Raw genomic sequence first — 71,529 nt, forward strand, 5'->3', positions numbered from 1 at the left:
CTGATGAAAAGACAAATTTCTTGAGTAGAGTAAAGCTCCTTGCCAAGAAGAATATTTGAAACCTTGAGTAGAGTATAGCTCATTGCCAAGGGAATTTTGCTAGCAAAAAGAGAAACGTTTGGAACCTTGAGTAGCTCATTACCGAGGCTATTTCGTTGAATTTAGTTAAGAGATTAACTTTTTGAGTAGAAAAAAGCTTCTTGCTAAGAAGAATGTTTGAAACCTTGAGAACAGTAAAGCTAATTGCCAAGGGTATTTTGCTCATAAATAGGCAAACGTCTTGAGTAGAGTAAAGCTCCTTGCCAAGAAGAATGTTTGGAACCTTGAGTAGAGTTCATTTCGTTGCCAAGGATATTTAGGCTAATATGGTAAAAACAAATTAACAGCTTCACTAGAGTACAGCTCCTTGCTAAGTAGAATGGTTGAAACCTTAAGTTGAGTCAGGCTCATTACAACGAAAAGCTAATCAGTCATCGCATTTGTAAACCCCCGAGTTGGAAAATAGAACAATCGCAAAGTCGTAAATGATTTGAGTAATTTTTGTATCTTTGTGTAGGGCAAGCATGATAATAAACAAGCTGCTATCGAAGACATTTTCGCACTGCCTAAGCTAAGCAGAATTTGGAGGGAGCAGTCCAGAACGTGACGTCGCTACAAATAATTTCGAGGAAATGGTCGACGGTGTATCAGGATGTCCTGGATTGTATATTTTGTCAAACAGCTTTTCGTTCAGTCAGATATCTGGATGGTGAGCTGATAGATCAGCTTTTATTTAAATTTTCTTGACCTCAGTCTTGTACTTAAGCAACCAGAGTTTGTAATATAAGTGAAATTTTTTTTTTAATTCTATCATTTTCTTTTTGTGATTAAGTTATTTGTCGTGGGAATTCCCAAGTTGGATTGTGGATTTAAATGCATTTGTTCAAGTCGGCCTGCATGTAACAACGTTGTCGAAGGGAAAGAATGTAGGTCAGTTTCGTGTGCATTTCCCTAACGTGGAGATTAGGGGGTCGGGATAACAGGGTGCTCAAAATATGTATGCAACGATAAAAAGCCAACTACCTTCGACTAACAGATGAGGGCTTAGTTGTTGTAAGTTTTGGTAACGAGATGATTGCCACACGTCGTAGTTCAAGTCAAGTCAGGTGTGCTGAGATTGATTATTTTAGTACTATTAATTCTGGGTTCAGAGATAAGGATGATACATTTTAGGATTATGATTTTTGCTCTGAGGGGAGGATGTGGCATCCCTAAGTGCATAGATTCTAATGTGAGTTGAGCTCCTAAGATTTAGAGTGTATAAGGAGAGACGAAATGTGAAGGTGTGGTATGGCACGTAAATAATAATTCGATGATTTATAATATTGTGTAATGCCGAATATCACAACCATGTGCATATAAATCGATTGGAAGCCGTCCAGAAGCGATTCGTGAAGTTTGCAGTTAGGAATTTTGGTTGGGCAGACGACATGTCAGAGTATAAAAATCTGTGTCACTTGTTGGCTTGTTGGATCTTGATTTGATAGAGAACCGGCACCGCATCAACGATTTTTTATTCTTTTTAAAAATAGATCGAGGTATCGTGAATTCGACCTTTTTGAGTTCCCGATTGATGGCTAATTCCAGTACTTTGGCTCTTAGACGACGTAGACGTTACGCTCTTGAAAATCGAAGAACAAATTACAGTCGCAACGAGCCAGCATTCCGATTTATGAGAGAAGTTGATAGCATTAATAATGTTATAGATTTAAACTCCAGTGTTCATATCATACTGAATATGATAAGATAATTTTTAAAATATCGGGATGACGGGCTCAGCCCATATATGCATCAATAAAAAAAATCAAATTGACTACCCTATACCTACGTGTTAAAGAATCTTGAAGTCACTAGTCCTTTTTTGACCATGTCCAAACTATTTAGATCGGCGATGCTTTTAGCGCCCTCGCTAAGCCCATGAAAGCGAAACAAGAACAACTACCGATCTGCAACGACGAGTTTCGCGCTCACGCAAAATCAAGGTCGCGTCCAGGTTCCAGATCGCGAGATCGGTAGATAGATATCGAGTGGCAGAATCTTTTAGCCACCCTCGCGAGTCCTCATTCGCGCGTGATATTTTTTTTTCATGTCGACGCGCGTGCGCGCCTGTTTGATTGAGCCCCGCCCGTACTTACTCTAATGTGGTAAATGCTCTCCGGCCGGAATGAGTGTTTCGTTTTCTTGTCGCGTCGCAGATACCTGTCCAATGATCCCATTTTCAGGTAGGGGTGGATTAATTCGGTTTCGATTGGTTTCGAGCTAGGAATTCAATCCATTTCTGCACCAGGAAATCGGGGGACTCTTGACGCCTTTTCTGTTTATCTGATTCGATTTGTGTTTTTTAAATGCTTTTTGCTCACTTCCAATTGTGTTTTAATTGTCCCCTTAGATCACGAGACGGGTGGGTGTTTGGTTGTTTGTGATCCGAGAAACAAATATGCACTTTTGAATTCGTTCCAAATGATTATGGTTTAATTTTAATATTAGCAGGAATTCTATGCAGATTGAAATATTTTTTTAGAATTTGTCTGACTTTTTTTTTTACAAAGAATCAAATTTAAAAAATAAAGGTAAATATGATTGGGTTTCAAATTTCATCCGAGAACTTAAAACGGTCGGTATTTCATCCAGGATGTATCCCGTATTCATCCTATCGTACAGCATCTGATGAAGTTTGAACAAAGGTCTGAACAGATCCCTTCAAACTCCTTGGACTCGGAGAACAACGTCAAAACAAGTTTTCGCGAACCTTTAGCTGGGACGCCAAGATTTCACGGTAGCAAACTTACAAGCCGGCAATAAACTGGCGCCCGCCTCACGAGAGATCAAACTCGGCTGATACTGTCGGTCCAGAGCAAGCGCCCAGAATGTTCTACACAGATCCTATTCCTACTTGTATCGCGTGGCTTAGTACCGAATCGAATTTAATCCAGTTCTTGTGTACTTCACCCCACCCCCATCTCTCCTCGTCGAGTTGGTTCAACTAAAACCGTGCAATCTGATGACGGTTGGTGTGTCTGGTATATGTTATACGCTAACCTGTCGTCTGCACGAGGAAACCAGCAAAGTGTTCCTTTCCTATATAGAGTACAAACTGAACAAGTACCTCGGGTAGCTTAAAAATAAAATTAGAACCAATAAACTGGTTGGAGGTTCTAAAAATGTAGGACCACAACAAACTCCGGCATGAGGATGTAACTGAAGAAGTTTGGAGGCATCGAATTCGTGTCCGGCATATTCAAACCGGGAGGAGAGGCTGATTAATTTCCATGACCTAATATGTCAACAGCTATCGAGCTGGACAAAGGTTTGTTTAAAAAAAATCTCACATCGTACCTTTAGGTTCCACCAGTAAGAACCGGTCCGAATTGTAGACTCAGCAGGGTGTTGGCGGATCTGGAACCATCAACCCTAAGCTAACACACCCTAAGAATGAGGCGTTTGATTTACGTAACATTGACGTTCTAGTTCTGAAATGCCGGAACAACTTTTAGCCCTTACGTATGTAAACGAGTTTATGTAATTGCAAGTTGCAAGTTCCATTTAAGATTCCCTGAAGGGAATTATTGAGCTACGATGGTATTTTAAAAATTTAAGAATTGCCTCAACTATCTCAATCTAAAAATAAATTTGAATGAGAAATACAAAATAGTGTTTAAAAATCAAATGGTCATTTGCTTATGCTTATGATACATACAGAGCCAGATTTTGTCAGCATCCCGGTGAGTAGTAATAGTAAATTTAATACCCATCTTTACTTGGCCGGGCCCACTGTGCAGTATTGAAAGCAGAGACAACACAACAGCAGAGGAACACAGTAAAAACATTTCAATGATAAGGTAGTTTTATCGTCAGGTGCTCATATGCTAGAAAGTAGTGAGCTGCTGGATGCCGATCACTCTCATTTGGATGGAAAAGGGTTTTTTTTGTTACACAGAAACTCAAAATCTAAAGTGATCAAGTATTAGAAAAGGGGTAGGCTTAATAGCGGTACGTTATCCAAACTAACGGAAAAATTGTGCCTAGCCTATTTTACAGATTTCATCATGAACCTGAGAAACCTGGAAACCATCAAAAGGATAAGAAAAAAATTCAATATATGAAATATGGCATAGAGCCGATGAGTTTACAATGATCAACAAATGTTCTAACCATGACGCCACAATAAGGGCAAATAAACGATTTTATAATGACAAAGTACTCATGAAGTATACTTCAAATTATCCCAGCTACATTGATCTACAGAGATTGGGCCGGTCGAGTGTCGATTGAAGGAACACTACATTCAGAGCAAATCTTATTATAAATATCATAAGACACGTTTTATGAACCGCTTTTTTGTGTCCAAAATAATTTTTCATAACAGTCTTTTAGAATTCTTTCATTTTTCATACGAAGTTCTTATGAAAATTAGAAGAAGCAGGCTTGTCAAAAAATAATGAACACATTCATTCCATAAGTAATTTTTTTCATCGTTGTTTAGCCATTAGTTATCCTAAAAGCTAAAAGCGATTTTGTTATTCTAAATGGAAAGTTTATTTTTCGTGATGTTCCAAATTATTCGATAACTTGAACACATTTTTTGTTTACTTTTCAGCATGTTGACCGGCGAAAAGGATAATTTCAATGGATCGGGTGCGGCAGAATAGCTTTGTTGGAACCGGGCGTTGATGTGCTGCTGATGGCGATCATGATGTAATTTAAAATAAGTTACTCAGAAAATAAGCTCAACGTTTTTATCATCAATAATCATGATAGTTTCTCATTAAATATGAAATTTTATGTTTCCATAAGACGATCTTATGAAAAGCAACAACCTCTCATTGAAATAGATGTTCATCTGAAGAAATCATTCGCTTAATAAGACAACCTTATGAATTTCAATGATTTTTTTATGGCGCCACTTCATAAGAGAATATTATGGCAAACATGAAAGTATTTTCTTGAGTGTATACGAATTCAGGATTCAGGAGCTCGATTCTCGGTCGTCATAAACAAACATTCATGGAAGGTGACATCATCCTTCAAACAAAGCACTAGAGAAAAAACTACGTTGATTTGTTTTAAATATCTGGTTTAAACGGTTCTATTTTGAACGATTGTTTTTAAAGACGATTTTCTTTAAATACGAAGAAAATATCAAAAATCGAGACTTGACTGAAACAGAAATAACATAATGAGAATCTACATGAAACCTTGTGGAACTAATTCTTCCAATAGATTACATGTTGAAAATAGAGAAAAAAACAACACCATCGTGTACTTACTTTGTTATAAAGAACATTACTCACAAGTTTGAAAATTTTTCAGGAACAAAATTCTCTAATGCAAACAAGTAGCATGAACAAAAACCATAGCATAGCATAGAGTAGCATAGCATTTGGTGACTACACACATCTTGCATTCGCTGATACTGTAGGTACAGCTCCCAATAAGATCAACACAAGATGCCAAAATGAGTATTTGGATCAGGGAATCCAAAAAAGAGATTTTCATCCGCAAGAACACTATACTAGCGCTTATCAACTTCAATTTTGCTCTCCATAAGTTGTGCATTCCGATTGAAATGTATCGCCTCTTGTAACGTTAAGAGCAAGTTCACTGACTTCCCAAGTAACAATTTTAGCTTTATTATGGTCAGCAAAATGTCGTTTGGACCATAGCATTAATCTTCATAAAAAGCTAAAGTACATTCTATAACATCACCTGGACTCTAATAAAGCCAAAATTAGGCTATTTGGCCCTATCCTAGGAACGTCATCATGACCAATCATTGTTAGTCATCAATATTGGTCACCAAAGCTTTTAAAAAGCTATTATAAAACATGTTAGACATTTTTGTTTTTTTCGATTCTGTCAGTTCTCGGAGTTTTTTTTTATTTTTTCCAGCAACCGTAATGGTTGATGAATGATGGTTGCATTATTCAGATATGAATCTGGTAAAATTAATAGCTAAAAAACCAATGTTTTACCCATATAATGAGCGTCTTTTCTACTGCCAGTCAAGATTTTAGGTAAAATGTATATGAAATAGTATCTTAAAATAAATGCGCCTCGTCAAATCTGAGGGAAATCATGATGGAATTGATGGAAAAAAGGCCTGAAAAAATATTTTCAAATGCTTGCATTGTGAATCCATCAACATGGCGTCATTTTGTACCCTTCGATTTTGCAACCAACATGGCGTGAGTCAATTCATAGTTTTATTATGGTTTAATGATGACCCCAAAAAAAGCTACGATTTGACGTTTCTCTCGCAAGCAAACCAATTACACGCTAAGGTTGAGTTCCTCATTTCTGAGTTGTTAATCATTAGTACAGTAAATGAGGACAGACTTTTTGAATGAAAAGGGATTGGTTTTCAATGACCCGTGGAATAAATCATGAGTTGAAGTCAAATTTCGTTGTCTGACGCCATCTTGAAATCCAAGATGGCGGCTTCCGCTGAACTTTAAAATGGTGTAAAAGACTTGAAATCGCATGAAACCCCAACAAAATGGGTATCGGGTGAAAGTGCTAAACGAGTAGAAGTCAAATTTTGCTATCTGACGCCATATTGAAATCCAAGATGGCGGCATTCGCTCAACTTTCAATGCTTAATGCTGACAAAAAGTCGCATTAAACCACCACTATTGAATGAAAAGGCTAAGCTAGAAGATGTCGATTTTTTTCTTTCCGACGCCATCTTGGAATCCAAGATGGCAGCTTCCACTGAATTTAAAATGCTGTTAATCAATGAAAATCGCTTGAACACAACTTTTTTCCACGTAATACTACATTAAAACTACTATTTTAAAACAATTTAGATCATTTTAAATCACTTTTATTATTTTTTCATTATGTTTCTAATGCATTTAGAACTTTTCTTCTATTGTTTATAGTTTTTGTTTTTTTTTGCCATTTATGTAATTCTTTTATTCCTATCATGCTATTATGTCTAAATTGTATTGGTCTTATTCTAGCGAAAACTATAAGGTTATGTTGTTTCTGTTAACCGTCTGATTTTGGCACATGTGCCAAATTCGATGTTTCCAAAATCGAATGTTGCCAAAAACGAACGGGGTCTGTATTGTGGTGGTTTTTGTGGGATTTTCAGTCACTTACAGATTTTTAGAGAAACGCGAAAAGAGATATTTGACTTCTATCATTTAGCCTTAGCACCCAATACAATATATTTGGGAGTTTCATGCTATTTTCATTCATTTACAGTATTTTTAAGTTCAGCTGAAGCCACCATCCTGGATTTCAAGATTGCGTCAGAATGCAAAAATAAACTTTTTATAGCTTATCCCAATTGACAAATATCCATATTTTAGAGGTTTCATGCGATATTCAATGATTTAGAGCATTTTTTTAAGTTTATAGAAAGCTGCCATCTTGGATTTCAAGATGGCGTAAGATAGCAATATTCGACTTCTATTCGTAAACCCCTTCACCCACTACCAATTTGGGTTTCATGTCATTTTAAGTCATTCATTACATTTTAAAGTTTTGCGGAAGCCGCCATCTTGGATTTCAAGATGGCGTAAGATAGCGTAATTCAACTTCTACCGGTTGATTTCTTTTAACTTATACCCCTATAATATAGGTTTTATGCGATTTTCAGTCATTTACAGTATTTTTAAGTTGAGTGGTAGCCGCCATATTGGATTTAAGATGGCGACGGGCAACGAAATTTGACTTCTACTCGTTTATTACTTTCACCTTATAACCATATTGTGAAGGTTTCACGATATTTTCAGTAATTTACAGCTTTGAAAATAAAAGAGGAAGCCGCCATCTTGAATTAATGATGGTGTCAAGCTTTTTTTTCCTACTATTTGGGCCCTTTCACTCAATACTCATATAGTAAAGATATTCATACCACTTTCGGTGATTTCAAGTTTTCAAAGGTGTATTTTTTTAATTTAAACTCAAAACCAACACGCATAACTTACCAAAAATGTGTAAAAATGGGAGTTCCAATTCAAATATGTGCTATCTAATCTGAGCGTGTCCTGTTTTGACATTTTGATCGAGAACTGTCACTAAGTTTTATGGCGGTTTAATAATCAGGCACTGAGTGCTATTATGAAACATGCAAAAGAAAGCTTGGAGCAAACTTCTAAGTTTGTGTTTTATTATAGTTTTAAAAAAGCATTCATAACTCTTTCAAAATAACTAAAACAGCATGTTTAATAAAAGTTTTATTGGCGTTTTCAAAACCATCTGCAAACATATGGTCGAAAAAAAATATAAGCATTCTGCATGACCATAATAAAACCGTCATAAAACGAGCTGCACAAAAAAATGCCATAATTAAACCTTAATAAAACTTCCTAATGCTAGTTGGCATAATCTGTGTTACTTGGGTTGGGAAAAAGTGGTAGAAATTTTGTCACTTTTAGCACATTTTGAAAATTTTGCCATGCAAAAACATTTTCAAGATCTGTGGCCTTCAAGTTTTTCACAACACGTGTTCTATTTTCGCAAGCTGTGATGCAAAAATAGCAATATTTTTATTACATACGGCTGAAATAGAAACAGTGCTAAAATATAAAACAACGCCCAAAGATCTTGAAAACATTCTTGCATGGAAAAATTTTCAAAATATCAAAATTTCTACCACTTTTTCCCAACACCAGTGAACTTGCTCTAAGGATAAGTTATCGCTCCTGGACGAGAGAAAATTTCTCACTATTTTGCATGGAGTTAAGCGCGCAGAGAGTCAGAATGAACGTAAATAGCTAGAAAAAGCACTCTCTGTACGTTTTTTCTTTCGATCGCTTCCAGTTTTGTCGTAAAATTTTCTCAGAACTTGAACTGACAGAGAGAAAATAAATTCGGGCGAGTTATCTTGATCGGCATTGGAAAGGGATCAGAAGTCATCGCGTTCTCATATTTATCGCCAAGTGTTACACACGGAGCTGGAAAAGGCAGTTAAACGAGCTTGTAGACGAGACAAGAGAGCCTGGACAAACTCCCTAGCCGAAGAGGGAGAAAAAGCCGCCGCCAATGGAGATATCCGATTACTTTATGACATTTCTCGCCGCCTCAGTGGTGCAAGGACTAATGCAAGAATGCCGCTGAAAGACCGAGCAGGTCAGTTATTGACCGATCGAACAGATCAGCTCAAACGATGGACTGAGCACTTCGAACAACTCTTCCGAGTCACGAATAGCGATGGCCAACAAAACCCGCAGCTCGAAGCGCCAACAGTAAGTCGCATAAATGGCGTCAACTCGGAAGCGCCCTTGCTGGCTGAAATCGAAGCGGCAATCAAAAACATGAAATCCAACAAAGCACCTGGGATCGATTGCATCCCTGCTGAAATGCTGAAAGCCGACCCTGCCCTATCAGCACAAATGTTGCACCGTCTTTTTGCTGACATCTGGGATACTGCAACATTCCCGGCCGACTGGATGCAGGGTATCCTCGTAAAGGTCCCGAAGAAAGGAGACCTGACAGAGTGCGGTAACTGGCGAGACATAACGTTGATCTGTACAACCCTCAAAGTACTCTGCAAAGTGATCATGAACAGAATCCAGGAGAAAATCGACGCTACACTCCGACGGCAACAAGCTGGATTCCGATCCGGTGAACATGTGTGGACCACATCACAACGCTACGAATAATACTGGAACAAATCAACGTATTCCAGGACTCTCTTCGGCTGGTTTTCGTTGATTTCGAAAAAGCATTCGACCGACTTAACCATGAAAACAGCTGGGCGGCTCTAAGGCGACGAGGGGTCCCAGAGAAACTAGTCCATCTTATCGAAGCACAATACGAGGCATTTTCGTGCAAGGTCTTGCACGACGGTATCTTGTCCGAACCAATCCCGGTAGCTGCTGGAGTGAGACAAGGATGTATTCTATCACCGCTACTTTTTCTAATCGTAATGGATGAGATTCTGACTGGATCGATCGACTGTGCACCGAACCGAGGATTGCCGTGGAATCCTTCAACAATGGAGCAACTGAACGACCTTGACCTGGCAGACGATATTGTTTTGCTCGCCCAAACACAACCAGATATGCAGAGCAAACTCGACGACCTCACCGAAAGTTCCAAGGCAGCAGGTCTCAAAGTCAATGTCGGAAAGACCAAGTCGATGGAAATCAACACAGGAAATCCCTCCAGTTTCATGGTAGCTGGGCAACAAGTTGAGAAAGTGGAGTGCTTCCAGTATCTTGGTAGCCAGATTACGCCTGATGGTGGTACCAGAAAAGACATCGAAACCCGGATCAGAAAGGCCCTATTTGCGTTTGCGAGTCTCCGAAACATCTGGCGGTCACGCCAGATCTCTCTACGAACTAAGATCCGAATCTTCAACTCAAACGTCAAATCCGTATTGCTGTACGGGTGTGAGACTTGGTGCACATATGCGGTGACGACGCGAAAACTGCAAGTTTTTGTGAATCGCTGCCTGCGGAACATCATCCGCGCTTGGTGGCCTGGCAACTGGATCTCAAACGTTGAACTTCATCGCCGGTGTCATCAAAAGGCGCTAGAAATCGAGATTCGAGAACGTAAGTGGAGATGGATTGGGCACACGCTGCGAAGAGATGAAAACGAGATTTGCAGAGAGGCGCTAGATTGGAATCCAGAAGGTCATCGAAGAAGAGGCAGACCCAGAAATTCGTGGCGGCGAAGCCTAGCCGCTGAAATCCGAACTGTCGACGAGAATCTTGACTGGGACCAGGTGAAGACGCTGGCTCCGGATCGTCAACAGTGGAGGTCTTTTACCACGGCCCTATGCACCGGAGGATCGGCGCGGGATCATTAAGTAAGTATTAAGTAAGTTACACACGGAAGACTGAGATGAAGGGAGAAAATACGTCAATGATCACACAAATGGTGAAGCCAATGATTGAATTTGTGGTAATTTGTGGCCATTTGTTAGAGAAAATTAGAAGGTTTGAGTTAACATGAGAGAAACCTCAGTCCTCAGAGAGAGTGAAAATGTGTAAATTGTTGCAAATTGTTGCAATTTGTGAAACAGTTGTGGAATTTTGATCATTACCATTCTTAATGCAAAGAATTCTCTCACGATTTTAATCTCTTGGTTACACAAGTGATAAACCAGTTATCATTATCAGATCTGCTCGATTTGCTTCCCTGATCCTCATTTCAAGTGTTTAGTGTGGTAACTTAATGCACAACGCGACAAGTTAATCCCAGTAAACATTAATCGGCAGAGAGGAAACTCAAATCGCCAGAGAAATCGTATCGATTTCTCTAGCAATTTTACATCATCTTATCGATAGAGAGGAACACACCATATGTGTGTGTTTTCTTTCATGTGCAGGGAACCCATGCGATCCTGGGTGTTGTATTCAGAAAGGTGGGAGAAGGAAATTTTTTAAAGAAAATTCTATTTGGCTAATAGGATGAATAAGCAAAAAATAAATAAACGAATATAGTTTAGTAAAAACTTTCTAATAGAAACGATCTCACCAAACTCCATTTTAAAAGTGAGGTTTCCACCGGTAATGTCTTCCAATTCTTCCTGACTTCGGTGATCTTGAAACTGGTTGCATTCAAATATTTCCAACATTTCTAATCGCCCAAAATAACCATAAGCACTTAAAGCTAGCACTAATTCTGCTCATACGTCAGCTATAGAGCTTGATTCTGTGCATCATATTAGCTCCACTGATCACACTGACTTAAAACAAAAATTCAACCATGTTCTGTCTAATTTTTTTTGTCAGATTTTGAAGGTTCGTACCGACGGCAGGTGGCGAATCTGAAAAAGTTGACAAGAAATGCCCTGTAGGAAAAATGTAGATTGCTGCAAAAACAGCCTTGATGAAGGAAATTTACTAATGCCAATGGTTAATGTGATAGCAAACAACCTAAACTACTCATCTGACCGATGACTGCGATGAAAAAGGCAATAACTGATTTTCTTTTGCGATTCTACCTTAGGGTGTCCGTCTTACCCGACTTTCCCCTAAATAATGTGATGGCAGACATGGGATTGATACTTACGAATCTATCAAGTGTACCTACTTCTGAGACTAAATATGTAGCTTTAACCAAAATCAATTGAATTTAGTCGAAGACTTTATCTATCTCAGCTCACTGGTGACCAGGGATGGAAACGAAAGGATTTTGATCCGACAAACGTTTTGTCGTCAAGTGTACAAGTCGCGATCTGTACAAACCGAGAGCAAAATCATATCCCCTCGATAGAAGATTTTTATTGGAACGATGATGGTTGAATACTGACAAACACATTTTGAGACTGTGTATAGCTCGGGGAGGAGAGCTACCCTTTTTGCTAGCGAACTTTAACCAATCGCAACGTACGCTTGGCTCGCTGAGAGTGAGTGTCTCACATACACAGATCCATGCGGATCCGAATCAGATGGCGCAAACGAAGCTACAACATATGACAGACGGCGTGGATGGAAGTTCAACTGTCGGCCGGCACATGTTGAAGAATTTTTTTGGCTTAGTGCACGGACATGGCAGTTTTAACTGATTTATTCAAAATTTATTACTTTGTTTTAGATTACCATAGCGCTTATATTAATAATTCGCTTGGATTGGTATTAATATGATTTTCGTTATTCGTTGCTTATGTTTTTTTAGTAGTCACAGGCTCGCAAGGCCCGCAGCTAACCCCACTATCTCGCAGGAGGACCGTCGTGATGTTGCTGTTTTGGGTCCCGAACACCACCAGGACGTTGTTGCACTCCGCACGCCGCCCCTAACATGGAGAACAGACGCGTACGAAACCCCCTAATTATGATTTTTTTTAAACTTTTGTATTGAAAGCTCCAAAAAGAAGCTGATAAAACTGGAATAAAATCAAATTGGTTAAAATGAGGTGCTTGGGAGTAAGAAAAAATCCGGAAAATTTCTGAAATTTCAAGGTTTTTCCAGGAAGCTGGAAATTTCCACAAATCACCGGGAAAGTGTTCTTTTTTTATGTTAATTTTATTGATATTTAATGATATTTCATTAAATCTTTGAACAGGTATCAGCACCAGTTCGCTACATATGAACATAAAGATAAAGTTTTGCTCATTTTGTTGTAAACTGTTAACAGTTTGAAAACTCAATCAAACTTTTCTGATTTAAATTAGGATGATTTTATGATTCCGTGATACGAAGTGATATCACACGTCTAAACTTGAAGAACATATTCGTTTTTTCTAAACGCAGTTTGTGTTTGATATTTCTAATTTTTCTTTATTAAAACCTTGATTTGATACCTCAAATATACCTTTATTACTATACTATTTTTTTTTAAATATCAAGTCTGTTTAGATTTTATAAACCATTTTCATGAAACTCCTATATTTATAAAAATTTACCGCCAAACTTCACAAATTTTTATTGAGACGTGGAACCTTTATCAATTAAATAACATACTTATGATTTTATTTTTTGTTAAATGTTTTGTGTTCTTTGTTTATTGTATACTAGCACACCTGATGAGCTTTGCTACACCTTTTTAAAATAATTTAACTTTTCTTAAAAATAGTTTGAATTTGAAAAAATTTCATCTTTTTACAACATCATCAATAAGAAGCACTCTTTTGAAAATGAAAACTGCTGCTTACTTTTGGAATGTTAATACGAATACGAATTAAAATCTTAAATTTTATATTGCTCATTATATTCTGAACTTGGATTGTTTTTTTTTTACTAATATACGAATGTGTGAAATTTTTGCAAAAAACTGTTTGATTTTGATATTTCCAGTATGACATCTTTTAAATTTTCATTTTGAATTTCTTACGATCAAGACACATCTTCTTCTGAAACGAATTACTTTTGATGTAGGATTTTAATTTTTGATCCACCATAATTTTAAATCAATTAATATTCAATCAACAATTCAACAATCAAGTCTACATGTATATTTCTGATTTTTTCTTTGTGCATTCACTAAGACTTCGGGATTTTCAAGACTCTCTGATATATGATTTTCAAGAAAAGTCCAATGTGGACCTATGTTCACAATTAGAAAAAAAAATTTATAAATAAGCTGAAATTGCCAAAAAAAAAGTCGCTTATTCTGTTTTATGTTCAATAAAAGGTTAAATTTTGATTCAAATTTAAACATTTGAATTCCAATGACATTCAAAAGTTCATATTGCAAGTGAATATTCGAGTATGAGAGTATTTCTTAGAAAATTGGTAATAAAAGTTCGAAATAATAAATAATCTAGTCCTGCAAAAATCAAAATTATCAAATAAAACATTTTATTAGCCATTTTTTGTTCAAATACAAACGCATCAATTTCGTAGAAACCTTTAAATTATTATTCATTTCTTCTAAATATGAATTTTTCATTCATTATTCTGGCATAAGGGATTCAAAATCTTGTCAGATTATAAATTATACAGTTAAGTTGAGTTTTTTTTTTCAAATTGATTTCAATTCCCAATAAAAAAAAAAGAATACAATTTTAACTGCTTGATTGGTTTCTATTACTCTTTTTTCGGGAATATCTCCGTTTATTTCACAACACTCAATCGAAATTACCTTTAACTGATAAAACCCAAAAATCAGCTCAAACCTATTCAGATGTGTTATTATATAGAATTAAAATGAGATACACAACGCAACCAAATTCACGTTTCTTCGAAGTGTAAAGAATAATTTAAAAGCACTGAATGGACAATTTTTTTACTTGATCTATAACTTGAAATTCAAGGTTCAACACTTGAAAAAAAAACAAGTAAAATCATTTGAATATCATTTGCACTTTTTGTTAAAACTGTAGAATGATGCGAAGAAGCTGAAATTTAAGGTTTCAAATGAATTATAATCTTTCCTTCAGACCGCAGGCAATTTTGACTTCTGAGAAAAAAGTTGCAAAGGGTCCCTCTTGCATGATTTTTCATAGTTGTTGTTCAACCACGCTACTTTTAAGACATGAATAAAAAAAATCATAGTCCTTTACTTGTTCTGCAAATTGAAAAGCTATGCAGAATTTAAATGCTATTTTAAATTAAGTACATCTTCTAAGTTTGAATTTATTTTAAAAGAATGTTGTTTCATTAGTGATTATTAATTGATTTTATCAATATCCTACTCATGGTTCGGATTCAGGATGCAAAATTCTTCCAATATCAGGTTTTTAACATAGGCTCCGATAATTGTGTTCCCATGTGTTATTTAAATGGAACAAAATTTAACACACTTACATAAAAATCAAGCATCGAAGTGTTAAATTAAAAACTGCAGTTTTAAAGATTTAAAAAAAAACAACAGTTTTTTACAATTACTAAAAATACATATGGAATAAGCAGGGTTGAAAAGAAGCACTTTTCCACACTGATTTTAACTAAATATTACTAATTATAAAAATGCCTCTGAAATATTTGAACAGAATGATGGAACTAAAATCCTGCATCTGAGCCAACTTAAATATGTAGTTCAGATATTGAAATCTCAATGATTTTTTCAAATAGTTATTTCGTTTTTTTTTTTTAAATTTATGCTACAAGTTGCGAAAAGTAGATTTTTCAGCACAAGTCGAGGATTTATCGAACGAGACTTACCGTGTGATGGATGAAAAATTCGATATTTGCATCAAACAGAAAGGAAATGACTGCAAATGGAAAAAAAACAGTGCCGAAAAGTAGCACACCGGTTCCGAACTCTTTTAGATACGGCCGTTTCAACACAGAATATAAAAAAGCACATTATTTATGAAGTCTATAAATTCTAAACATCATTTTTTTTACCTATTTTAATTTTTTTCGGAATTTCTTTAATTTTTGTGGATTTTTTTTAAAGATTTTTACTGCTTGCAACAGTTTTCGCCCTGTTTTCCACCCCCAACCCTTCGCTCCTCTCCCCATCACCCCTCCACAATTTTTCCATTTCGTGAAAATAAATGAACTGCAAACCGTAATATGCAAAAAAAAAGCTCAAACACATCCACCTAACGAACAACCAAGCAACACACAGCAAGAGCTACTCTCTTAATCTTCCCAAAAAAACAATCGTAACGCTATGATTCCCAAAAAATCGCATGTTGTACATATCCCGATCTTTTCTAAGTCAGGATCTGTACGTTAGGAGATTCGCAATTTGTTGCAACCACTCACAACAATCCGTATATACGATATTGGAAGGCATAGCGAGTGCGCTCATCAAGGACTTTCTTTTTATCTTGCTTTTTTAAGATTGTGGTAACTCGCCACTCTCGGAGATCTCCCCACATAACAGGGACAGAGCAGAGAGCATCGCTTGCTAGGAGCGATTTAAATTTGTTCTAGGGTTGGTCGCTCCCTGCTCAAAAGTCGCTAGAAGAGATTTTTTTCCATCCCTGCTGGTGACCGCAGACAATGACACCAGCCGTGAGATCCGGAGGCGAATTATCAGCGGAAGTCGTGCCTACTATGGACTCCACAAGCAACTGCGGTCGAGAAGACTTAGCCCTCGCACGAAGTGTAATGTGTACATGACGCTCATAAGACCGGTTGTTCTCTACGGGCACGAGACATGGATATTGCTCGAGGAGGATCTGCATACACTCGGAGTATTCGAGCGACGAGTGTTAAGAACCATCTTTGGCGGCGTACAGGAGAACGGAGTGTGGAGGCGAAGGATGAACCACGAGCTCGCGCGACTCTACGGCGAACCCAGAATCCAGAAGGTGGTGAAGACTGGCCGAATACGCTAGGCAGGACATGTTGCGAGAATGCCGGACGACTGTCCTGCAAAACAGGTGTTCGCTACGAATCCGGTAGGAACAAGACGAGCGGGGGCGCAACGAGCGAGGTGGTTAGACCAAGTGGAGCGTGATCTGGCGAACGTGGGGTGCCCGAGGAATTGGATAACGGTTGCCATGGACCGAGTGAGTTTTAGGAATTATGTTCGTCAAGTTATGTCGTGAGACGTAATACTATATAAATAAATAACAATTGAATTTCCAAATATTCATGAAACTCATTTTTATTAATTAATTATAGAAGTTAAAATATAAGAATAGATGAAAAAGATATACTCAGCTTTGCACTCAGTCCTTCTTGAACACGTTGTTGATTGGCTATTTCAGCAAGACCAGCAGCCAAATGTAGCATGGATTGAAAAACTTTATTTAAATTCTTTAACTCAGTGCACGTTCTTCTTACATACATATGTATATGCACTACAGTGCCCCAAATGACTCGACTTTTGAAAAAATTAAGCACTGCAGGCTAAAATTGATCCTAGTACTAGTGCAAGATCTCATGCTAAATTTGGGCCAGATCGGACCACGCGAAGGGGTCGCTCAACGAGCCTGAAGTTTGTATGGGATTTTGAGACATTGTGTTCGGGAGAGACACGAAAACCCAGTTTTTCATCAATAACTTTGATTCCCACCGATTTGATTAAACTTCTTGGAACATTGCCAAGTCCAAATCGTTTTCTTGTTCCGTCGTTGCGATATTACGAAAATCCGGTGAAATCGGTTGAATTGGTTTCCGTATTCTAATTGTTTGATCGCGTAGAAGTCCATTGTCGTCGGGAAAAGTGAAAACTCAGAGGGAGTTAACTGTTTTCGATGGATTTTTCTATGTAAAAAGTTCCGTTGGGTTGGGAAAAAAGTTAACAAAATGGCGACGAAACGAAAAATTTGTTGTTGGGGAAGTGTGGATGTAGCTCAAATATAGTAGCTCTAAATTGTATCCAAGAAGAAAAAGTGTTTTGAAGATTGGAAGCTTTCGTGCTAAAAGCTTTAAAAAAAAAGCTCCAATAGTGTGTAACGGGTGTTAAAGTGGTAACACAGCATAGAAATTGCATGCAAAATCACATGCGAATTACTGTCAACATGATGACGGGCCTGATCCAATTAGATTTTTACGATGGGTGTTGAGTGCCGGCCGACTCGAAGAAATGAAAGTGAATCCGTGGTCTGTAAGCTCGATAATCGAGTTGATAAGAATGCTGACACGATCCGGATGAGGCTTTAAAGTGTGTGTGTGTGTGTGTGTGTGTGTGTGTGTGTGCGCGTGCGAGCGTGCGTGCGTGCGTGCGTGCGTGCGTGTGTATGTAGTGCTAACTATATTAGGAAACTTAAAACCTTTATTTTGATGTATTACAGTGTGGCATTTTGATAAATCAAAGGCAAGGAAACTTTGTAAAATTCCTTAAGTAGTGTAATTTTCATGTATGCCGCTGAGTCGTATGAACGATTTGGTCTTGTTTCTTACCTGGGTTTTCTTAACGACGACGGGTCTCGGGCTGTGGTGCTGGGTTGTGTTAGTTACGGATGGTTGGTGGGCCGTAGTGGTTACGCGGAGGGCTGTGTGGCGAAGGCATGTGGAAGACTGGAATCATAGTAGCGACGAGAGAAAGTGAAGCCTAAGCCTAAGAGGTGTATAGAAGAACCTTCTCTCGCCATCGGAGATCGCGTATGCAGTTATCTGGACCTTGACTAATAGTATTGGACAGGTGATTTGTTCCATTTCGGTGGCTCGGTCAACTTTTTTGGGATGGAAAGGATTGAAGTTCATTCTTGCTGGATATTGTTGGTGGGGATACGGTTGCCTAGGATCCAGTTCTTCACATCGTCCACGATCCGTCTGGGTCTTCCGGAGCTGCTTCTTTCACCATCGCACTGTCAATTTGTCCTTCACCTCCCGATTGTGCTGGAGCGGTTCGTGTAAGGTCTTTGCCCAGGAGTTGTGGTGCGCAGCTGTCCGTGGTGATGTTTTCTTTCACGAAGTGTAAATTTTCTGGATGTTTTCTTTTGGGGCTCTGCTTCTGAGTGGACATGTTTTTCGCTCGATTTTGACAACAATAAATCATCGAAAAAGTTTTCGATGTTTTTTGGACTTCTTTCGCACGCTCATTTCAGAATAGTCAAATCAATCATAAGTTTAATTTATAAAAATTATTTTATTATAAGGAAATACAAATTGACCACACTCGAAGATATTGTAGAAATAAAGAGGCTTGGGAAATAAGCTGCCTAGTTAAAATGATCAATGTGACAAAACATCAAGGTTAGTAATTATTTTGCGTCAAGATTTGGTCCGCCTGGACACACTAGTATCAAATATACAGTGAAGAAGACGAGGCAAACTAACGATTCGTTCGTTCTATTCCTTTTTAACATGTACACGTAAGAATCAGCAAGGAAACAAATGAACTCATTTTAGGGATTCAGTGTTGTTCAAATTTCTATTAGGTGCTTGGAGTATGCGGAATAGTTTAAGAAGTTTCAAGTTGATGCCGAACTATAATGAGAGCTGATTAATAACGATGAACGTGGTTTGTAATAAAAACTTTTTTATCAAACAAATTATCTCCGATTAGAAATCCACCGATGATAGTCGTTTCGTAAATTTACTTTATAAAATAAAATTAAATTTACTATATTATTCAAATAAAACGATTTGAAAAAAGTATTGAGTCTATACTTAAACTTTGTCGGTAATATATCAGGAACGTGTATATTAGGCGAATTGCGATGTTTTTTTTCATGGGTCAAAAAAGCGTGCCTAAGCCATAGATAGTAGAAAACAAAGTCAGTTAATCTCACAAATTGTTCAAAATCTGTGTTAAACCATTTCAACGCACGCATGCTAATTTTGTATCCTTACAATTATGTTCTCAAAAGCATAAAATGACATACTATTCTCACAGGAAGTACATAGTTCTGCATTGAGCTGTTAACGAATCTCGTCTTTAGCGCTAACACTCTCTTTATTGGTTTGTATCGAATTCCTATAAGAATTACAAACATAAACTAAAGTAAAATGGTCAATTAGGTTCAATTTAGATCGATTCCGTTCTTAAAATCGATTATATCTTTGTATAAGCGGTGCAGCTTTATTTCCTAAGTAATATGAATATAGTATTACATGAATAACTGATAGGATTCTAAGACATTTTTGCAGAATAAGAATATGTTATTAAAGCAAAAGTGTATTGGAAAATTAGAAAATATAATAAGTCACAGAAGTATGACTTAACGAAGATGAATTTATGAATGGAGAAATCGTTTGTTGTGGGATTGGTTTACGGTATCAGACCACTCCTTTCGTCTTGTGGAAAGACGGGGATGGGAGATGGGCTCCCATACAGACTTTTTAGCATAGCTCAACAACTCATCAGACAAACGGTTCCTTGGTTTGTTTGACAGGATATAAAAGTGCACGGAAGTTCCCATTACTTAGACATCGGTTTTGGCATGAATGAAGACAGAGTCTGTGTTTCTGATTTGGAAACTCAGGGACAGGTTTTGGAAGATACTTTTGAGAGCCTTGAGACCTTGAGAGACTTTTCTAGGTTGGAAAGGGTTGCATCTGGATGGTGTTGGGGTTTGGTCAAAAGTGATGCGTGGTAAAACAAGATTCGGGGAGTTTGACATGATTATTGGAAAGTACATCTAATCAGTAAGTAGCCTAACACTGCTTTTGAGTCATTATGGTAAAAATCAGAATACCGATGCAAGGATTGAATCAGAGTAAACGGCAATAGCATCAAACGTCGCGTGAAAAAGTAAAAGGGCAAATAAAGGAATTGAATAAAACAGAAGTACGCGAACATCTCCACTTGAAAATAGTTCTATCAAAATTGGAAACCTAGATAGCGAGATTAATAGAACAAAGCTCTTTAATTTTTTATTTTTTTTTTTTGTTGCTTATTTTCACAATTTGAATTGTTTCACTTCTAAATACTTGCACACAATCATATCTGACAAACTTTGTAAAACTACAGCCCAAATAAAATAATTTTCGCAAGATTCTCTGAAACCCATATTAGTTAATCTAACTTTTTGTATCATTTCAATATTGGTTTGGTAACGTTTTTTTTCTTTGCTGTATAAATAATGGCATTCAATGGATTAGACCGAATCGTTTGAGACGAATTATTTTTCCTGTTAATAGCTGATAGCAAGCTTAAGCTTTTTTTCTCGGTAATAAAGAAATCAACATGAGGCAATGAGTAGAATCGCATTGATGAGTTTTCAGAATCGACCTTAATCAATTATCACAACTAACAGGTCATTTAAAATTTCTAACCCAATCATTGATGTTGTTCATTAATAAGCATTCAAATTTTGAAAATATCATTATTATTTTACTTTGAATTATAATCGGTTCATTCATGCTGAAAGGTCGTTTTTGAAAATACATCAATTTAATAGGGATATTAGCTAGGAAAATGAGTTAGCTTGAAGAAAATTTTATAATTAAATTTTTTTTTACGATTATTGCAATACTGCTGTCCTTCAGATAGCTTTGGAGTTTATATCACTGCCTCATAGGTATAAGTAGGAGTTTCCTTAGGAAATATCTAGGAGCATAGGAGGTGTAGGAAAAACGATCGCACCATTAACCAAAATGGATCCTGATCTATAAACCCTTCCCTACTAACAAAACCCTTTCCATGGATATTTGAATATAGATTCGCAGACGTACAGACGGTTTCCATAGTTGGCGATATTGACTTACCTTTGCTTCTAGATTTTCCAAAGCTAGTAATTGGAATATTTAGGGACAAAAGGTTGTTTATTGAACCTAGAAAGTATCCAACTAACTAACATCCTTTCATGTTTCCCCCATTGACTACTAGGACGTGGCCGGCGTCGCTATTAACCATATTCAAAGAGAGAGAGAGAGCATGAATTTTGTGCAACGAGAATGTACTGCTAATCCCAAGCAGCATTCTATTGGCCTTTGCACAAAGTTGATGGCCTCGGTTAATCGCGGAGTAGCAACCATTGGCGAAGTAGAACTTGTTCTGCCTAGCCACGCCAGCGATCATGAAATTGGAAATGCATAGTTGAGCAAAGCCAAACAAAATATAATATCTGAATCCTTTTTTTTTATGTTTGTTGTATGAACATATCTACAAAGCGTTTCCAGTTTGATGATTTAAGGTGGATATGAGTAGTCAACCAAGCTAAGCTAAGCTAATAACTTTGATTCCCACCGATTTCTTTTGAATACGATTTTTTCTTAAGGCCTACAGTATGCGATGTCATAGTTTATGCTTTAAGAAACGCCGTATTCAAAAGAAATCGGCCGAAGGAAACCAAAGTTATTGATGAAAAACTGGTTTTTCATGTTTCTCCCGAACAAAATGACTCAAAATGCCATACAAACTTTAGGCTTGTTGAACGATCCCTTCGCGTGATCCGATCTGGCCCAAATTTGGCATGGGGTCTTTTACTAGGCCTAGGATCAATTTAAGACTACAGCGCATAACCTTTCACAGGTTTTGAATTTCCCATACAAATTTGTGGCAGTCTAACATGTATAATTCACTACACTTCCGAAAAACAATATAAACATCCGAGAATCCGTCTCCCATGCAGTTGAAAAAAAGAACAGCGCTCGGAAAAAACAAATTTAACGCCAATAAACATCGCATCGGACTATCTCTGGCACGACACATTCTAAGGCTATCCGGTTTAAGCTGCTAATAAAAGCTTCTGAATAATTTGTTTTTCTAAAGTAATCAATTATTTTCCGCGGAAGAAAATAATATCGCGTGCCCTGTAAACAAGTTATCGTCTACTCTTTTTTTAAATATATAATAGTCATGTAAGTCACAAAATTTCCAACAAGTTCTTAAAAAATCAAATGTTCATTTAGACAATAACTGCAAACGAGATCGAAGGCATTTTAATTGCAGTTTCCACCTGAGGTTTATAGCTCTAAACCACGACCATGGACGTTCTTTCTGGGCAGGGCGACCACAAACCGGGGTCAGAGATCATTGCTGATGGTGTTCTCAACGTTCTAGATTGCTTTTTAATTGAATCTACTAAGTACTGGTAGCGCTATTGTACGCGAACATGCCACCTTTTCTTAATTGACTATTGATAACATAATAATCTGCGGCTTGGAACAAAGTGCCGGGTGCCGGAGTCAAATTGAGAGATTTCTGCGATATCAGAATGGATCGAAACGCGGTTGGCCGCCAGAAAAGAAACGGAAGCCAGTGGAATGCCCTCGCCGTGACTCTGAGCTATCGGAGCGTCATGATCGGACAGGTCAAAAGGGCTGGCTGCCGGCGAGTAAGCCAATGCAGCTTTCGTGAGATCGTGGGTCATCGATGCTTAGGGTCCGACGAGGAAGTCTTAGAATTCGATTGGATCAATAAAGTTGCTTGAAATATTTTCCGACAGCTGAAATTTTTATCTTGCTTCGTAAATTTCGCGAATCATAACTGCATAAATTTGATAGGGCATTGTCTACCAATAATAGAATAAGAAGATAACTTCTCCAGTAATATCACATTTATTCCAACTTCGGCAAAATAATTTACAACATCAAGTCCAAAATTGTTTCGACAGCTTCAGCACTGCTTTTTACAGAGTTCCTGGGGCGGGCTGCAGGTTCAGGGACTGCTGGGAGACGGCATGTCCCTGGAGGGGGGCATCATGGACGGCTCCACGGTTGGCGGCCACATAACGAGCTTCCCGTTGGGCAACGACGGCCACTGGAGCTGGGGCAGCGTAGGCGGCATAGGCGGTTGGGACAACGGAAGCTTGGGCGGCGTAAGAGATTGGGGCGTATCCTCCATATCCGTATCCGGAGTAGGCCAATGGGTATCCGTATCCGTGGTTTTGCTGGACAACGGTTGGAGCAACGCTGTAGGCCAGAGGAGCGGAGTAAGCCAACGGGTAGTAGGTTCCCTCAACGGTGGCGGCCACGGCCAGGACCATCATGACTACAGCTGCGATGCACTAAAGAATGAAAATAATTTTTCGTTAAAAATTTCTATTAACTTAGAAAACGGTAGAAGAAACTACCTTCATGATTGCTGATTGGATTGGAGCTGGGAAACGAATGTTTCTGACTAAGGTGAGTTCTGGAATGATACTGAAATCTGGGAATACACCTTATTATATACTTAACGAGATCATAACTAAGATCATGAATACTTAACAAAAGAACTACGAAACCGAACCAGAATTCGCGAAATGGCAACCAATTAGGCGAGTCGTTTTTTTTTCTCTTTAAATATCTTTGGTACGGTTCACTAACCAGAGAATAAAATTATTTCACTAGGATGGATGGATGGATTTCGACAGTTGGAAACCTGTTCTAGTTTCTTTACTTGTCGTTTGTTTGCATAGCACTTCCAACAGGAAAAGGCCATGGTCCATGGATTAGTGGTTCAATATAACAAGTCTAAGAAAACAACTTCTAAAATGGGTTCATTGGCATACATAAGTGAGAATGATGCAATCGATCAATTGCTTTCATATTTGGGATTGAAAGGTGAGAAGAATCAAATAAACTCATTTTCTTCCATTTTTCAATCTGTACGGAAGCGGAGATATACTTGTGGTACCTAATACAATTTCAGTATATAAACTGAAGATCGTGAAATCCTGGATCATTCTCAAATCTACCACAATCTGAAACATTTGTTTCCTAACTCCAATCCAATCAGCAATCATGAAGGTAATTTCTACTACTGCCTTAACTATCAGAAATATTTTAGTGAAACCTTTTTTCATTCTTCAGTGCATCGCAGCTGTAGTCATGATGGTCCTGGCCGTGGCCGCCGTTGAGGGAACCTACTACCCGTTGGCTTACTCCGCTCCTCTGGCCTACAGCGTTGCTCCAACCGTTGTCCAGCAAAACCACGGATACGGATACCCATTGGCCTACTCCGGATACGGATATGGAGGATACGCCCCAATCTCGTATGCTGCCCAGGCCTCCGTGGTCCCAACTGCCTATGCCGCCTACGCTGCCCCAGCTCCAGTGGCCGTCGTTGCCCAACGGGAAGCTCGTTATGTGGCCGCCAACCGTGGAGCCGTCCATGATGCCCCCCTCCAGGGACATGCCGTCTCCCAGCAGTCCCTGAACCTGCAGCCCGCCCCAGGAACTCTGTAAGAAGGAGTGCTGAATGCTGTTGAAACAAATTTGGACCTGATAGAGTTAATTTTGATGTTTGGAATTGGAATAAATGAGATTTAATTGCAAAATTTTGATCAGTTATGTTCATCAAACGAAAAGATCTCATCCTTGAATTCAAATCTGGATAAAAAAAACTCTTATTGAGAACCAAGTGAATAAGAAAAGCGTAAGCGAAACGGTTTTACAGACTCATATTAATAATATTGCACTTAACTTGAAAAACTGATAAAAAATTCATTAAAATAAGGAAACTCAAGAGAATTTGTTTGAAAAACTAATTTTTTTTTTGTTGAGAATGAAAATTGCCAAAAATGACAAAAATGACAAAAATGACAAAAATGACAAAAATCACAAAAATCACAAAAATCACAAAAATCACAAAAATGACAAAAATGACAAAAATGACAAAAATGACAAAAATGACAAAAATGACAAAAATGACAAAAATGACAAAAATGACAACAATGACAAAAATGATAAAAATGATAAAAATGACAAAAATGACAAAAATGACAAAAATGACAAAAATGACAAAAATGACAAAAATGACATAAATGACAAAAATGACAAAAATGACAAAAATGACAAAAATGACAAAAATGACAAAAATGACAAAAATGACAAAAATGACAAAAATGACAAAAATGACAAAAATGACAAAAATGACAAAAATGACAAAAATGACAAAAATGACAAAAATGACAAAAATGATAAAAATGACAAAAATGACAAAAATGACAAAAATGACAAAAATGACAAAAATGACAAAAATGACAAAAATGACAAAAATGACAAAAATGACAAAAATGACAAAAATGACGAAAATGACGAAAATGACAAAAATGACAAAAAAGGTTTTTTGGATTTTTTTTTATTTACCTAATTGTTGATTGGAGCCTTTTTTCCAGAGGCGGTTTGCTGGTTTTAATTTGCTTTTCTATTAATGTGCTGAAGCAAAACGAAATTCCTCATATTCCCGTTCTTGATGTCAGCTCAAAGTTTAGAAAGGCTTCGAGTAAAAGTAAATCTGTAGAATTCTACTAGAATGGCTCGTTAGAAGATAGATGATTCCAATTTCTCAGCAAAGAGGATTAAGAAAATTAAAATGTAGCATTTTTACAAGTCAAAGAGATTGATCGATGGGAAGAAGATTGCAGTTTATTTTCTTTCACGGTGGGAGTGATGACTTAAGAAGTAATTTCAATTTTGTTGCAGAAAATTAATTATATTTGTCTTTACATGAATTACCACAAGTAGTTATTCTTGTAGGCCAGTCCATTTCCGTAGCCATATCCTCCATAAACATAGTTGTTCCAGAGGCCATTGTTGACAATTTTGGCGGTTCCGGTGGTCAAAACTGGAGCAGAATAACCCCATTGGTTACCATAAATCGATGGCCATCCCCAGTTTCCATAAGCTCCTGCCACAGCAGGGTATCCGGAGTATTTGTCCAGCACGACCGATGGAAGGACTGCTGCGCCCTTTCCATACACTCCGTAAGGTGGCCAAACTGAGGTGCTCACGGGAAACTGATGGGACACAACGGAAGTCGTCGGAATGTAGGATGGTTCAGCAGCTACTGCCAACACCAAGGCGAAAACAGCGACGAATACCTGAATAAAAATGATTAAGTCACCAATTAATTATCAACAATATAATTGAGTACAAATATTACCTTCATTTCGGTACAATCTTGATGAGTTAAACTTCAGACGACAACTGATAACTTAACTATAGGTTTCAACAAGCTTTTATACCTCTTGAAATAAACGGTAGAACGTACACGAAATTAGGGACTTCCTCAAAATTGCGAAAATGAAAGTGACCATCCGTAATTAGGTCAGGATGGAACACACAATCACTGGTAATCGAATAAGTATAAAAACATTGAAGCTAGAATCAAAAAGACACAGTTCAGTTCAAGAAGTTTACCAAACAACTCAACCAACCATAACAATGAAGGTGAGTAAAATTAATGATTGTTGACTTTTCGTTAAAACAACTTAATCGATTATTTTGCAGGTGATTTTCACACTCATCATCGTCAGCTTGGCTGTTTTGAGTCATGCTTCTTACTTGCCATCATCATCGGTATGGCCTTACAGCAATGGCGATTGGAACTCCTGGAACTCCTGGAACGGCTGGAATGGCCTCAACTCCTGGACTGGTGCTCATTCGGGATTGATTGGAGGATACCCATCTTCTTACTACAACAACCAGTGGGCATTTCCTTCAGTGTATAACGGAGGATTGTACGGAGGTCACAAGACTGTGGTCCAGACCAACGTTGTCAATGGTGGATATCCATGGGGACAACCCTGGGGAACTTATGGTGTCGGTGTCTATGGATGGGGAGGTTATCCCCATCATGGATATGCAAAAGCCGTTGTTCCAGTTGAAAAACAGGTGGCCGCTACTCCAGGATCGGTTCATGTGGCACCTGTTCCAGTCGGTGGAGTGAAGGTTGTGGGTGGTCATTAATATATGAAGTTTGTTGTCTTGTGGAATCGACTGAATAAATTGTGATATTTCAACTGCAAACATTTCTCTTTTGAAAACAGAATATAAGGTGAAATTTGCCATTATTCTTCTCCAGCGTGAGATAACGATCACCTTCACGTGATTCTTGTCACCTTTTTCTTCTAGTCTAAGTAGGTTAAGGCAGAAGTTCATTCTTATGTGAGTGATCGAAATCTATCTGTATCTATGTACCTCTTCACAGCAGTTGGCCCGTGCTGTACAATAATTTGGTATGTGATGATAAAGCTTCTAAATAGAATTCTACTCGTCCATTTTTGCCATCTTTCATTTCTTCTAACTTTCTATCCGTCTTTAAAATTTTTAAGATGTTCTTACTGAAAAGGATAACACTTTCTAAATTATGGTGATCCTGTAGCTGAAAACCTCTCAAATAAAGACAAAAAAAAAAGAATTATGGTGATTAATCTCTTTTTAAATATCAGAATGTTGACCGTGAGTTTCGATTTTTAAGCCGATTTTTAAGAGTCATGTACGTGCCTTGCGTATGCGAAAACTTCATTTCAGTAAAAAAAATGTAAAAATTTTAAGCATGATATCGCCGGAAATTTTCAAGTGTTTAGGCAGTAAACAGCAAGAAAAATTAGTGTTATTTTAGATCGAAAACGATGCACGAAAACGGAACATCGATTTTAATATAAAACTCTACCACGGTGTATTTTTTTCAAGAATGTAATTTTTGAGGCGTGTAAATATAGATCGAAAACAATGCACGAAATCGGATAACATAAACCGCCGTGTAAAAATACACAAGATATAAATTTCAAAATATATTACCGTTCTTGCTTCCTTCGCATTCTTGATTCCTTCCGGAACATCATAGTAATTGAAATCTCCTAAACATCAGAAAATTTCGACATTGATTTTGCTTTTGATCCTTGTACTTAGCTGCAATAATCTACCGTTCCTGAAATCGAAAGAGAATTATTAGTTCCACTTTTTTTATTTCAACTTTCCAACCTAGCATTTTTTAATACAATTCTGAAAGATTTTTGTACGGGATTAATAAAACAATAAACTACCATCCCGAATCGAAGCAGAAAAACTCATGCCGCGAAAAAAAACCGTGTTTTACATTGTTTTCGATGCCATTTTATGATCAGAAATATTTTTTAGATCACGGCGTGTGAACGTTCCTCATACAAAATTAAGTTTATACCAATGGTTCAAAAATAGATCAAAAAGAGTTTAAAATTACATCATTTTTGAATAACACTGGTGAAAAAGTAGTACACTCGTGTTTCAGCAGATTGCACGTTTTGGTTCAAAACTTATATATGATTTTTTTTGCCAAATTTTTATGTAACGTTTTCATGAGTAAATTTGAACTTTTAGGTTTTTATGGGAGTATTGAATATTTTGTACTGAAAAATTAACATCACTTTTATTTCTTCTGTTGTGTGTGCCAATTTATCAATTCTCCAAAGGGAATTTTCCGCTGAACAACTTAGCTCAAGACCGTAACTTCTGGACTAGTTCTGAACCAAAACGAAGCTTTTTAGACCACATGGTTTGTGAAATTCAAAAATGACCCCAAATCGACTCAGTCTAATGATGCTTCTCGTTGGATTGAGTATCAAGTTTTCCATTCCCTTCACCAATTCCTCCACAATTGAGTTTAAATAGAGCATTTGGGAAGTTTTTGAGAACATGCGTATAATTTAAAGCTTATTAGCTGCTCATGTTGTTTTTCATAATTATTGGGCATTTTTTTATGAGAAGATGCTTGCAAGACAAGCCGACGTAAAAAAAAATATTTTACAAAAAATCACGAAAGATGTACAAACAGTTCTTACATAAGAGCAGATGTTTCAGAAGTACATTTTCATAAATGGAATACGGTACTTGAATAAATTAATTCTTTTCCGCTACACTGAACCGCTCAAACACTTCGCCTCTTCCAGACAAAATGGAAATGGTAATAACGAGCAAAATCGACAAAATGACAAAATTGATAAATTTGACAAAAATGACAAATTTGACAAACATAAAAATTTGACGAAATTGACAAAATTAAAAAAAAAAATATATAAAAATCACCAAATTGTCAATTTTGAATACTTTGGAAAAATTGACAAAATTGGCAAAATTGATAAAATTGAAAAAAATTGACAAAATTGGCGAAATTAACAAAATTGACAAAATTGACAAAATTGAAAAAAATTACATTTCAAAGTTGTAGAAATATTAAATATTTATAATTTTTTCGACCGATTTTTGTACCCTACGTTGCTGCATCTTATTTTACTCCAGCAGTAGTTTTACTCACTAATTTTTAAATATAATCGTTTCTTTCACTTGAGAGGTTGAATTATTTGAATCACATGTTTGGGCATTTTTTTTTTTGAAATTTTATTCTTAACTAGCTGAACCCATACGAACTCCGTTTCGCTTTCAACTTGGAATATGTCATGAACAGTTCTATGCGGAATCTGAACTATCCCATCACATATCAATTAAGAGAAACAATAAGTTGATTTATGTACTTACGGAGCTCCGTTTCTTTGCGTTGTTCTACCGTGTTTTTACCTAATCTATCGTTCCCTTTGGTGTCGTACGCGCTATCCAGTTATTTGTGCCGCCGTGAATAGTGGAATCCTGCCCGTTTCGTGTGTTCCGTGCCGAAAATTTGGTCGTTTTGGTGCCACTCTGTTGCCGTTCGTTTTGTTTTGATTTCGTGCGCGGCACAGATACTTTCTGAACAGACGAGGAACTGTGGGAACAAAAACTCAACGGAAAAAAAAAGTTTTTTTTTGTGCACCGATTAGGCTTTTTTTTTTGGAGTTTTTTCGAAACTATTTCGCTTCGACATAATGGCCAATACGAAGGATAAGAAGCAGTGTGGAGAGTATCAATTGGTCATTAATGATCTTGAGCCTATCGGTTGTGGTTTTTGTGGCAATTTTTTCCACATCAGCCAGCAGTGTTGTGGATTCAACATCCGCCTTAATAGGGAGCTATTCACCCAGGGTAAGGTCATTTTTATATGCACCCAATGTCGTAACGAGCTCAACGGACGAAGTATCCACCGTTATATAGACGATAACTCGATCTCGGATGGAAATTCCGTCCCAATAACCGCGCTTGACAAGCTTACTCAACAGCTCGACTCACTATCTAAAAAAGTCGATGATATGGCTCAGAAGCAATATCCTCCGATAACAGCTTCCTCGTTTCCCCCTTTGAAAGGGACACCACGAACGTATCCGTCTCCGAACATTAAACGTCGCCGAGGTAATGATGGACTATCTCTTGTGTCTTCCACAATGACCGGGACTAAGGCTGTCGATCTTAGCGATCTATCAGTCTCGTTTATTGTACCTTCTCCCGCAACACCTAAGTTCTGGTTGTACCTAGCTGGTCTCCAGCCGCAGATCACGGACGAAGATGTTGACAAAATAATATCCCGCTGCTTGAATCCTTCTACACCAGTTGAAATGAAACGACTGCTACCGAAAGGAGTTGATGGGTCCACTCGTAGATATGTGTCTTTCAAAATTGGATTGGATCCTATGTACAATGATGCTGCATTGAACCCCATGACGTGGCCTACAGGGTTGCTCTTTCGGGAATTTGTGGATTAGCCAAAAAACTACAACCGGCAGCCTTTGACTCCTGCCCCAATGGTTCAACGTTTTCAACCTATGGAAGCTACTACCCCGACCGTATCTGGCCCTGGTCGATCCACAACCGCACCAGCGGCCCTGATGTAGGCTCTCCCAGTATCTTTGAGGATGATGGGATCCACTCGGCCTCCTTTTTAGCCAACGACGATGACGAGATCTCAAACCTCGCCGAATTGTTTTACGACGTTTCTTCAAATATTGGAGGAATAGCCAGCGCTGATTGGGTTTCATCACTGGGACGCATCGATCTTGGCACTTGGGAGGCCTCAAAGCCCCTCGACTCAGTCGCGCAGTTTCCAGCCAGCGTCTTCAGCCGTCCCAGCCCTGAGTTCGATAGTGGCAATGAGGTCCTCCAGCCTACTTTTCCAGGCAAGTACTCATATTCTTCTGGAACACTTTCCCTGTGTGATGAAATTTCAACCTATCACAGATTCTACAATGGCCAGCTACGCTCTCCAGTTTTTTCATGGGCTTCATCACCAGGACGCATCGACTTGAGCTTTTTGGAGACCCCGGAGCCCTTCGACTCAGTCGCGCTGTTTCCAGCCAGCGTCAGTACCCCATTACGACCAAACCATCTTGCTTGCGTTCCGAGTTTCCGCTTTACCACAGATCCATCTCACAAAATTATCCGCACGACGCTCCTGCTACGATCGCTACTGGGTTTTCAGCTCCGGGGCGCAACGAATTGGGAATTACGGAGACCCCTGAGCCCTTCGACTCAGTCGCGCTGTTTCCTGCCTACGTCAACAGTCGTCCCGGCCCTGAGTTCGTCTGTGGCGAAGGGGTTCTCCAGCCTGCAGTTTTAGGCAAGTATGCTGTCATTGACCGTTCTTCTCCGCGTGATGGATTCTGTTCTTCCAGTGATGGTCGTTCCCGTCTTACACCCAAATCGTCTGACTCCATCAGTTTCCTCTATCAGAATGTCGGCGGTGTTAATTCGTGTGTTGTCGATTACCTGCTTGCTACATCGTGCTCCAGCTATGACATTATCGCCTTCACTGAAACATGGCTGAACGACCGCACGCTTTCCAGTCAGATCATCAGTCAGGACTATGCAGTCTTCCGATGCGACCGTAGTTCATTAAACAGCAGAAAGTCAACCGGAGGTGGAGTGTTACTTGCTGTGAAAACTGAACTTCCATCTATGCTAATCGAAGACAACTCCTGGGAAGATTTGGAACTTTTATGGGCCCGCATCGATCTAGGTGACCGAAAACTTTACTTGTGCGTAGTGTACGTGCATCCTGATCGTTCCGGAGACCAGGTGTTAGCTGAATCTTTCTCGCGCTGCCTCACCAAAGTTAGCTCTATGTGCTCTCCTGAAGATGACATACTCGTTATTGGTGATTTCAACTTGCCCGGTCTGACATGGTGTTCTTCGCGAAGTGGCTTTCTGTTTCCGGACCCCGTACGTTCTTCGTTTTCGGCATCCTCCAACATCTTCTTAGATAGCTTAAGTACAGCGACTCTGCGTCAAATCAACAATATCGAAAATGAAAACGGTCGCTTGCTCGACCTCTGCTTTGTCAACGAAGGGTTTAGAAATCCAACAATCGATTTAGCTCCTGCCCCTCTTGTTAAGCCTGTCCCGCCTTAGTGATCTCACTCGATGTTGCCGTGTTATTTGCTACTGCAGAGAAAACTAGATCCTATTATCACGATTTCAAGAATGCCGACTATGTAGCTATCTCCCTCGTTCTGGATTCTATTAATTGGGCAGATGAACTAGACTTCTCTGATCCTAACGCAGCTGCCGAAAAATTTTCGAATATCCTTAGCTACACTATCGATCGCCATGTGCCTAAACGCAGCATCGATGGTGATCTACGAACTCCCTGGGTTACTAAAGAACTACGGCGACAGAAAACTGCTAAAAAGTGCGCTCTCCGAAACTACCATAAGCACAAGTGCCTTATCACGAAAAGGGAATACCGCAAACTGAACTCTGCTTTTAAGAAAGCCAGCAAACGTTGCTACCTAACTTATCTGAACCGGTTACAGCGAAATTTCAAAAGCAGACCGAAGTCGTTCTGGAAGTATGTCAAAAACCAGCGAAAAGAATCCGGACTCCCGTCCCACATGTACCTGGACGACGATATTGCTAGCACTGACTCTGGAATCTGTAATCTGTTCGCTGAGAAATTTTCGAACATTTTCACAAGCGGGTCCATCTCTGCAGAACAACTGACCAGGGCTGTGAGTAATGTCTCACCTCTAGGCTCTTCTCTAAATGGTATTCTCGTCGACGATGCAGCTATCTTAAAAGCAACCGCCAAACTCAAAAACTCTACTTCTAAGGGCCCGGATGGAATACCAGCCACTTTTTTGAAACGGTTTATGCCGCATCTGCTAATACCTATCAGGCAAATATTTCAAGCATCGCTGGACGGCGCAATCTTCCCCGCTTTGTGGAAAGAAGCATATATGTTTCCTGTTTACAAAAAGGGAGATAAGAAGGATATTAACAACTACCGTGGTATCTCAGCTCTGTGTGCTATTGCAAAACTGTTTGAGCTGGTTGTGTTGGATCCCATTTTTTCATTCTGCAAGCACCACTTTTCAAACGATCAGCACGGTTTCATGCCTAAACGATCAACTACCACAAATTTACTGACGTTCACATCTTTTGTACAAGAAAGCTATGCCAGGAAGACCCAAACCGATGCTATTTATACAGATCTGTCTGCTGCATTTGATAAAGTAAACCACGAGATTGCTCTAGCGAAGCTAGGTCGCTTGGGCTTCTGTGGACCATTACTGGAGTGGTTTCGGAGTTACTTAACGGGACGAAAGTTGTCCGTTCATACTGGAGAATCCTTCTCGAGACAGTTTCTTGGCTCTTCCGGAGTGCCGTAAGGAAGCCATTTAGGACCAATAATTTTTGTCATCTATTTTAATGATGTTCTGTCGCTTCTCGATGGCCCAAAACTCGCTTATGCAGATGATTTGAAACTGTATCACACCATCAATGATAGAGACGACATCGATTTCCTGCAACGGCAGTTCACCATTTTTGCTGACTGGTGCGACAACAACTGTCTACCGCTAAATCGCAGTAAATGCTCGATCATCACTTTTTCTCGCAAGCGACACCCTCTTTATGCTGAGTACATTCTCGGGGATGAAACAATTTCCCGGGTTGACCAAATCAATGATCTGGGTATTATTCTCGATCAACGGCTTGAGTTTAAGACTCACACGAACTACGTTGTAGACAAAGCCTCCAGAAATCTTGGTTTCTTGTTTCGCGTGGCTAAAGAATTTAAAGATGTGTACTGCTTAAAAAGCTTATATTGCAGCATAGTCCGTTCCGTTCTTGAGTATGCCTCAGCTGTCTGGTGCCCTTACTACCAGAATGGAGTTGAACGAATCGAGGCTATCCAGCGGCGCTTCATGCGATATGCCCTTCGACACCTGAACTGGCAAGATCCTTTTCGTTTGCCCAGTTATGAGAATCGTTGCCGCCTGATAGACTTAGACACGCTTCAAGTCCGTAGAAACGCTACACGTGCTTTGGTCGTTGCGGATCTCCTTACATCGAGGATTGACTGTCCCTCGCTGCTGGAAGCTATTCCTCTCAACGTGCGACCGCGAAGATTGAGAAACCAGAATCTGCAACTCTATGTTCCCGTTCGGCTGAATAATTATGGGGCTAACAGCGCTCTTATAGGCATCCTAAAAACCTTCAACCGTTTTTCGGAGTACTTTGACTTCGGCGTTCCCAGAAATGTTTTCCGTAGAAAAATATTGGACAAGTCAAGATTTACTTAGATGTTCTTAGATTTTATGTCAATTTATATATGTAACCTATAATTAAGTTATCATTAGGATCTAAATTTGATCCGTTGATTTTTATACAATAAACAATAAACAATAAACAGTTTGTATAAAAGTGAATTGCCAAGCATTTTCCAGATGCACTTCTGAATTCATTGTTAAGTAATAATTGCAAAAATATTGGACGATCACTTCGTCTGTCGTCTGCTACTAAATTTGAAATCAGAAATCAAAAACAACGTGTATAAGTTTCGACTAAATCATTGCATAACAACGCAATTATTGCCAAAAAGCTAAACCCCTTTCGGAGGCTCTTATATAATCTTTGATATCTGAAATCGATTGCCCTTCCCTCAAAACTCCCATGTGCAAATTTTGTAAAGCAATCCATTGTATAATAACGTCAATATTGCTAAAAATAGTGAAAAATTAATTTATATGAATGACCCCTTTCGTCGACCCCTGGCAAAACATTTACATCTGAAATCGATTGCCCGTCCAAGAAAACTACCGTGTGAAACTTTTCATCTCAATCCGATGTATAATAACGACGTTATTGCAAAAATATTGAAAGGTTTATATGGACGACCCCCTTTGCCGGCTCCTTAAACTGAATTTAATACCTGAAATCCATTGCTCATCTCTCAAAACTCTCGTGTACCAATTTTCGTCTGAATCCGATGTATAATAACGACAATATCGCATCATCAGTGAATAGTTAACATGGACGACCCCTTTGGCCGGACACTGATTTTGGTTTGGATAAGTGAAATCAGTTGGTTGTTCCCAATTAGTGCTATGTGCAAATTTTCATCCCAATCCGATGTATAAAAACGACAATATCACTAAGATACTGAAAATTTAGTATGGACGACCCCTTTTGCCGACCCCTTACACCAAATTTGATTCCTCCAATCGTTTGCACGTCCCTCAAAACTATCCTGTACCAATTTTCATCTGAATACGATATATAATAACGTCAATATCGCTAAAACAGCGAACATTTAATATGGACGATCCCTTTGGCTGACCCCTTACACAAAATTTAACACCTGAAATCGATTGCTCGTCTTTCAAAACACTCATACGCAAATTTTCAACACGTTCCGACGAAAATTAACGTCAATATCGCGAAAACAATATTTGTCTTCTATGGACGACCCCCTTCAGAAGGGGTCATCCGAAAATCTAAAAACATTTTTCATCTTTCCTGGTCCTAATGAGCATCCATGCCAAATTTCAGCTCTCTAGCTCTTAAGACGGCTGAGTCTATAGAGGACAAACAAACAAACAAACAAACAAACAAACAAACAAACAAACAAACAAACATACAGTAATTGCTTTTTATACACCCATAGAAGAGGTTGCAAAAATCCAATGCCTATTTAGCAAATCTCTGTGCCGATAATGCGCTGAAATGTGCACTGTGCCGAAGATGATATGTTGGAAAAACCGTAACTGGCATAAGGACTCGGCTCCCAACTAAAATGATTCATGACCACTACATTGAAGCGAAGCAAGAAAAACATTTTATGGTCTTCCTTCCTATTGGAAAATTCATCCCAGAAACAAGAAAATAAAAATATAAACCACAACGCCCGTAGGGAGAGTCGAACTCAAATCACCATCTATATCGTCTTGCCAGTCCGACATCCTAACCAGTGTGCTATTTGAGCTTCATGAAGGACGAGGGATATTTGTCATAGGCTTTCTGCCACCGAACAATCACAAAAAATCGCACAACGATGGCTTCCCGGCGTTTGGCCGCCTTTCAAAGTAGTCCTTTGTCTTGCGATGGTAACGGGAAAGGGAACGGGAGTGAAGGCAAAGGGAAACCCATTGAATGAGAATTGTGCTTTGCTTACTGCCTGCTATTACATACACACGCTACATATACACAGCTGCTAAAGCCGGGCAGCTTGGACGGTGGTTGTTTGCCGGTGAATTGAAGCTATGTTTTTTGTTGTTGCTTTTACTGCATACACACGCACAGCTTGGCCGTGGTTGTTTGCCGGTGGATTGAAGGGATTGAATTAGAAGGATGTTTTTGTTGTTGCTTTTGCTACATTCACACGCACAGTGCTCGGTTCGCTGGCTGCCTGGTGTTGGCCGATATTTATTTCCATCCTTTTTCGTCTTGTGATGCGATAGGGAGGGACGTGAAAGCGTTTTTATTTTGTTTCTTTCAGACATACGCAATTCGGTTAACTCGGGAGATTAATGCCGGTGGGAGCAAATCGAATCAACACCGCTCGCGTTATCTTCTTGTACCAATGATGCTATGTAATCGACTACACGCCATTGGCACAGAGGCTGAATTTTGGGTGTACATACACACGCACAGCTTAGCCGTGGTTGTTTGCCGGCGAATTGAATTGAAGGAATGTTTTTTTTGTTGTTGCTTTTACTGCATGCACACGCACAGCTTGGCTGTGGTTGTTGGATTGAAGGGATTGAATTAGAAGGATGTTTTTGTTGTTGCTTTTGCTACATTCACACGCACAGTGCTCGGTTCGCTGGCTGCCTGGTGTTGGCCGGTAGGGGAACATGCCCTATTATGCGCCACCTAAGCGAATCGCTGATTTTCTATGTATTCCATGTACAAATTGTGTTAAAAATGGGTGCAATCGTTGAAGAAAATTGTTTTCTTCAAATGTCTATGATTTTTTATTACTCAAATTGCTATAGTTGCTTCAAAAACTTGATTTTTAAAAACCTTATTCAAAGCCACACAACAAAACTGTGTTGAAAATATGCGCCGCTGTGTATTCAATACGCGCCTAGCAGCCGAACACACCCGAAAGCAGCCGAAGACCGAAAACACACCAATACTTACAGACACTTTGACAGAAAAGAAAATCAAAATGGACTAATCAAAATTAAAAAATAAAATAAAAGTAGATTTTTTGGGCTGAATTAACGCTAAAAATAAGGTTTTAGACTTTTTTTCATTTTCAATGAAAATTGGCCTTTTTGAAAAATGAATGCTATTTTCAGCCTACTACGATTGGCGCGTTATAACGAGCGCATGGGTCGTGATAGAACATACCCATAAAATGCATACCTTAGCGAGTTCGGTATGATTTTTTAGCATTAAATCATAGTTTAGATTCTCCTCTATCGATGTGTCAGAAAATATTGTCTTATTCGTTTTTCTCTGCTTGGTGACACCTTATTGAAAGTGTTTTAAAATTTAGATCGAAATGAAGAAAAACCCAAATTGTGAAATTGTTACGACACAGGAGCATTTTAAGGAAAAATTCATACTTGCCATGACCAATCACAGCATTTAGAACAAATTGGTAATATTTTGCAGGCTTAAAATGTTTCAGATTCTTCAAAACAAGGGTGGCGCGTATTAGCCACATGGGGCGTTATATGAACTTTTCCCCTATTTATTTCCATCCTTCTTCGTCTTGTGATGCGATAGGGAGGGACGTGAAAGCGTTTTTATTTTGTTTCTTTCAGACATACGCAATTCGGTTAACTTGGGAGATTAATGCCGGTGGGAGCAAATCGAATCAACACCGGTCGCGTTATCTTCTTGTACCAATGATGCTATGTAATCGACTACACGCCATTGGCACAGAGACTGAATTTTGGGTGTATATATAGATTTTTATACTTCTTCCATTTTAAAGATACCATATTCTGATAATCCAAAAAGAGTAAATAGAGATAGATTTTAATGTCACAGAAACATACAAGACATTCCATAATCCAGACATTCGGAAATCTCCAATTAGTTGCAAATTATATAATTTACATGAAAATAAGGCTTATTTCAAAATCCTTTAAAAGTCTATCATTTGTTTATTATTTTGTGTCATATGTATCCAAATATCGTTCACAGGCTATGAGAAAGGCCACAATCCTCTGTCAAGTGTATTGAAACGATATTTTTAGTATTAAACCTCAACTGTTTGAACAGAATCATTCACCCAGTTAAATTATTCATCCATAAGCGCTTTAATTAGAGGGCTTGTTTCAATTTGTTAACCGATGTTTTGAGTGGTTATTTTCTCGTGGGTCGATGGCTTCGGGTAAATTTATTAAAAATTAGGTCTTTGAAGCGAATCGAAATTTGAAAGGTTCTTGCTACAGATAATCATCATACTGAGAAAAATTTCGAGAATAAAAATAAACATACAACACATAAGAATTGTCTTTGATAATGGTATCAACAATTTATTCAGTCAGTCAACATAGCAATCAATATTACACTTTAATGGCCAGCCACAACCTTCACTCCATCAACGGGAACAGGTGCCACATGAACCGATCCTGGAGTAGCCGCCACCTGTTTTTCCACCGGAACAACGGTCTGTGCATATCCATGATGGGGATAACCTCCCCATCCGTAGACACCGGCACCATAAGTTCCCCAGGGTTGTCCCCATGGGTATCCACCATTGACAACGTTGGCCTGAACCACAGTCTTGTGACCTCCGTACAATTCTCCGTTATACACTGAAGGAGACGCCCACTGGTTGTAGTAGTAAGAAGATGGGTATCCTCCAATCAATCCCGAATGAGCACCAGTCCAGGAGTTGAGGCCATTCCAGCTGTTCCAGGAGTTCCAGGAGTTCCAATCGCCATTGCTGTAAGGCCATACCGATGATGATGGCAAGTAAGAAGCATGACTTAAAACAGTCAAGCTAACGACGATGAGTGCGAAAATCACCTGCAAAATAATCGATGGAGTTGTTGTATCGAAAAGTGTACAATCATTAATTTTACTCACCTTCATTGTTATGGTTGGTTGAGTTGTTTGGTAAACTTCTTGAATTGAACTGTGTCTTTTTGATTCTGGCTTCAATGTTTTTATACTTATTCGATTACCAGTGATTGTGTGTTCCATCCTGACCTAATTACGGATGGTCACTTTCATTTTCGCAATTTTGAGGAAGTCCCTAATTTCGTGTACGTTCTACCGTTTATTTCAAGAGGTATAAAAGCTTGTTGAAACCTATTGTTAAGTTATCAGTTGTCGTTTGAAGTTGAACTCATCAAGTTTATACCAGAATGAAGGTAATATTTGTGCTCAATAAGATTTTTAATAATTTTATTAATGAATTATTAATTTTTATTCAGGTATTCGTCGCCCTTTTCGCCTTGGTGTTGGCAGTCGCTGCTGAACCCTCCTATCTGCCTACATCCGTTGTGTCCCATCAGGTTCCCGTGAGCACCTCAGTTTGGCCACCATACGGAGTGTATGGAAAGGGAGCGGCAGTCCTTCCATCGGTCGTGCTGGACAAGTACTCCGGATACCCGGCGGTGGCAGGAGCTTATGGAAACTGGGGATGGCCATCGGTTTACGGAAACCAGTGGGGTTATTCTGCTCCAGTTTTGACCACCGGAACCGCCAAGATTGTCAACAATGGCCTCTGGAACAACTATGCTTACGGAGGATATGGCTACGGAAATGGCCTGGCCTACAAGAACAACTACTTGTGGTGAATGTTGAAACTGAGAAATAAACTACTTTTTGCATGAAATTTATTTTAAGTTTTAGTTTCTGATCCTTTTAACGGCATCAAATCTCCTGCCATGGTGCCGTCAAAATCTGTTTACGAGAAATTATTAAATAGGGTAAGAACCCTATATATTGAACACCATCTTTGGGATTCAACACATTTGTGGCCAAGAAATAATAACGGAAGGTTTTCTGATAAAATTTTGATAGCGTAGCTTAAGCTTATTTCTCTGCTTCGAATCGATATATTTTTTTCGTGGAAATATGTTTTGAAATTATTATTTAAGCCTTTTGATTCAAAATTACTTTTGTCTCAATGATTAAACACAATGATTCAAATATTGAACAGGCAATGTTCTAATTATTGAACACGTAAACATTGAATATCATTGCATATATTCAGGGGTATTTCGCTTGATAGTATGCCTTGCAGGGGCGATTTTGGTTGAGCTAGCAACCAAGAAACAGTTTGTTTACATTTCCAAACACCAACCGATGTTTGTTCAATAACTGGTACATGCATTTCTTTACGAAACGAGTACTGCAAGATTGAACGTTCAATAATTGAAACATTGGCGTTTTCTGTGATCCAATGATTGAACACTTAAATTTGTTAAATTTTAAGAAAATAAGGATAATAAAGGCTGCCACTCTTCCAGAAATCATTGGAGAAGACTTAGTTGAAAACACTATATCATTATCTTAGACGTTTATTTGTCTTTTATCCAACTTTTCCCCCAATCAAAAATAGGCTGTTTTCTTCATCCAGTCGAAAAACCAAGCCAAAATTTGAACACATATTCAAGTTTCGGGGATTGTGGCTTTAAGAGTCCGAGATTCTTGATAAAAATTTGAACATAGGTAGAAAATGCTTCAACAGTGGCACAACGAATTTTGATTCATTTTTCTACTGTATATTATTGTTTTAATCGGTAAATGTTTTACTAGTGTTCAATATCTGGTACCTGTTAAATAACTAGTGCTTCTACCCTATTTCGCTTATGGATTTAGTTACAAACTGAATCAAAGCAATCGAAAGAATTCCCTCTAATTCATCCAAGGTACCTTTGATGAAATAAAGGGAATTCCTTCGATTGCTTTGATTCAGAGCAATTATTCAACCAAGTAGGCTTACAACACATATTAAGTATAGTTTCAAACATTTATTGACATTCAAGAACAACTTCTGTTACTGGTGTGCTTCTTTTTTTCTAGTAAAAATAATACATTCTTTAAAACATACGTGTCAATTGAATTCTGAACCTGAAAACACGAAAGTTGTGACGAGATAATCTTGTTCAATAGCACGCCGGTAAAATTTTCAAATCATTGTCTCAAAAGTTCAAAACTAATTTTTTATGGCTGTTCTAAGCAACTTATACATTCCATGGCCCAAAACATCAACCATCCAGCAGCAAACAGCTAATCCCCAACCGATTCCCAAGATGGTCCAGATTGCCGCCATATCAGCAATGTCAAGCGTTGCCTGTTGCTGTAGGAAAACATCGCTCTCTAGGACGGTGGTCCAATTGCCATAATCCCGGTACCATTTTCGCCACAATCCAGCTTCCACGATGTGAGTCAACAAGACGTTCAGCCTTTGATGGTATCCATTGCTTTTGCTTGCCGTGAAAGCCTCCCAATGGGGGTTTATCTTATCGTTAATCATATAGAAAGGCGGTCCTATGGTTTGACCAAATTGATGATGTGTCTGTGCCAGTCGGTTTACAATTATGCGACCTTTAGAACATACGCTCAAGAACGCATATTTTGTGTTGGAAAAATCGTATCCATAACTTCCTTCATTTGCTACAAATTTTTCCAGGAGTCCTGCAGGAAAGCAAGTTGCGTTGAGCAAAGTGGGAGGCACGAGGATTTTTATATCAGAATCTAGGAACTGATTGACGGATTGCAAGGGAGATTTGAAACGTGCTCCTGTCATTAGGGTGATGGTCTTAGCCAGATATGATTCAATGAGATAAAAGAGAACTATGTTTGAGCTCAAGAGATAGATTCTTTTACCACGTTTATGCAGATGTTCTGGAGAAGAACTTCCGAAGAATATTTCACTCAGAAGGTTGATGCCAAATGTATTCTTGAACAGTCTTCCAGCAATTTCTGAAATTATAAGAGCTACTGCAATCAGTATCCACACGCTGGAATCAAATGGATGAAAAAGGTGATGAATCGTATTTCTCTCCCAAATATTGGGTACCAATAGGCATAGGCCATCCATTTCCGGTAGATATATGGGCACGGACCAAGACAACGATATGAAGGCTCGACTTAGACAAAAGTCAATTCTATTACGCCGAAATAGTTCTTCTAAGAGTTTCAACTTCTCATAAAAATTTCCGTCAAATATGGTGAATTCTACTTGAATGTTGTCCCATTTGCTGATCGTGTTGAAAAGTTCTACATCTATACCAAAAAGTGAGTCTTGTTGTGCCATTACATATGGCATAAATTTTCCAGTAAAAACGTTAAGTGATGATCTGGATTGGTTAAGTTCCAAAATATTTAACAACGCTGGAATTCCGTTCTCGATGTGATTGAACTCAAAAACTTTCTTCAGCTGTGGAACAGGATAATACACCCCAAATCCTCCATTGACATCTCTTATACTCACTATCAAACATCTGAAAAGGTTACAAGTATGTCCAAAAAAATCGAATCCAACTGGCCAATTTTCGACAATCACCACGAAGAACAAATGCATCGGTTCTTGCACGTATTGATATGCGACATTGAAAAAGGCACGACTTTCAATCAATTGCCACAACTTCAATTTACTACCATCGAAGAGAACTACGGTTCTCCGAAGTTTCCTGCTGGAGAGGACATTTTGTAGAACCGCATTGAACGGCAACAGATGTATTAAATCTGTTATTAATCCCGACAAATAGCTTCCGTTGCCGGCTATGAAAGTTAAGTCCACGGTATCCGCGGACTGGCCTGATATAAGATCGAAAAATTCCACCAAAAATTCTACAATCGGATGCCGGATGTTAACTTCTGATAAAATTGAAGTTGATTGAAGGATGTTATTCCCGGTACACAAGGCAAAGATAGTAGAAAACTTCAATACCATTCCTAGTGGTCTCAAAAAAGCCATCATTAGAGTAGACTTTCTCTTGCGGTTTACTTTGTTGAACTGACTTAAATTTCAACATTGTTAAGTGTATATGTAAAAGTTTTTATAGCAATTTAAAAAATGCACTACTTACTTTGTGTAAAAACACATGCAACATTGGCTTGTTTTTATTAATCAATAGCTGCCTCTAAAAGCTTTTAATTGAGCTATTTGTGAAAATAACTATTAAACCTCTATTTTCAACGTCAATATGAAAAAAAAAATACAAATATTTTTCCTCCATCATTTATTGTAGCTCTTAAATCATCAATCAACATATTCAGTCATATTTAATAACCGGCCACAACCTTCACTCCATCAACGGGAACAGGGGCAACATGAACCGATCCTGGAGTGGCCGCCACCTGCTTTTCAACTGGAACAACAGCTTTTGCAAATCCATGGTGAGGATAACCTCCCCATCCGTAGACACCAGCACCATAAGTTCCCCAGGGTTGTCCCCATGGGTATTCACCATTGACAACGTTGGCCTGAACCACAGTCTTGTGACTTCCGTACAATCCTCCGTTATACACTGAAGGAGACGCCCACAAGTTGTTGTAGTAAGAAGATGGGTATCCTCCAATCAATCCCGAATGAGCACCAGTCCAGGAGTTGAGGCCATTCCAACCGTTCCAGGTGTTCCACGAATTTAAACCGTTATTGTAGGGCCAAACTGAAGTTGATGGCAAGTAAGAAGCATGACTTAAAACAGCTAAGCTGACGACGATGAGTGCGAAAATCACCTGCAAAATAATCGATTAAGTTGTTTTATCGAAAAGTGAACAATTATTAATTTTACTCACCTTCATTGTTATGGTTGGTTGAGTTGTTTGGTAAACTTCTTGAACTGAACTGTGTCTTTTCGATTTTGACTGCAATGTTTTTATAGTTTTTCGATAAACAGTGATTGTGTTTTATCCTAATCGAACAACGGATGGTCACTTTCATTTTCGCAACTTTGAGGAAGTCCTTAATTTTGTGTACATTCTACCGTTATAATTCATGGAGTATATAAGCTTGTTAAAACCTGGTAAAGTTATCAGTTGTCGTTTGAAGTTGAACTCAACAAGTTTCATAACAAAATGAAGGTTTGAATAGTTTTATTCAATAACAATAATACAAAAAAGTAATTAAATTATTAATTTTTTATTTAGATATTCATCGCCCTTTTCGCCTTGGTGTTGGCAGTCGCTGCTGAACCATCTTACATTCCGACGACTTCCGTTGTGTCCCATCAGGTTCCCGTGAGCACCTCAGTTTGGCCACCATACGGAGTGTATGGAAAGGGAGCGGCAGTCCTTCCATCGGTCGTGCTGGACAAGTACTCCGGATACCCGGCGGTGGCAGGAGCTTATGGAAACTGGGGATGGCCATCGGTTTACGGAAACCAGTGGGGTTATTCTGCTCCAGTTTTGACCACCGGAACTGCCAAGATCGTTAACGATGGTCTGTGGAACAACTATGCTTACGGAGGATATGGCTACGGAAATGGACTGGTCTACAAGAATAACTACTTGTGGTAATGCATGTAAAGACAAATAAAATTTATCTTCCAACAAAACCTGCAACAAATTTTAAATTTATTATTTAAGCATCAATCATTTCAAACAGAACAGTTGCCAATTAGATCCCTCGTACGGGAATGTAGAATGAGTAGGAATCAATGCCTTCAACTTGGTGAGATTGTTCTTTTCTGATTTCATTGTAATATATTGGCTTCAATTGACTAAATGACTAACTTCATTCAGATGCCATCTGGCCAGTTATATACACGGATGCCAGAATACCTACAGTAAATGTATAATATGAAGCATATTATGCATTATGAATATGTTGCGTATTACTATTTACTAATCGTTCTTCCACAGCCAGAACTTATGTTTGATCCCGGAGAAGAATAAAAACTTGTTATTGTTAGAAAACATAAACCGGCCTGGCCCACTGTGGAGCAGAGAACGCAGAGACGTCAGGAAAAAAGAGAGAGAATAAGCGTGATCCTCCAGTACCATAAGCTCCCAAGGAAAATTTCGTAGGAAGCATGAGCTAAGATAGTTTGCTTCTTGATGATACATTTTTAAATCGCCATCTTCGACCGGTAAAAAATGACATATTTTGTATACAAAGATCTAAAATTTAAAAAAGTTAGTATCATTTGAAAAATTAATTTGAACTTCCAGCTTAACGTATTCCATTGAAAGGTTTAATGGTTGTTTGTTTATTCTAAGATTCTTGTATACTGCCATTTCAGGTCAACGACCAAGTTTATAGCGCCCTTACTCGCCTTTGAAAAGAAATACAGAAAAAGAAAATAACGTTAGCAGCACACAATCATGGTCCCTTTGATTGTGTGCTACTAACGTTATTTTCTTTTTCTGTATTTCTTTTCAAAGGCGAAAACCTAGGCAGGATTCAAAAGGTTTAAAAATAAATAAACCTCAATATCATACTTTTCGATTATCCGAATTTAATAAATGAAATATCTACACACTTAATCTTTTCTCCTGTGATCGGGACGATTCTGTCCTGTATTTTCAACAGCTGAAATTACAGGACGATTTCAGGACAGAAAAACATCTCAGGAAAACAACTGTCAAACGCATTTGTAGGTTCGAAACAATATTCTCCTGTAATTTGCAGGGAGCTCGAAACAGTTTTCTCCGGTGATTTGCAGTGAACTCTATCCTACCCAATCTTCTTATTCTTTTTATTTTCAAAATTATTCCCAATCTATGTAAAATAAGAACACAATTGATGTTTTATACTAAAATTTATTTTCCAATGTTTCAGGAAATGTCTTTCTTTCCAAAGTGGACACATTTTCACAATTTTCACTTTAACACTGCCCGAGGCTGAAAGTCTCTGTAACTTCATAACAGTTCACACGAAGCCATGATGCCGGGTGTGGAATTTTTGAGTCATATTAATCATATTTTTATCTATACTTTGGTCAAACTGCGGTGAATCCGTGCACCCATGGTGAATTATCAACATACATACTATATAGAGAAACTGGATTCATTTATCTTCTAACGAGCCTTTCTACAGATTTACTTCAACTCGTTACCCTTTTCACTTTTTTCACTGATCTCAAGTACGGGATCATATCCCCTTTTACTCTGCGCCGCGCGTGAGGTGACGATAGTCGAGTCACCCGATTCCAGTAGTAGCTTAATGTGAGAAACGTCTTTTAGAATGAACTTTTTGAGTTCTGATCCTTATCTAGTAGTCACTGAGAGTGACAAATCGTATGCTCTGTCACATCAGCTTCGGGAATAAGTTGACAAGACTCACGTGACTCCGATTCGACTCGACTATCGTCACCTCACGCGCGGCGCAGAATAAGGGGGATCGTTTTTCGTTTTGCTTCAGTAAGATCATAAAAAAAACAACTGCAGCCAGTAACGCTCCCGCGAAATAACTAATTTTCATTTTTTTTGCTGTGTCTTTCAATACAGTTTTAACAGTTGTTTTTGCAAATAAATTAAAATCGAAAGCTACAGCCATCGGCTCCAAAACTACTTTATTTTAATTGTGGGTATGAACATTGTAAATGCACTTTAAAAAGTGATGTTCTATATCTTATCTTAATAAACACTTTAAAAAATTATACAATCTTAGTATTTTTAAAACGATTGCAAGAGAAAGTTGACAACAATGACCTCCTTTAGAACGTTGGAGTTTTGCTTTTTGTTTTGTATATGTACTAATGAATTCAAACTATCGACGAATATATCACAAGTGCCCATCAACGCTTCGATTGTCCAGTTTTTAGTGAAGTTTTTCGATCATATAACAAGTAGTTCAACGGAAACCATGGACTTGGCTTTCATAACCAGTAATGTCAGTGAATTTTCGAGTTTAGTAACCGAACTAATTCGACTGTTGCCATTCAACGCGGTTTTGCACAATGTAGTCTCGTGTAGAAAAAGCCAGAAAACCGTTCTGCTTTTCGATGAAACCAAACTTAAATTGTGGAAGCTTCTTGAGAGTCGTACCTACTTCAATGAAGCATACCGATTCGTGCAGGAACCTTTGCATTGGATTGTGGTTTTTATTGTCAAAAATTGGCCAGTTGGGTTCGATTTCTTTGGACATATTTGTAACCTTTTTAAGTGTTTGATTGTGAGGATGAAAAACGATGTCAACGGAGGATTTGAGGTGTATTATCCTGTTCCACAGCTGAAGACAATAATAGAATTTAGTCATATCGAGAACGGAATACCAGCGTTGTTAAATACTTTAAAACATAACCACACCGGATCCACACTGAGCATTTTTGCTGTCCAATTTATATCATACATAATGGCACAACACGACTCACTTTTCGGCATAGATATGGAACTTTTTAATACGATTAGTAAATGGGACCATATAGAAGTGAAAATCTCCATATTCTCCAAAAAAAACGATAAGAAGTTGCAACTCGTAGAGGATCTATTTCGGCATAAGCGAATTGACCTTTCCATTAGTCGAGCCTTCATATCGATGCCATGGACAGTGCCCATATACCTACCTGAGATGGATGGCCTATGCTTATTGGTGCCCAACCTTTGGGAGAGAAATACGATTCATCACCTCTTTCATCCGTTCGATTCCAGCGTTTGGATGCTGATCGCAGTAGCTCTTTTGATCTCAGAGATCGCTGGAAGATTGTTCAAAAACATACTTGGTATGAATCTTCTCAGTGAAATATTCTTCGGAAGTACTTCTCCAGAACATTTGCATAAACGTGGCAAAAGAATTTATCTCTTGAGCTCAAACATAGTTCTCTTTTATCTAATTGAATCATATCTGGCTAAGACCATCACCCTAATGACAGGAGAACGTTTCAAATCTCCCTTGAAATCCGTCAATCAGTTCCTAGATTCTGATATAAAAATTCTCGTACCTCCCACTTTTCTCAAAGCAACTTGCTTTCCTGCAGGACTTCTCGAAAAGTTTGTAGCAAATGGAGAAAGTTTTGGATACGATTTTTCCAACACAAAATATGCGTTCTTGAGCGTATGTTCTAAAGGTCGCATAATTGCAAACCAACTGGCACAGACACAAAATGAACTCGGCAAAACCACCGGGTCTCCCTTCTATATGATCAACGATAAAATAAACCCCCATTGGGAGGCTTTCACGGCAAGCAAAAGCAATGGATACCATCAAAGGCTGAACGTCTTGTTGACTCACATCGTGGAAGCTGGATTGTGGCGAAAATGGTACCGGGATTATGGCAATTGGACCACCGTCCTAGAGAGCGATTTCTTCTTACAGCAACAGGCAACGCTTGACATCGCTGATATGGCGGCAATCTGGACCATCTTGGGAATCGGTTGGGGATTAGCTGTTTGCTGCTGGATGGTTGAAGTTTTGTGTCATGGAATGTATAAGTTGCTTAGATCAGCCATAAAAAATAGTTTTGAAGTTTTGAAACAATGATTTAAAAATTTTACCGGCGTGCTTTTGAACTACATTATTTCGTCACAACTTTTGTGTTTTGAAATAGGTTCAGAATTCAATTAAGATGTATGTTTTTTTTTACTAAAAAAAATAGAAGCACAACAGTAACAGGAGTTGTTCTTGAATGTCAATAAATGTTTGAAAACACTCTTAATATGTGTTGTAAGCCTACTTCGTTGAATAATTGCTCTGAATCAAAGCATTCGAAAGAACTCCCTTTTTGCTGATTCTCTCGATTGCTTTGATTCAGTTTGTAACTGAATCCATAAGCGAAATATTTATTTCTCTAATACAGATTTTAACGGCGTCATGGCAGGAGACGAGATGCCGTACAAAGCCGAGATCTATTCGATTACGCTGTACAATTTTGTCCCTATTACGGAAGTACTTGTTTGGGATAACATACTAAAAATTTAAACAAATTTCATGCAATAAGTAGTTTATTTCTCAGTTTCAACATTCACCACAAGTAATTGTTCTTGTAGGCCAGGCCATTTCCGTAGCCATATCCTCCGTAAGCATAGTTGTTCCAGAGGCCATTGTTGACAATCTTGGCGGTTCCGGTGGTCAAAACTGGAGCAGAATAACCCCACTGGTTTCCGTAAACCGATGGCCATCCCCAGTTTCCGTAAGCTCCTGCCACTGCCGGATACCCGGAGTATTTGTCCAGCACGACCGATGGAAGGACTGCTGCGCCCTTTCCGTATACACCGTATGGCGGCCAAACTGAGGTGCTCACAGGAACCTGATGGGATACAACGGATGCAGGCAGATAGGAGGGTTCAGCAGCAACGGCCAATACCAAGGCGAAAAGGGCGACGAATACCTGAATAAAAATGATTAAGTCCCCAATAAATTATCAAAAATGTGATTGAGTACAAATATTACCTTCATTTTGATACAATCTTTATGAGTTCAACTTCAAACGACAACTGATAACTCAACTATAGTTTTCAACAAGCTTTTATACCTCTTGAAATAAAATGGTGGAACGTACACGAATTTAGGGACTTCCTCAAAATTGCGAAAATGAAAGTGACCATCCGTAATTAGGTCAGGATGGAACACACAATCACTGGTAATCGAATAAGTATAAAAACATTGAAGCTATAATCAAAAAGACACAGTTTAGTTCAAGAAGTTTACCAAACAACTCAACCAACCATAACAATGAAGGTGAGTAAAATTAATGATTGTTCACTTTTCGATAAAACAACTTAATCGATTGTTTTGCAGGTGATTTTCGCACTCATCGTCGTCAGCTTGGCTGTTTTAAGTCATGCTTCTTACTTGCCATCATCATCAGTATGGCCTTACAGCAATGGCGATTGGAACTCCTGGAATTCCTGGAACGGCTGGAATGGCCTCAACTCCTGGACTGGTGCCCATTCGGGATTGATTGGAGGATACCCATCTTCTTACTACAACAACTTCTGGACGTCTCCTTCGGTGTATAACGGAGGATTGTACGGAGGTCACAAGACTGTGGTTCAGGCCAACGTTGTCAATGGTGGATATCCATGGGGACAACCCTGGGGAACTTATGGTGCCGGTGTCTATGGATGGGGAGGTTATCCTCACCATGGATTTGCAAAAGCTGTTGTTCCAGTTGAAAAGCAGGTGGCGGCCACTCCAGGATCGGTTCATGTTGCCCCTGTTCCCGTTGATGGAGTGAAGGTTGTGGTCGGTTATTAAATATGACTGAATATGTTGATTGATGATTTAAAAGCTTCAATAAATGATGGAAAAATCATAATTGTTTTTCCATTTTGATCTTATATTACGTTGCAAATAGAGGTTTAAAGGGTGATACGTTCAAAATTTGGCCAATATCAGCTTTACGTATTTCTTTCAATTTTGTATTTAAAATACCTAAACCTGTGTGTGTGTGTTTAGAATGTTGTTCTTGTTTTGATTTTGGAATTCACTCTTCAGTAGTCAAAATGCCGTCCAAGGAAGAAGAGCAGCGTATCAAAATTTTGCTTGCGCATCGCGAAAATCCGAGCTACTCGCACGCCAAGCTGGCAAAATCGCTCAAAGTTGCCAAATCAACCGTTACAAATGTAATTAAAGTGTTTGGGGTACGTTTGTCGACAGCCAGGAAGTCTGGATCGGGGAGAAATCGAAAACAGGAAGCCGCTGAGACGACAAAGAGAGTTGCCGGTACTTTCAAGCGAAACCCAAACCTCTCTCTCCGAGATGCCGCAAACAGGCTGGGTGTATCGTCTACAACCGTGCATCGAGCCAAAAAACGAGCCGGACTATCGACTTACAAGAAGGTGATGACTCCAAATCGCGATGATAAACAAAATACGACGGCCAAAGCGCGACCCCGTGGTAATGGACGACGAAACCTACGTCAAAGCCGACTACAAGCAGCTTCCGGGACAGGAGTTTTATACTGCAAAAGGAAGGGGAAAGGTAGCAGATATTTTCAAGCACATGAAAGTGTCAAAGTTCGCGAAGAAATATCTGGTTTGGCAAGCCAACTGTACCTGTGGCTTGAAAAGCAGCATTCTCATAGCTTCCGGGACTGTCAACCAAGAAATTTACGTGAAAGAGTGTTTGAATAAACGTCTACTGCCTTTCCTGAAGAAACACGGTTGTTCCGTACTGTTTTGGCCGGATTTGGCATCTCGCTATTACGGTAAAAAGGTTATGGAGTGGTACGCCGCCAACAACGTGCAGGTGGTTCCCAAGGACAAGAACCCTCCCAACACGCCAGAGCTCCGCCAAATTATGAAATACTGGGCTATTGTCAAGCGGAACCAAAAGAAGACCAAAAAACTGCTAAGGACGAGCCGCAGTTCAAGGCAAACTGGCTTTCTGCGACAAAGAAGGTGGACAAAATGGCTGTACAAAATCTGATGGCAGGGGTTAAGCGTAAGGCCCGGCAATTAGGATTTGGAAAAGCGGAAGCCTAACTGAATACTTTTCCTGAATTTTATACTTATTAAACTTGAAAAAGAAATTTAATTTGATTTTTGAAATAACCGATTTCACCGATTTACACGCGTTTTCCCTTGACCAAATTTTGACCGTATCACCCTTCAGGCAGTGAATCAAAAATCGCCTACTATCGAATGATAATGACATTGTCCCAACTTGAACTTTTCATGACAAAAAAAAAAAAAAAAATAAAATCTTTGTCGTTGTCGTAAAGACAAATTTCTTTGCTGATTGATTCCGATAACATTTTTTCAGAACATTCGTTTGTTGCTATTGAAACATATAAGGATAAGCGGTTCAAATCACATTGTATTTTGTGGTTAAATTGGAAAAGAAATCCGAACCGAATAAAAACAAACATCGTCAGAAGCTTGTGTGCTGAACAAATTCTACCAATCGTTGGGAAAAACTAATGAGTTAAAATTAATTATTTTGTATTTATAACAAAAAATGATTAAAGCTTGATTCCAAGTGAAGAATAATGCTACTCTGAACCAAAAACAGAAAACAACAAGGTATGAAATTCAAATAATCAACATAATTATTAATCCAATCACCTATAAGCGAGTTGAGAGGACAGCTTGATGATAAATAGAATTCAAGCGGGTTTTGTGAGAACAATTTGAAATACGTTTAAAAACCACATATCAGCGAGTTGAGAGGACAGCTTGAAATACATGTATAAGGAATTACCTATAAGCGAGTTTATAAAGTTGAGAGAATAGCTCTAAATAAATGTTTAAAAAATCACCTATAAGCGAGTTGAGAGGACAGCTTGGTGATCAAGCGGGTTGCGAGGATAGTTTGAAACACATGTGTAAGAATTAACCTATTAATGAGTCGAGAGGACAGTTTGGTGATAAAGCGGGTTGAGAGAACAGCTTGAAATAAATAGATGATAAAAACATCCATACGCGATTTGAGAGGACAGGCTGAAATAAATGTATTTAAAAAACTATAAGCGAGTAGTGATGAAAGTTGGCAATCAAACGGGTTGAGAGGACAGCTTGAAATACGTAAATAAGAAATTACCTATAAGCGAGTTGAGAGGACAGCTTGGAATAAATCTAAAAACAACTATAAGCGATTTGAGAAGTCAGCTTGGTTGAGAAGACAGCTTGAAAATCATCAGGAAGCGAGTTGAGAAGACAGCCTGTAATAAATCTTATATATAACAATATAGACGTTTTCTTTGTAGAACCATCGCGTGTAAACGCACGGTAGAGATAAAATGAAATTTGATCATTGATTTTAGTCAAGTTCATAGTCTTCAGGATTTTGACGGCATGCAGTCATATAATATCAAGCCTTTTGTAAAGAACGTAGTGAACTTATACGATGGAATTTATCTAGTCGGTCCCGAGAAGTGAACTTTTAAGTCCCACTAAGCTTCCAAAAAACAGAACAAGATGATCGACGTGCTTGAGTAACAATTAAGCGAATTTTAAGATCAATTACGAAAAAAAACTTTAAAAATAGAAAAACATAAGATGCGTCATCATTCGTTTTCTTGTCCTTAACAAAACGACTCAACTGTTCATTGAAATTTAAACTCCTTCTTTTATTGAACTCGACTCGATTGTACGTGCTTCATGGTGACTTAAAGATTTCGTGCATTCACTCCTCGGCTAGGAACTCACATTAGATCAGGGACAGATCGCTTTACAGGGTTCCCGCAGCTGGTTCCAGGTTCAGCGACTGCTGGGAGACGGCATGTCCAGCGAGAGGGGCCTCATGGACGGCTCCACGGTTGGCGGCCACATAACGAGCTTCCTGTTGGGCAACGACGGCGACGGCTGGCTGATGAGCAATGGCGACGGCTGGGGCAGCAGCAACAACGGCGGCTGGAGCGGCGGCCACAACGGAGCTGGCCTCAACGACCTCGGAATCGGCAGAGTAGGTCACGGCGGCGGCTGGAGCAACAGCGGCGGTGTAGGCCACTGGGGCGGCAACATACCGAGGGGCAACATTCTGCTGGACATAGGTGGTGTGTGGGGCAGCATAAGTGGCAACGGCGGCTGGAGCAGCGGCATAGGCAACTGGGGCGGTGTTGTAGGCGTACTGAGTGGCGGCATAAGTGGCAACTGGGGCAGCGGCGTAGGTCGTGGCAATGGCTGGGGCAGCGGCGTAAGTGGTCACTGGAGCCGACACGACGTACTTAGTGGCGGGCACATTCTGCTGGACAACAGTGGCGTGAGGGGCGGAGTAAGCAACGGGGACGACACCTCCCTGGGCAACGACGGCCAGGGTCATGACTACAGCTGCGATGCACTGCACAAAAAGATAAAGAAAAGGAAGATTCAATCAAAATTTCACTTGAATTTTAATAATCGCCAATAATTTAACCTACCTTCATGATTGGTGATTAGTTGGGGCTAAAAGTCTCGAAGGACGAAGAGATTGTTGTCAGTTTGGAATACTGATGAGTTCTGCTGGTCCACACATCTCCCACATTCTTTTATAGCACTTAGAATTCAAGAATCGGCTTTGTTCTAAGATATCCAAAAGTGCCGTCGCCACCGTACACGTAACAAGATCCTTCGGTACTTTCAGTTGTTAGCAAACCCGATCCGGCAAAGAAAAGGAAATACGAAACAATCATAAAAAAACTAGCTATCAAAGGTCCATTCTTCGGCCATTGAACAGATTCTTCCTCTATGGTCGTTGTTTATCATTTGCTCTGCTTTGCTTGAGACCCACACACACTAGGCCTGGGGAGCCTACCCGGTTAAGATTTTGGGGTGGTTGGCATTTACGGCGGTCTCAGCTTCAATTCAAGTCTCGATTTTTTTTTATCACACATGTGGCTAAGTGGACTTAGTAATGGATACCTACCTACTCGAATCATGCGGCAGTTGCGTGCTAAGTCGTTGATCCCCTTCATTGGATTGGTTCGGATCTTGAACCTCTATTGTAAGACGAAAGTACAATAAACTAATAAAGCAATAATTTTTCTCGAGCAATAAAATGATTATCAATAAAATTAATCGTAAAATCTGTGCAGTGCAAGTTGAATGTTAAGTGTGAAGCTTCTGTGAAGCGCCCCTTGTTAGGAGTTTTTCACTGGAAATATATTATAATACTAATTCAACAAATCTGCAAGAGCCTAGAACATATTGGTTTATTAAACTTGGTGTCTTCCTGAAATTTAATGTAATAATTCTTGATATTGAAATTTTTCCATTTTGTTTTCTGTATTTTTTAAACTACACTATCATAAAATAGATTTTGTTACCATTTCAAATTTTAAAATTTAATAATTAATTTAATATTAATTTAATAAACATCCCATAGAGCATGCAAGACTTTTTTTCGTTAGTTAACAATCTTTAATTTTTTTGTACTGAGCTAAACAGCTAAACACCCTGCAAGAATTTACCAGAACCAAACAAAACATAATTAAATAATTGTTTAGTGCAAGACAAGTGCTTTTCAGCATCAAAAAAGTTTTGTTAAAAATCACTAGGTAATTGAGAAAGTACGTTTTGAACCTTCACACTGGTCGGTAGATTGATGATGGAAATTGGACGTTTGAACGATTTTTTTCTTTTTTAATTCAGTCTTATTGCCCAAATCGAATCGAATTAGTGGAAGTGCATGGTGAATATGGTAATGAGGTGTCTCAAGAGAGCGGAGGCGAAAATTTTTATTCGAATCAACGGTTATCTTATCATTAAAGAAAAATAAACATTTTGCGAGAGAACCTGGAAGAATCCATGAGACAGGAGGATGTATTTGTCCTCCTGTTTTAAGAGAAATAATGACCCAAACCAAAAAGCGTAGAAAATAGCAGCTTTCTTTTGTCCTATATGGCTGAAACCAATCGTGTTGCCATCTCTTGCTTCAAAATGATTTCTTTTGAGAGCTTGTGGACGTTTTTGAACGGATGAAGGCAAACTAAAATTATGTTTAGTATAGCATAGCATAGCATAGGGGGACTACACACATCTTGCATTGGCTGTTACACGAGGTACAACTGATAATCAAGAGCAACGCAAGATGCCAAAATGAGTATCTGGATTCAATATTCATTCCAAGTGCTGCTCTTGAAGATTAGTGTGGTACCATGATGTACACCATGACAAGTCAATGTAATCATTGAAGGGACTATATGAAACAGCAAAAATAACTATTTAGGTGCAGAGAACTCATATGACACATAAAGCTGTTTCAGAAAGGTTTTGGAAGGGATGTTTAATTGGGAAATCCTACATGGCAAATAGGATTGACGAAATATGTATAAATATAATTAAAATTAAATGAAATAATCTCATCAAAGTCCATTGATAAGCGATGAGGAAAGGAGGCAGCATGGATTGATTGGTATTTATTGGTCATGTTGTACTAACGGTGTTGCTTGATAATCCTGCAAGTGCTTTTGAATCATTTTTCGGTATTTGTGTGCTTCTTTTCTTCTGCAGATATTTTGTTTAACATATTCGTCACATACATATATATATACATATACATACATATACATATATTTACGTCCTTATATATATATTTCTTAAAAGAAACTCCAAAAACAGATAAAAATCATTTTGGTTACACGAAAAAAAAAAACAGAAATGAGAAAATTGCGACGTCGGATAAAAATACGTCCGTTCTCTAACAGGACTTGCTGTAACCTCCACTTTTTTCGGTTCTGATTCGAAATTTCTGGTTATTTCCTGGTTTTCCCGGTCCCATTTTCAATTGTCGATTTTACTGGTTTTCCCGATAAGCACTGGCCATCCTGTTATTTTGCCTATAAGGGAATTCCGGGAAGAGAATTGGTGTTCGAGAAAACACCTTACAGGTTGTTCCGGCACTCTTTCGCCCCTCAGAAAACGTCAACAATGCAGAAAATCCCACAACTCTGAACCCGCTGCGAACTTCAAACAAAAACAATTCCTGTCGTCCACTGCATTTTAAGCCTCGCACTAAATTTCATATAAAAGCTTTAAATATGTTCAAATTTTCCAAATACAAAATTTTCCAGTTTCGAAAAAACGCGTCTGACACTTCCAACCGCCGCCTACTCTTCCAGATAAACTAAAATTATGTTTAGGATAAAAAAGCGTTATTGCACAGTTTTGGGCTCTAGCTGGACCCTCTGCGCCCGAAATTTCACCAAAACCTAAGAGCAAGTTCACTGGTGTTGGGAAAAAGTGGTAGAAATTTTGACACTTACGGCACATTTTGAAAATTTTGACATGCAAAGACATTTTCAGGATCTGCGACCTTCTAGTTTTCTTACAACACGGGTTGTATTTTCGCATGCTGTGATGCAAAAATAGCAATATTTCTATCACATACGGCTGACATAGAAACAGTGTTGTAAAAAAATACATCGCCCAAAGATCTTGAAAACATTTTTGCATGGTAAAATTTTCAAAACTGTCAAAATTTCTACCACTTTTTCCTAACACCAGTGAACTTGCTCTAACAAAAAAGTATGCAAAGCGTGGTCAGTGGTTTATTTGGTTTTTGTTTGAAGAGGATGTCTTTTGACATTAATTCAGGCAAAAAGGCCATTAATCTGAATTAATGTAGAATAAATGCATAAGAAAACGAGTGAAGTTTGTGTTAAGTCGCCATGTTTGATTAAGTCGCCAGTGAACTTTGTTCTGGGCTCCTATCACAGTTCTATGATTTTGTTATATTTCTTTTTTCTACCTTCTCGTGAAAACGAACGTGAAAAATCTTATTTCGTCAATAACTCAATAACGCGACTAAACTAGATTTTTTTTTAAGATGGTGGAATCGATGGGGAATGGTTGAAAGAAGAGAATCCATCTGGTTTTATTGTTTAAACCCTGTTTTTATTTCATGCCGAGGGACATGATTAAAATTCCGCGGTGAAAACCGGGGAAATCGGAATAAAAACTATTCTAGAAGGTTTTGAACAACAAGACCAGTTGGATTTCCATCTTTCATCCCCATCGATTCCACCATGTTACAAACTATAGTTATCACGCGTTTTTTAGTTAATGACAAAATAAGCTTTTCTCACGTTCATTTTCATGGGAAGTATAAACCAGGCTATTCAGAGGATAATTTTTTTTTTCAAAAAGAAAAACCAGAATTTCAGAGGTACAATGCTTTAGTCAGAAAAAAAATGTAATTCGACAATTTCTATACAATTCAAATGAAAATTATATAACTTTTTTTATTCCTAACATAAAACAAAATATAAATTTTCTGATATTAAAGATTCCAATTGATTTAACACTGGTGTGCTTTGCTACCATTTTTGAAGCGAAAGGAGTATATTTAAGTACAGGAGAATTTCCACATAATCAAAAAAGCGTGCAAAACTTTATGAAAATACTAAGCCATTGGTTTTGTAAATGTTAATGTGTAAGTTACATTAATTGAATATAAGAATCTTTATTCATGAAAATGGGAAGCGTCAATCAATACAGTATATCATCTAATTTAGTTCAAACTTATTTATCAATTCAATAAATCACTTCATTATGTCAAAACTCCTACGCTTATCAATTTTTAACAAAAATCCTTCAAGGATTGTTGAAATTTTGCCAAATTTTTGTTATTGTGTACAGGAACCCCCCCCCCCCCTCCATTTTGGATTTGGAGGGGTTTGAAAGTATTATAGAAACATTTCTCAGTTTTGAAAACGGCTGCATTTCAAATTTCACGATGATCGGTTTAGAAGTTTCCGAAAATTGGTCAAATTTTGTCTAAATTTTGTTAGTTTCGTATTGGATCCCCCTTTTTGGATTCGGATGGGTTTGAAAGTGTTATAAAAACCATTTCCGGTCTCGAAAACGGCTACACACCAAATTACACGTGGATCGGTAAAGTACACAGAAAAAAATTTGGACTATTACGTGTCATTGAAAATGGTTACCTTTAAAATAATTCAACCTGTAATTCAGAAATCACATAATTTTCAATTGATTGGTTGAAAAGTAAATGTTAAATCATTTGATATTACAGCAAATGTCCTGTAACAAAAAGGAGCAGGACATGTACTGTAGTTTTACAGGTCGAAGCATTATTTTTAAGTGAGAGCATTATTTACAGGCTGGTTTCGTGCATATGAATGTAGTGTGTCTTCGCTGTTGCTGCCAGTCACGTCAAGAAAAAAAAAACACCGCAGGCCGTTAAAATGTCAGAGAACTCCTTAAATTTGGCCAGAAAAAAACCGTTAAAAGACAATAAAAGTACTGAAAACTTAGCGCACCCAGGCCGAAAACATCCCTAACGATGAAAGTAAGTTTTAAAATGGTTTTGTTTAGCGATAATTTTAATATTTTCTACCCCCCGTACAGCTCGCAGTAGATGCGAAAAACGAACTTCACCATCCGGCCGGACAAACACCGGACACCGAACACCGAACAGTTCCAGCGCCAAACGAGGTGAAAACTGGGCAGAAACGACCATGCATCATCAACAGCAGCGGTAGAAGATTTTACTTTGGCGAAAAAACAACATCATCACCCGTCCAGATCCTCAATCACGATTGCGACCACACCACAAGTCACAACATTCCGGAGGCCCGAGTGAGAACCAACACCATAGCAGCCAATTTTGGGTCGCAAAAAACGCACCGAACCACCTGCGTCGGCGCCCTTTATTGGTAAAGTAAAAAAAGCCATTAAATCGAAAATTGTTCATTGATGTATTGAGGTTATTGTAATAAATAAATAGTGTACGAATACAATTTGGTTTGTTCATTAATGAAATTTAATTCTATTATAATAAATCAAAATAATTAAATTACGTGCAGATTTCATAACTGGTCGCTTAAAATTACAGGTCGCTTGCAATTACAGATCGCTTGCAATTACAGGTCGCTTGATATTACAGGCCTGTAATTTTAAACTATCCTGTGAGTGAATTGCCATGTCCTCGACCTGTGAAATTACGGTAAATGTCCTGCTCCTTTTTGTTACAGGACATTTGCTGTAATTTTACAGAAAATAATTTTTGCTGTGTAGTTTCCGAAATTTGTTCTAAGTGTGTGAAATTTTCGTTAATTTTGTATGGGAGCCCTTTTTTTGGATTCGGAGGGGTTTGAAAGCAACATAGAAACAATTTCCGGTCTTAAAAACAGCTACACACAAAATTTTACGTGGATCGGTTTAGTAGTTTCCGAAATTTGTTCGAATTGTGTGAAATTTCCGTTAATTTTGTATGGGAGCCCTCTCTTTTTAGATTCGCAGCGGTTCGAAAGTATTTTAGGAACCATCTCCGACCAAAAAACTCTAACATGCCAGATTTTACTTTGATCGATTCAATAGTTTTCGAGTCTATAGGGAACAGACAGACAGACAAACATTCATTTTTATATACATAAACTAATCTATGTAGAAGACTGAAAAACGTTTTTTTTTCAAAAATAAAGAGAAAACTCATGCAACTTATTCCCAGAAGTCTTAATTACTCGCAGTCATCGAGAAAGTTCCTCATTTAATCAAAACCTTTATTTGAAATATCTTTGTAACATTTTACATGTCAAAAATGCAGAAACTGTTCAACGCTCCCAAATCAGTCTTAATCAGCTCTTAAATTTTTGGCTTCAATGAGATTTTTGTTGCCTTATGCTAGTATAAATTGATCCATTATTTCATATTTTTTTAAAACTATTTCTAGAAATTCTTTAAAAAAATGAGAATATTGTGCCCTGAAAGGAATAAAAAAAAAGTTCATTTTATTCATACCCTCTTTGTTGCAATTTTTTTACTTTTCGAATTAAATGGTTGAAATTTCCTTTCATTCGTTTCAGATTTTTAGATATAGATATTTCATTAATTAAGTATTTTCATCTCCACAATTTTTAGTTTTTTCAATAAATTAATTTCAGAGTTGATAAAAACAACACGATATTTTTGAATCAATGAAAAATATAACAGATCAATAAAAAGTTATGTCTTAAATCAGTTTTTAGTTCATCACAATCATAATCAAAAACTTACCTCAAATACTTGTTTTTCATATAGTTGCAAAATGAGAATCATAAAAATCTCGTGGTAATTACCTTGCACTGATATGAATAAATTCAGGAAAAATATAAGTGAAAAGCTTCTTAAAATTTGTTTCTATTCAACTATTATTTTCGTTTATAAAATGACATTTATAACGAGGGATTCCTTAATGAGCACATTTGTAATTTTTTTTCTTACTTCCTGGTATTCAAAATTCGAAACTCACCTTTTTACAACATTTTCTTGCACGGAAAATTATAGATTCGCATGATGGAAGTTGTATTCATCTTTTTTTTTTCGTTCCGCGTCGCTTGTAGAAGACAGTCGAGTTTGCGTTCAAGTGCTATCGTGTGCGAGAAGAAGTTTAGAAGCTGTTTGAAATCCGGGTATAGTTACCGTACGAGCAGTTTTGGAGTTACGAGCAATTGCAAATTAAGTGCGATAAGTTATTAAAGTTATCCGCGTGTGTTTTGCCAAGGTAAAAAGGATTCTTTATCCACCGCATCACCCTCGAAGCTGACCGCCATTATCATCACCATCATCGTCTTGTAGACAATAGGCATTGGTACCGTGCATGGTCATCAGACAACACCTGGGTTGCCAGGTGCCCAGATTTGTCTGTAAAACCAAGACTTTTGACCCTTCGTCCAGATATTGGTCAGACACAGATTTTGCCCAGATTTTTGCTGAGAGTGCCCAGATTTTACAGACTTTCAAAATGGACAGATAAAATCAATATTAATGTATCAGATTTGATATGTAAGTGGTAGATTAGACTAAAATCTGGCTTGTATTTTTTGGTATGACCAATAAATCATAATTTTTTTTAAATAAGATCGGCCTGGTACGTGGTAGGAAAAAGTGTTTGTTATATAGTTATCAACTCGAAAATAACTCGAACATCATAGCACAAACCCCCCCCCCCCCCCCCCCCCCCTCACACGATTCGCCAAATTTAATTTCTTGTTTAGTACCAAATTTGTGATTTTCCTTATGCACAGACACACACAGATTTTTCAAAATTGCCCAGATTTTTCATCCTTAACACCTGGCATCCCTGGACAACACAATAGACCTCGCTGTTGGTTCGAAAACAGATCGGTACAGTGTGTACCAAATAAGTATACCTTTACACTTTCTACCAATTTTTTTTTTTTTTTTTTTTTTAACTTTTTTCCCTTTTTTAAATTTTTTCCCCTTGTGTCTGTTATAATTTTTTCTCTGTTTATTATCGAGTTTATAAGGTTTCGTTCTCCGCGCTAGCCCGGTATGTCGGAAAGTAACCGACTATCGGATGACGACGGCGAGGATGATGAGCACCCTCCATATCGGGAAGAAATCCCTTCCGAGGAGTTTGAAGATACCCCCATCCAACCGATGTACCTATCGGACACAGAAGATTCCCCTCCCCCCGCCCCCAATGCAATCCAACAACCCTTTAGATTCGGCAATTCCCTCTCAACGTCTGAAAATCTTCCCCAAACATCAAACCAGGCTAATTCCTCCTTTGAAAACGATTCAATGTTGCCGAAATCTGCTCCTCGCCGTCGGGTTTACCAAAATGAATCGACGGGACCCTGGGTAGTCTATTTCCGGTCCAAATCAAAACCTCTAAACATAATTTCGATTTCCCGAGACCTCGACCGATCGTACTCTTCCGTAGTCAGCTATCAGCCGATGAGTCGGAACAAAATGCGCGTTGTTGTTGGTAGCTTGAAGGAAGCAAACGCCATTGCTTGTGACGAGAGGTTTACGATCGAGTACCGCGTTTACGTTCCCGCTCGTGACGTGGAAATTGACGGAGTGGTAACGGAAGAGGGTTTGACCGTCGATGACCTAATGGAATCAGGGGTTGGCCGATTCAAGGATCCTGCTCTTCCAACGGTCAAGGTGTTGGACGCGCGTCAACTAAAATCAGCATCAGGCGAGGGGGAAAAACGGACGTTTTCCCTGTCAAACTCTTTTCGGGTTACCTTTTCCGGCACTGCACTTCCACATTACGTTGCGATCGGGAAGGTTCGTCTACCTGTGAGACTTTATGTGCCTTCGGTTATGTTCTGCCAGAACTGCAAGCAGTTGGATCATACGGCCGCCTACTGCTGCAATCAGGCACGCTGCTCTAAGTGCGGGGAGAAGCATGCGGAAGCTTCGTGTACAACAAAAGCAACAAACAGGTGTTTGTATTGCACTGGTGAAGCATCTCATGCTCTCTCGGCGTGCCCTAAGTACATATCGCGCCGGGAAAAAATCAAGACTTCTCTGAAAAATCGAGTAAAAATGTCCTATAGAGACATGGTTTTGAAGTCTTTGCCAATCGTCTCAGAGAACCAGTTTGACCTTCTAAGCGAGAATGAGTCCGAAGGGGAGGATCCATGTGAAGGAACATCAACTGGGCCATTTTTAAAAAATAATGTTTCACAGGCTCCAAAAAGGAAACGCATTACTAAAACACAAACCGGATTAGCTGCCAGCAAAATTAAAATTAAAAGAAATCCTCAAAGTGGAAATAGTAATTCTGCCCCTCCTATTCAGAGTCCTCCGGGTTTTAATCCGTCCCCGAAGGACTTCCCTCCACTTTCTGGGAAGTCAAAACCCCAGGCTTCCCTTCGAAATTCAGGCCCATCAGTAGCTAACAGGAATGCAACAATTCCCAGAGAAACTGCACCTGACCCATCGTCAAATGGTTTTCCCAGCTTTTCGGCTGATGGTAAGATGAAATTCTCGGAAATTGTTGCGTTCATTCTGGACTTTTTCAGTGTACCAGCAGGATGGAGGACTATGATAAATATGTTTGTACCCCTTTTGAGAGAATTCTTGAAAAAGAAAGCTCTCACTATGACCCTCATCGCAGAAGCAATTTCTTTCGATGGATAATTCATCCAATGAGGGGAGAGAAATTGTTTCGGTATTGCAATGGAACTGCAGAAGTATTTTACCAAAATTAGACCCATTTAAAATATTGGTACACAATTTGAATTGTGATGTGTTTGCCTTATGCGAAACTTGGCTCTCTCCAAACGTAGAATTTCCCTTCCACAGCCACAACATAATTCGCCTGGATCGTGATGGTCAAAGAGGGGGTGGCGTTCTTTTGGGGATCAAGAAATGCCACTCTTTCTATCGTATTCCACTACAACCATCTCCAGGTATTGAAGTCGTCAGTTGCCAAGCTAGAATTAAAGGCCAAGACCTTTGCCTAGCCTCGGTATATATTCCGCCAAATTCAAGCGTGAGCCGGAACCAATTGGCGAATATTCTTTCACTTCTCCCAGAACCCCGGTTAGTTCTGGGAGATTTCAACTCCCATGGCGTGGGCTGGGGTAGCTCACGTGATGATGATCGTGCTAACATTATTTATGAGCTGTGCGACGACTTCAACATGACTGTCTTAAACAATGGGGAAGTGACTCGAATTAATGGATCCCAAACACAGCATAGTATTTTAGATATTTCTTTAGCTTCTTCCTCTCTGAGCTTGGATTGTACGTGGAAGGTAATCCAAGACCCTCAGGGAAGCGATCATTTGCCTATCCATATTTCTATCACCAGTGGTCGTAGTCCACCCGAAGAGATCAATATTCCTTATGACCTCACAAAGAATATTGATTGGAAAAAGTATGCATCGGGTGTAAGCGACGCCATCGACTTAATGGAAGAACTGTCTCCGGAGGCAGAGTACAGTTTTATTTCTGGAACAATTGTGGACTGTGCAATCGGAGCACAGGTCAGACGGAATGAAAGTTCGACGATACAGAAACGGCCTCCCACTCCGTGGTGGGATGGAGATTGCTCACGCGCGCGAGGTGAAAAATGCAAGGCGTTTGTTGAGTTTCGCAGAACCGGATTGCCAGAGAAGTTCCAACGTTACTTGGCCTTGGAACGCAAGTTCAAGAACTTGATCAGGGGAAAGAAACGGGGGTACTGGCGGCGATTCGTGGATGGGTTATCTCGAGAAACGTCATTGAACACGCTTTGGAGAACGGCACGAAACATGCGAAATCACACTCCTTCGAACGAAACTGAAGAAAGTTCAAGTCGATGGCTGATACAGTTCGCGAAAAAGGTCTGCCCGGACGCAGCACCAGCTCAGAAACTCTATCGGGATACAGAGAATAGTTCCGAAACGGAGGATCAATTCTCGATGGTCGAACTTTCACTTGCGCTCTGGTCTTGCAACAATTCAGCTCCCGGACTGGACAGAATCAAATTCAACTTGTTGAAGAATCTGCCAGATACCGCTAAGAAACGCTTGTTGAATTTATTCAATAAGTGTTTGGAGCTGAACTTTGTTCCGCATGACTGGAGACAAGTGAAAGTCATCGCCATCCAAAAACCGGGAAAACCAGTTTCTGATTACAACTCGTATAGGCCGATTGCAATGCTCTCGTGTCTCCGGAAATAGCTCGAAAAAATGATTCTCTTTCGGCTGGATAAATGGGTTGAATCAAACAATCTGTTGTCAAGTACACAATTTGGATTCCGTAGAGGCAAGGGTACGAACGACTGTCTAGCATTACTTTCATCAGAAATTCAATTGGCGTTTGCCCAAAAAGAGCAGATGGGGGCAGTATTTCTGGACATCAAAGGGGCATTCGATTCGGTGTCCATAGAAGTGCTATCTAGTAATCTTAACTCTTGCGGACTTTCACCAATTTTGAACAATTTTCTATATAACCTGTTGTCTGAAAAAATCATGCATTTTAGCCATGGAGAAACCAAAGTTGAACGAATTAGTTACATGGGTCTACCCCAAGGCTCATGTTTAAGCCCCCTGCTATACAACTTTTATGTCCGAGAAATCGATGCTTGTATGGCACAAAATTGCACGCTAAGACAGCTTGCGGATGACTGTGTTGTTCATTTCACAGGTAAAACAGAGACTCAAATAAAACCTCCGCTACAAGAAACTCTAAATAATTTATCACATTGGGCCAGGAATCTAGGCATCGAGTTTTCGCCTAGTAAAACCGAGTTAGTAGTTTTTTCAAGGAAGCATTCCCCTCCTCAAATAGAGCTCCTTATGATGGGTAGAACTCTAACTCAATCTCTTAGTTTTAAATATTTGGGTGTCTGGTTCGACTCTAAATGCCTCTGGGGAAAACATATTAGGTACTTGACTCAAAAATGCCAAAAGAGAATCAATTTTCTTCGAACGATTACTGGAACCTGGTGGGGTGCTCATCCACAGGACCTCATCAGGTTATACCAAACAACGATACTGTCGGTCATAGAATACGGAAGCTTTTGCTTTGGGTCCGCCGCGGAAACCCATTTGATTAAACTAGAACGAATACAGTATCGTTGTTTGCGTATTGCCATGGGTTGTATGCAGTCGACACATACGATGTGTCTCGAAGTACTGGCGGGAATAATGCCGTTGAAAAATCGGTTCTTCGATTTATCGCTACGTTTCCTAATTCGAAGTGAAACTATGAATCCTTTGGTGATAGAAAATTTGGAAAGGCTTATGAATATTAATCCGCAAGTAACATATGTAAATAATTATAAAACTTTTATTCAATTAGAAATAAATCCTTCTTTATTAAATTCGGACACGAGTCACTTTTACCCGAGTAGCAGTTCCTTGATAAGATTCGATCTGTCCATGACCGCTGACATCCGTGGAATACCAGATCACGTCCGACCCAACATTATTCCTTCAATCTTTGCTTCAAAAGTACGTGAAATTGATCCTATAAAAATGTTCTTTACTGATGGTTCTAGAATCGACAATGCGACTGGCTTCGCAGTGTATAATGAGGGCTTTGAAGCTTCGTTCAAGCTTCGAGAGCCATGCTCCGTTTACACTGCTGAACTAGCCGCTATTTACTGCACCTTGAAACACATTCGCACACTGCCCGCAGACCACTATTTCATCTATTCGGATAGTCTCAGCTCCGTTGAGGCAATTCGATCGATGAAACTGATGAAGCGCTCTTCCCATTTTTTGCTGGAAATTTCAGGGATATTGGGCGCTCTGATAGAAAATTCGTATAGGATTACCTTAGCTTGGATCCCGTCTCATTGTCTTATACAAGGCAATGAGAAGGCGGACTCATTGGCTAAGGTGGGCGCGTTACAAGGTGAAATCTTTGAGAGGATAATAACTAACAATGAATATTTTTCAATACCTCGCACTTTAGCGATTAACGCTTGGCAGTCTAGCTGGGACAATGGCACAAAGGGACGTTGGCTCCATACGATTATCCCTAAGGTTCCGACGAAGGCATGGTTTAAGCATTTTAACTTGAGTCGAGACTTCATTCGCGTGATTTCTCGGCTCATGTCAAATCACTGCTGGCTTGACGCGCACTTGTTTCGTATTAATCTCGCTGCAACCAATGTTTGCGTTTGTGGGGATGGCTACCACGACATCGATCATGTTGTATGGACGTGTGAAAGGTATGGTCAAACGAGGGCTTGGCTACTGGATACCCTTAGGGCCCGAGGTAGATTACCTGGGGTTCCAATTCGAGACATTCTGGCAAACTTAGATTTTGGATATTTGTTCCCAATTTACAAATATCTCAAGCTGTCTGACTTGGTCGTTTAGTCCGCTTACCCACGTAAACTCTCCCCTTGTGTGTTCTTCATTTAATGTCTGTTTTGTTTATTTATTAGTACTACCTCTCATCCAACGGGTTCGACACATTCCTGAAGAAGGCTGGCCAGAAGGTTGGAAACCGATACCATGCAAACCGTAGCTACCGAAACCACAGCTAAAGGAGGCCACCACCGGACCCTAATGGAAAACTGATACTGAAGAATAACCCCTATAAACCCCTTCCTTTTTCCTTGTTTAAAGTTTTTTTTTCTAACTGTTGAGTCGCCGCGACTATTACGGCCCCCTTCCTTACTAACCAGTGAATCGAATACCCTCGGCACATTTAAACTTTGTAAAAGTAAAAGGCCTTTAATAAACTAGTTATAAATAAAAAAAAAAAAAAAAAAAAAAGTTGTATTCATGAACATCGAAAAAAGTTGAAATGAAACATGGGTTAAAAAGGTTCAAAATTTCTTCTCTAGTTTTGACATTCTTAAAAATACCTCAAACATAGTTCGATGAGATCAGATTGGAGGAAAAGGGGCAATGTGCCGCCCCATTACCCCCCACCCTCCTTCACTCTTTCAAAACCAATGTTTATTCACTAGATATCAAAGTTTTTATTATTGATCGATTTTTTGAAAATTTGTAAAATTTCAACTTCCCCCAAGAGCAAGCCTGACTCTGGTACAGTACACACTGAGTCGGTTTGAGATGATTTTATAATTTCTAAAACCCTGGGGTCTTTAAAGCTTCGTTTCAGTTCAAAACTCATCCATGGTTTTTTTTTCAGAATTTTATAATAGAATAGAACCGAAAAGAAGCTTCAAAGATCAAGAGTTAACAGTAAGAAATCAAGAATTTAAGACTTTAGAGCCCAAAGTCAAGGTTCATAAATTAAAAAGCTGAAAGTTGATAGTCAAACGTTTGAATGTCGAAAATCAAGAGTGAAATGTTCAAGAGACAGGAGTTAAAAGTAAAAATGTAGATAGTCTATAGTTTAAGCCCTCAGGAGTTTGGAGTCAAGATTATATGAGTATAAAAGTTAAATGTTTAGGGTTTCTAGAGCTGCAGTTCAAAGTCTATAATGATTTCTTGAGGTTCAATAGAAAAATCAAGATTCTCAGGTTCACGCGTTGAAAGTAATGATTTAGTAATGATCAATCGTTCAAAGGACACGAGTTAAATATTCAAGGATTATTAGTCAAAAGTTCGATATTCACTAGTTTGAATTGAAAGTGAAGAGTCGAAGCACTAGAATAATAAGCAAAAGTTTGAAAGTGGATGATTCGAAATTTAAGAGCTAAAATCAAGGATCAATTTTTTTTGTTTTAGGTTTATTTTCATTATCCTATGGTATAAACAAATAATAGCTGATACTACATTCACTTTATTGGTTCTAATACTTCATCCACACAGTTAATTGGTACAGGACGAAGAACAATTTGCGGTTTTCAAACACGTGTTCAAAAATGCCTTTGCTTTTTCAACATTTGTGAATTTTCTTGTAGGCTTTTAAATTGTTTACAATTTTTTTTTTCAATTTTCTCAGTATAAGAAAAACTTGAAGGGTTTTAGTTTGCGTGGCAACAAATGCTCCCGAAGCTTATTGGCAATATCGTTAGTAATTTTAGTGAAACTCTTTGAAGATCTAGATTTACTCAGTGTAAGCGACGCTTCTTGACCTAAGATCGAGAGGGCGTCCTTAAAGCGCAATGGCTAACTAAGGGATGGTCGACTACGACCACCAAAAAAATGTTTAAACTACTCGCGCGTCTTTTTTGCATTGTCTGGGCATTGGGTTTGAGGAAAACCTCAGAAGAAGGGGGGTGGGAAAAGTTTTCCTGAAAGCTGGCAAGACAGCCAGCTCTCTATCCCTGGAACCGTTTTACGAGTCGGATGTTGCTAAAGAGTCGTAGCTATATAAAGTTGTAACGGAAGTAGAAAATCGCCGTGGTTTGGAATTGTCGCCGTAGTACATTGCGAGTTGAAAATCGATAGCCTTCGTAATAGTATCGGAAGTCGACGGAAGTGTGGTGATTCGAAACTAACCCCTGTCTGACTGAAGAGGCAATCCGACGGCCTATGTTTGGACACCCGGAAGACGTAGTTGGCAATTCGTTGGTAAGTCGTTGTACTTTATTGAATCCTTTGAGATCTTTGGGATTGAAATGCGCTTGCATTGGTTTTCAAAGAGCCGACCTATATTCCCAACGATATTGCCAGTTTGCTTCTTCTCTCTGTAGAGCGCGAAAACAAATTGTCCCCCCCTGGGGTAAGAGTCCGGGCAAAGTATCTTGGCTGCTAGCACATCTGCATTCGCAGATGGCGCAAAAGTACTGGTAGTAATATTCGCGACTATTGAGATTAAAGAGGTAAAATATCCACTACGTAACAGGTTTTTTTTGCTTTATTTGTGACAACGTTTTGGAATTTGTGTCTTTAAAAGGTAGGTTGATTTCTTCTTACCATTATGCTAAAAATGAATCTAAACATGTAGTAAAAAAATACAAAAAAAAGTACTAATCCGATGACAAAATATCTTTCGCTACTATTGTCTGATGAAATTTCATTGTCCCCAGCGCTCATTAATTCAAAGAGGCGGGCGAGTGTTTGATTGATCGAATGATATATGGTAGAACGAAAAGTGCTTATGACGAAAAGACGAACGACAGCCAAAGAATGACGAAATATTCCTTGTTAGACCGTTTTCGGCTATCCGCCTTGTTGGTATTTAGCACCGGTCGATCCAGAATTATTTTGGGGTAACCTGTTTTTGGCTGAACGGTTTTTTGGCTCTAAGAATAATCTGCCAATTGTAGTTGCTCTAGTATAAAAGACATTGCCAGGATCAGCAGGAAATCAGAACTCGTCAGTACTCCAGACTGTAAACAATCTCTTCGTCCTTTGAGACCAAAATCCCCAACTAATCACCAATCATGAAGGTAGGTTTCATTTATGGCAATTATTAAAATTTGAGTGAAATCTTATTTTAATCCTCTTCTTTTTCTTTTTGTGCAGTGCATCGTAGCTGTAGTCATGACCCTGGCCGTCGTCGCCCAGGGAGGTGTCGTCCCCGTTGCTTACTCCGCCCCTCACGCCACTGTTGTCCAGCAGAATGTGCCCGCCACTAAGTACGTCGTGTCGGCTCCAGTGACCACTTACGCCGCTGCCCCAGCCATTGCCCCGGTTGCCACTTATGCCGCCACTCAGTACGCCTACAACACCGCCCCTGTTGCCACTTATGCCGCCGCTCCAGTCGCTTATGCTGCTGCTCCAGCCGCCGTTGCCACTTACGCCGCCCCTCACACCACCTATGTCCAGCAGAATGTTGCCCCTCGGTATGTTGCCGCCCCAGTGGCCTACACCGCCGCTGTTGCTCCAGCCGCCGCCGTGACCTACTCTGCCGATTCCGAGGTCGTTGAGACCAGCTCCGTTGTGGCCGCCGCTCCAGCCGCCGTTGTTGCTGCTGCCCCAGCCGTCGCCATTGCTCATCAGCCAGCCGTCGCCGTCGTTGCCCAACAGGAAGCTCGTTATGTGGCCGCCAACCGTGGAGCCGTCCATGAGGCCCCTCTCGCTGGACATGCCGTCTCCCAGCAGTCGCTGAACCTGGAACCAGCTGCGGGAACCCTGTAAAGCGCCTGTCTGCCCAAAAACAACAAAAAACCGGACCAACCTACCTACCTACCGCCTATCCAAGTATTTGGAAACTTTGAATCTCAACTCAATGTGCGAAGTCATCACAAGTCTAGGATTCCGTCGAGTCAAATAAATGTAGTTTGTTTGTAATTAACATTGCGGGTGTGTTTTTATCTAGAGCTGCTCAGGGGATTGATCGGACGGTTTATTTATAAAGGTATCACGTACCTCTAGCGATACATAAGATTTTAAGTAGTTCTAAAGTTGTTTAGGGCAAGGCTCTGAAGTTCAATGGGATAACCCTGTAGTGAGTATATTCAGCGTATAATTTTTGGGTCCTCAATTGTGAGTCTACTTCAGAAAAGCAGCTGAATTGCTTGTTGATTACAAGGTTTTTAGCGCCATCTTGTTCATAAATTTTTTCTTTCCGTAATGCCGTGTTACGTCTCGACGAGAATTATCGAAGCATTCAACTCTATCTGGTTCGGCTAGCGATTTGACCGAATTGATCAGCAGGCTTAAAAGGACACTAGCATGAATTGACCATGAGGTTTTTAAGGAGGATTTCTTAATTTTTAAATTCC

At 39.0% G+C, this 71,529-nt stretch overlaps 11 protein-coding genes across 11 annotated transcripts; 5 read left to right on the forward strand and 6 right to left on the reverse strand.

The window, feature by feature from the left end:
• Window positions 1-23,219: 23,219 nt before the first annotated feature.
• LOC129745035 (adult cuticle protein 1-like) lies at window positions 23,220-23,854 on the reverse strand. Its single transcript, XM_055737858.1, has 2 exons — window positions 23,754-23,854; window positions 23,220-23,687 (listed from the first exon to the last, which is right to left on the reverse strand). Exons 1-2 carry the CDS (start codon window positions 23,757-23,759, stop codon window positions 23,310-23,312), a joined length of 384 nt encoding a protein of 127 aa, XP_055593833.1. The 5' UTR covers window positions 23,760-23,854; the 3' UTR covers window positions 23,220-23,309.
• A 449-nt stretch (window positions 23,855-24,303) lies between these two features.
• Window positions 24,304-25,114, forward strand: LOC129745038 (adult cuticle protein 1-like). Its single transcript, XM_055737861.1, has 2 exons — window positions 24,304-24,411; window positions 24,475-25,114. The coding sequence occupies exons 1-2, from the start codon at window positions 24,406-24,408 to the stop codon at window positions 24,847-24,849; spliced, it is 381 nt and encodes a 126-aa protein (XP_055593836.1). The 5' UTR covers window positions 24,304-24,405; the 3' UTR covers window positions 24,850-25,114.
• Window positions 25,115-26,077: 963 nt separating this feature from the next.
• Window positions 26,078-26,580, reverse strand: LOC129745041 (uncharacterized). The gene is made up of 2 exons (XM_055737864.1): window positions 26,549-26,580; window positions 26,078-26,486 (listed from the first exon to the last, which is right to left on the reverse strand). The coding sequence occupies exons 1-2, from the start codon at window positions 26,552-26,554 to the stop codon at window positions 26,118-26,120; spliced, it is 375 nt and encodes a 124-aa protein (XP_055593839.1). The 5' UTR covers window positions 26,555-26,580; the 3' UTR covers window positions 26,078-26,117.
• A 215-nt stretch (window positions 26,581-26,795) lies between these two features.
• LOC129741205 (uncharacterized) lies at window positions 26,796-27,354 on the forward strand. The gene is made up of 2 exons (XM_055732914.1): window positions 26,796-26,835; window positions 26,896-27,354. The coding sequence occupies exons 1-2, from the start codon at window positions 26,830-26,832 to the stop codon at window positions 27,352-27,354; spliced, it is 465 nt and encodes a 154-aa protein (XP_055588889.1). The 5' UTR covers window positions 26,796-26,829.
• Window positions 27,355-39,042: 11,688 nt separating this feature from the next.
• On the reverse strand, window positions 39,043-39,601 carry LOC129745018 (uncharacterized). The gene is made up of 2 exons (XM_055737842.1): window positions 39,562-39,601; window positions 39,043-39,501 (listed from the first exon to the last, which is right to left on the reverse strand). Exons 1-2 carry the CDS (start codon window positions 39,565-39,567, stop codon window positions 39,043-39,045), a joined length of 465 nt encoding a protein of 154 aa, XP_055593817.1. The 5' UTR covers window positions 39,568-39,601.
• A 209-nt stretch (window positions 39,602-39,810) lies between these two features.
• On the forward strand, window positions 39,811-40,293 carry LOC129745042 (uncharacterized). The gene is made up of 2 exons (XM_055737865.1): window positions 39,811-39,848; window positions 39,912-40,293. Exons 1-2 carry the CDS (start codon window positions 39,843-39,845, stop codon window positions 40,275-40,277), a joined length of 372 nt encoding a protein of 123 aa, XP_055593840.1. The 5' UTR covers window positions 39,811-39,842; the 3' UTR covers window positions 40,278-40,293.
• Window positions 40,294-43,716: 3,423 nt separating this feature from the next.
• On the reverse strand, window positions 43,717-44,265 carry LOC129745022 (uncharacterized). The gene is made up of 2 exons (XM_055737845.1): window positions 44,233-44,265; window positions 43,717-44,172 (listed from the first exon to the last, which is right to left on the reverse strand). The coding sequence occupies exons 1-2, from the start codon at window positions 44,236-44,238 to the stop codon at window positions 43,717-43,719; spliced, it is 462 nt and encodes a 153-aa protein (XP_055593820.1). The 5' UTR covers window positions 44,239-44,265.
• Window positions 44,266-49,337: 5,072 nt separating this feature from the next.
• On the reverse strand, window positions 49,338-49,805 carry LOC129741206 (uncharacterized). Its single transcript, XM_055732915.1, has 2 exons — window positions 49,766-49,805; window positions 49,338-49,703 (listed from the first exon to the last, which is right to left on the reverse strand). The coding sequence occupies exons 1-2, from the start codon at window positions 49,769-49,771 to the stop codon at window positions 49,338-49,340; spliced, it is 372 nt and encodes a 123-aa protein (XP_055588890.1). The 5' UTR covers window positions 49,772-49,805.
• A 213-nt stretch (window positions 49,806-50,018) lies between these two features.
• LOC129745019 (pupal cuticle protein Edg-91-like) lies at window positions 50,019-50,572 on the forward strand. The gene is made up of 2 exons (XM_055737843.1): window positions 50,019-50,053; window positions 50,114-50,572. Exons 1-2 carry the CDS (start codon window positions 50,048-50,050, stop codon window positions 50,570-50,572), a joined length of 465 nt encoding a protein of 154 aa, XP_055593818.1. The 5' UTR covers window positions 50,019-50,047.
• A 2,790-nt stretch (window positions 50,573-53,362) lies between these two features.
• LOC129745012 (cuticle protein 16.5-like) lies at window positions 53,363-54,311 on the reverse strand. Its single transcript, XM_055737836.1, has 2 exons — window positions 54,177-54,311; window positions 53,363-54,097 (listed from the first exon to the last, which is right to left on the reverse strand). Exons 1-2 carry the CDS (start codon window positions 54,180-54,182, stop codon window positions 53,489-53,491), a joined length of 615 nt encoding a protein of 204 aa, XP_055593811.1. The 5' UTR covers window positions 54,183-54,311; the 3' UTR covers window positions 53,363-53,488.
• Window positions 54,312-70,174: 15,863 nt separating this feature from the next.
• LOC129745011 (cuticle protein 16.5-like) lies at window positions 70,175-71,099 on the forward strand. Its single transcript, XM_055737835.1, has 2 exons — window positions 70,175-70,251; window positions 70,328-71,099. The coding sequence occupies exons 1-2, from the start codon at window positions 70,246-70,248 to the stop codon at window positions 70,940-70,942; spliced, it is 621 nt and encodes a 206-aa protein (XP_055593810.1). The 5' UTR covers window positions 70,175-70,245; the 3' UTR covers window positions 70,943-71,099.
• Window positions 71,100-71,529: the final 430 nt, after the last annotated feature.

The sequence above is a fragment of the Uranotaenia lowii genome, chromosome 2, assembly GCF_029784155.1.
Source record: "Uranotaenia lowii strain MFRU-FL chromosome 2, ASM2978415v1, whole genome shotgun sequence".
NCBI classification, from domain to species: Eukaryota; Metazoa; Arthropoda; class Insecta; order Diptera; family Culicidae; genus Uranotaenia; species Uranotaenia lowii.